At 37.9% G+C, this 64,202-nt stretch overlaps 1 long non-coding RNA gene across 1 annotated transcript; it reads right to left on the bottom strand.

Moving 5' to 3' along the window:
• Window positions 1-18,942: 18,942 nt before the first annotated feature.
• Window positions 18,943-39,080, bottom strand: LOC116082131. The gene is made up of 5 exons (XR_004115180.1): window positions 38,925-39,080; window positions 37,016-37,320; window positions 35,214-35,270; window positions 20,602-21,125; window positions 18,943-19,321 (listed from the first exon to the last, which is right to left on the bottom strand). It is a non-coding gene; the product is annotated as an uncharacterized LOC116082131 (long non-coding RNA).
• Between the last annotated feature and the right edge of the window lie 25,122 nt (window positions 39,081-64,202).

Raw genomic sequence — 64,202 nt, 5'->3', positions numbered from 1 at the left:
CTCTCTGTCTCTCTCTCTCTCTCTCTCTCTCTCTTTCTCTCCTCTCAGCCTGCAACTGGCAGATCAGATGTGAGCTCTCAGCTGGATGGAGCTATGGCTCCAGTATCATGTTAGCATGCCTGTCACCAAGCTTCCCAGCTTGTTCTCCACCATGCTTGTCATGGACTAATGCTCTGAAACTATAAGCAAGTCCCCAATTAATACCTTCTTTTATAAGTGACCCTGGTCGTGGTGTGTTCTCACAACAATAATAGCACAGCAACTAAGACACTTGGAGTGTTTTTTTCCTCTTTCCATGGGTTGGCTTGATTATAGTGTACTATCTTTTCAGTAAGCTACCTATCATCCAGTTGGGAAGTATGAAATACAGTCAAAGGAAGAAAATATGCTTACATGGACTGAAAATGACAGCAGGAAGAGCAGCTGTGGCTGAGGAAGGATTTTCCCTGACACCTCTTCAATTTCCTGGTCTAAAGAAGAATAAGGTCCTCAGAGTGTGATATGTTTTTTTGAAGGAATGAAAAGTAAAATTTTGAGCTGAACTCACTGGATAAAGAGTCTAGCTGTCAGAGGATGTAGTAGCAAACACAAGTTCTTTGTGTAATGGTTTGCATTTATGATAGTGTGCAAGCAAGAGAATTTCAGTCACTACTGGTGTTAAGATGCCAGTGACACATTGTTGAGAATTTGGAGAGAAGATAATCGCTATTGCAATCTGTAGCCTGATCAGAGTCTATAAGAATAAAGTTTTTTGAACTTTCTTTGATTCTTTGTGAATTTCCCATCATGGACCTCAATCCCACTCATGAACCCATCCCCTCACACCCATGTTCCACCTTTGCAAGCTCCACCTCAAAAGAAAGTGTTTGGTTTCAAACCCCAGTGCAAGGGCCTGAGGTGAATATTTTACACTTCAAAGCAGAGTTGGCCTCCAGGTTCTCCCAGCATCCTACCTGGCACACCATCCCAACCTTGAACTTCCTAGCCCAGGGGTTGGGCTTTCCTTCCCCAGAGGCTCCTCCCTATATAATACAGACAGACATGTTATCCTCTCTCTTCTCTTCTCTCCTCCATGGTGATTCCTCTAGCCTCAATCCTTGGGTCCAGTGCCTAACAGCAGCTTCCCAATAAACCTGTCTTTAATCTAATTTGGCTTGAATTCACCAGCAGAGAAATAACCTATCAGAAAGCAAAACAAAACAAAATAAAATAAAATAAAATAAAAATCACACCATGGAAGCTGCAGTGTCATGGAACTTGACACAGACCCCCTCCTTCAGCAGAACCACAGACCCAGACATGGCCCTCAGTGGCAACATGAACAGAGGCATCATCGTGGTCTCAGGTGACAGAACAGGCTACTCACGTCAGGTTGTTCCTCAACACCCTCCCTGTCTCCAGTTCCACCTTTCTTCAGAGTGTACAAACCCTTCTGCTTTTCTTCCTCTCCCATCTCTCCACCCCACATTTGTTCATCATAGTTGCACCTGTCCACTCAAGCTGTGTGGCAATGGGTGAGCCTTTGTGTGGCTTCTGCTCACCCATGCTACATGGTAGCTGGTGGGCCTCTCACAGTTGTAAAGTTTAGAACACAAGGAAAGTACAACAGACCTACCATGCTCTTTGCATTGGTCACATAAGGAAGCATATGATTGATAGACTGGTCTAAAGAGCCTTGGATCTCAAATTGTGGTCCATACACCTGCAGCATCAGTATCACTTGAGAACTTTCAAAGTGCAAACTCTTAGGCCTATCCCAGACTTTCTGAGTCAGTCTTCAGTTTGGCAAAATCCTTGGCTAGTTTTTATGTAAATTAAGATGTGATAGAACCTGACTTATAGGGACTTTTTCTCTGTGTCTGGCTATTCTTAAATAACATCTACATAGTAATGAGTGACTGCTTCCAAAATGACACTCAGTTTCTCATGAGAGCCTTGTGGCTATTTACAACCACAGTCACCTGGAAATGTCTTTCTACCAAATCAGGAGGCAGTTTGTTGTAATTCTGGATTCTAAGAAAGAGAACCCTGATCAGACCTGGCATATTCCTCCATTAGCCTGAAAACTAGCAAGGCATACATCCCAATCCCAGTCCTCAACTGACTCTCCTCTTATATTCTGTGATCTTTGCTTCTCTTACTCTATCCTCCTTCTTCTGTTCCCTCCCCCCTCCCTCTTCCTCTCCCCATCCTCTTTCTCAGTGATATTTGGGAACTGACTCAAGAAAGAAGTTATTGAAGATTTTAAATGGCAACTAGACTCTTCTCCTCCCAATTGTGTGACTCCTGATGTTATCCTGCATATGTGAAATCAGCCACAATGTACATCTTTGGAATGTTGATCTTAAGATCTATTTTAGAGATAGTGGTGAAACATCGTGTGGTTGCTGGGAATTGAACTCAGGACCTCTGGAAGAGCAGATAGTGCTCTTAATTGCTGAGTCATCTCTCCAGTCCTTTTGTCAGAGTGTTGGAATGCTGGGAGTTGGCAAGGAATGGCAAGGAAGCTGGGCGTGGCCACAGCCTGTGTGCAAGCTTCTGCTTCCATTCACCTCCTCCTGAAGAGCCTTTCCTTTTCTGTCCTTCCTGTCTTATTACTCTCATCTTTCTCTCTTGTTTCTGCTTTATTTTTCCTATTGCATTCTCGGATAAACCTTGGCACCTACAATAAAATCAGGAATATCAACATTCTTTCAACTCAAACACTTTTAAAACTGTAGATATCAACTAGAAATTTAAAACACAGATAAAATCGTATTGAGTGTATTTCCTAGCAATATAAATTACTTAATGGATATATAAGAAGTTAAGAATAAGGTTTTCTGGAAACTCAGGAGTCCATATTCTCAGAAGCACTAAGTTTTCTATCAAGTTTACTCTTTTTCTTGATTAAAGCCATCATCTCCATTCTACTACTTATAGAAAACATAATGGAGAAGTAACACTTCACTTAATTAGAAAGTTTGTTTTGTATTTTTGTCTTTGAGATAGTATCTCCACATAGTTCAGCATGGCTTCACATACCTCTGCCTGTCAAGTGCAGGGGTTACTGGCATGTGCCAAAATATCTACCCACAAATATTTAAATGTTAATTACTAGAATGATCAAAATGAGTTGGAACCAAGACATTGGCTGGTGTCTCTTAGACCTGTGACCTTTTTCATTCTACCTAGAGTTGTTCTCCATATGCCAGCAACAACAGAAGCATTGATTGGCTGGGGTGGAAAATTAAACCTACCATTAATACCATATGATATTACCATGAATAATACCTGAAGTTCTACTCAATCTATTTTAAAATTAACTTTAAAAACTAAGGCTAAAACATGTTCATCAGCTTGAGATTTTATGTTTATTTTTGATATTAGGCTTTTCTTTTAATATTGCCTGTTCCTCTACATGATGATACTTATAAGTATACATTCATGAAATTACTGTTGTCTAACTTCCAATACAAACCATATGTAAGAATCTACTAATTGAGATCAGTGAATTATGGAGGGTTAAAATATTACTATGGTGGTAAGAATACTTGCAATTCATTCATTCAGTCATTCAACCCATAAATACGTGTGAGCATTATTGTGTGCCAGTTTCTACTCCTGTGATATAGATGCAAAAATGATCAAGACTTGTATTTCAGGAGCTTACCATTCATATTTAACATTCCATAGACACAGTTTCAATAGTTATACATCAATGTAGTGGGAAACAAACTAGTGGTACTAAGCAGTCAAAGAAAACAGAGAAATTAAAACTTCATTTGGAATAAGACTATAAGCCGATGTCTTAGGGTTTCTACTCCTGCACAAAACATCATGGCCAAGAAGCAAGTTGGGGAGGAAAGAGTTTATTTAGCTTACACTTCCACATTGCTGTTCATCACCAAAGGAAGTCAGGACCAGAAATCAAGCAGGTCAGGATGCAGGAACTGATGCAGAGGCCATGGAGAGATGTTACTTACTGGCTTGCTTCCCCTGGCTTGCTTAGCTGGCTTTCTTATAGAACCCAAGACTACCAGCCCAGGGATGGCATCACCACAATGGGCCTTCCCACCCTTGATCACTAATTGAGAAAATACCTTTACAGCTGGATCTCATGAAGGTCTTTCCTCAAGGGAGGTTCCTTTCTCTGATAACTACAGCTCGTGTCAACTTGACATACAAAACCATCCAATACAGCAGACATGTATTAAAAAGGTGGGTTTTGAAATAACTTTCAAATACATTTAAAAAAATTAACACATAAAATGGAAACAGTTCATATGATATAGAGAACAAAAGAATAAATAATAGTAATACAGGTTTTGTAAGATATGGTAAACTGGCATCCAAGGGGAACTAGGAAACGGACACAGGAGACATAGAAGATGCTGAAAAGGCTTCTAAAATCATATTGTTAAAGCAGGTTTTGTGAGAAAATGTGTGACTGAGAGGATTAGTGGGTAGGATGAATGGCAGAGAATGGAACATTCTGTAAGAATTAATTATATTTTCCCTAGGGGAAAAATTGTTTCATGTCTATAAAAGAGCACCATTTGCATTGTTATCAGTTATAAATCACTGAAAGTCATACAATGATACACAGGCAACGACTCCACTCAATCCCATGAAAAAAACTAGGAAAACAGCTCAAAGGATGCCTAGCTTTCTGCTGAAAATCCCTAGAATTCTTTCTGATGATTTCAATGCTTCTCATAATTTTCCCATTTGTGCTCTTCATTCTGAGTAGCCTGTGTTTATTAAATTGTTGAATAACACAAATAAAAGAATAATGTGCAGGGGTCGTCTTTCTATGCATTTATGCTCCACAAGTTTGAATCTTAGCATATTGTCCTTAGAGGTTAGTATGGTACCAAGCAGATAATTGGCAGAACATAGAGCATGGTAGCTGGTTCCCACTGAAGATGAAGTAAATGAATGGGTGCGAGGAGGTTGATTTGCAGGTGGGGAATATTTACATAGATGATAATGTTGTTAAAAGTGTTTTTTATGTTGATAAGATGAAATTATGATGAAACTACTTAGATATATGAAAATACATGAACTATTTTTAGTATTAATTTTGTGTTAACATATGCCTCATGAAGGTAACAGCCTAAACTTTTAGAAATGGCAAATTTGTTGTATATAAGCCATGGAAAAGTATACTGCCATTGGACAGAAGAAAAATAGCAGCAACTTAGTTTGGGCTAATACAGAATTCTGATTCATGTACATCAAACTGTCAAACTGCTCTGACCTTTATCTTTCTTCTGCTGTTGACTTTTGTTCTTGCCCCTTGTTGGTGTCTGAAATCTAACTGACTGACAAGTGTGGCAAATCCCATTGCACTGGCCTTTTCTAAAGAGGATTGATGACCATGTAAGAACAGGCATTAACCTTAGCCATGGCTTATTAACCTGGACCTTCAGGCTGTAGGCCCAGGAGCCTACCTTCTTTATGTTCAGTAAGTGAGATCCTGTGGGTATTAACATCGTCAGTAGAGGCCTGACTCAACTAAGGGAAAAAGAGATTATTTCTCTTGAAAGGGAAATTGCCCTTATGGATTCTAGAAAGGGGCAATAACAAATTATGCTTTTGTACAAATATTTTTTAAACAAAATTATTTGAAGAATTGACTCAAATAAATGATAATAATTAATAATGAGTTTAAACAAGCTTAGAAATTACTCTTTAAAATAGATTAATAATTAGTACGTTACGATGAGTGGAGAGTTAGACTATAGAGTTGAAGTTTAGCGTCTAATCCCTTCTCTCCTTCTTAAGCACCCAATTCACTTCTTCCCTTGTAAGTAGTTGACTCTCATGCTTTCTTTAGCCTTCTGGTATTAAGATTCACCTACAAACTCCCTATTTAGGAACTACAAGATCTCTTGCAATGCCTCTAAGAAAGCTAAATAGTTTGGAAATGACATCTCTTGCATGCATGCATTTGTGTGTACCTGTAGGCCTGTGCACAGGTGCTCATGTGCTCATGTGTGTATATGTGTAAGAGCATTTGTGTGCCCATGTATTTGGAGGAGGTCAGAAATTAATCTCTGGCATAGTTTTTTCAAGTGCATTCATGGTTTCTGTTTGTTCTATCATTGGTTTTTAGCAATGTCTCTTATAGACTTGGAACTCATCAAGTAGGCTAGGCTCGTTGACCCACCAGCTTCAGGCAGCCACCTGTGTCTAATTCCCATGCTGAGATTACAAGTGTGTATCACCATATTCAGGTATGGAGTTTTGTTTTGTTTTGTTTAATAAGTTCTACAGACTGAATGCAGGGACTGGCTGTATTTGTAAAGCAATCATTTTATAAACTGAGCTATCTCCTTAGCTCCTAAAATATCAATTTCCAGACACAATGGGTTCATCTAAAGGCAAATATTTTGTCCTATTATCTTTATTTTATATATTTATATATGAGAACACATTGCTATTGTAAGGAAGCAAAAATGTGGACATTGTTACTCAACAACCCACTTTTTGGTACTTCGAATTGGAGTATGAGAGCAAAGTAAAAGTATGTGAATATCCTACCAGAAAGATAATAATGAGGATCCTGACTCTACATAAGACATGACATCCAAACAGCTTGAGTGGAGCTAAAGTAATTACGGGGCACGGAGTCGGATGCAGAATGCTGGTCTAACTAGATCCCAGGGGACAGTTTACTTGGAGAAATGGCAGGAATGTGTACTTTAATCAAGAATGGGATTTCACCTGATAGATAGATGTCAACGGGGAGATTATTCAAATGGACCTCACATTCTGACCTCTGACAAATCTGTAGCTGAAATCTAGTGAAAAAATAGTAAAGTGAAGCGAACCTATGCTTGACATTTGGAATCCTTTTCTCCTTGGCGATGCTGGTGATGAGACTGGCAGGACCAGAGAGGGAGAGAATCACCTCCTTTTTCTTCCAAGTAAATATTGGAGATACTGCATGTTGTGAAATATGCTTCTTGCAGGCTTTAAAGGCATATGCATGCCACAGGCATAAGTGACAGCTACACTTTTCTAACTTTGAAGTAGCTCTCTGCTTTACTGAAGAGGTTCCCTTGCCATAGAAGCAGCTCAGCATTGAGGACATGGTCAAGAAGGTCAACGAACACCACTTACTCCTCTACACCACCACCAAAAATACTAGAAAGGGAAACAGAATAACAGACTAAAAAGGGAAACCAAAAGAACTGCCTGGTAAAGGTTCTTGGGAAGCTAAGGACTTTCTGAGTATTGCAGGCTAGGAGAAGGTGTGTGCGAGGCCAAGGAAAAGCTTTATACTCTTTCCCTACATGTTCTCTCAGAGCAGTAGTTGCTCCTCATCTACAACATCCAGGCCATTGAACTTAATAGAGTCCAGGTCATGGGGAGCCGCAGCTGCCACCCTATACATATATATTGAACACCTGGTCTCCGGCCAGAGCAGAGAGCATTGAGATAAACAAGCCTTAGTTGGAAGAGCTGTGTGCCTCTAGTTTATGATGCAGGCTGGCATGATTTCTCGTAGCCTATTATGCTTTGCCACATAGCTGATGCTGATTGGGACCAGGGAAAGTATTTAACCCACAAGGGCTGGGGGCTGGAGAGAGAGTAAGTAAGATGTAATAGATAAGAGTAAGTATATAGATAGAAGTAAGATATAGGATAGTGAGTAAGTATGTAGAGATAGGAGTAAGTATGTAGAGATAGAAGATGTATGTAAGAGTATTGAGTAAGTATGTAGAATTAGGGCTGGTGATGGGTTAGGAGGGTAGTAGAATAGTAAGTATGTAGTATAGTAAGTAAGAGAGAATAAAGAATTAGGAGTAAGTATGTAGAATTAGGGCTGGTGATGGGTTAGGAGAGATTTAGAAGTAAGTATGTAGAATTGGGGCTGGTAATGGGATAGGAGAGAAGATGTAGATATAGAAGTAAGATGTAAGGATAGTAAGTAAGATGTGATAATTAGGAATAAGTATGTAACTAATAAGGTGTAACTAATAAGATGTAAGTAGTAATAAGTAAGACGTAAGAAGAAGATATAGAAGAATATAAAAGAAGCTAGCAAGAGAAGAAGTAAAAATGAAGGTTTCTGATTAAACTGCATGGAGAAGGGCTCGGTGTTTCCTCCTTACTTCTAACTGGACGGGTAAGGTGGCCGACACCAGGTTAAGGAGAATAAGCAAGACCTTGCTGGGGCTGAGAACTGAGACCTGAGCTCATTTGAATAGTATGATCACAACACAGTGCACGCATATGTGCATGGTGTACACACATACATTCACATACATGCATGTACACACACATATATTCACATGCATGCATGCACATACATACACCAGCATTCTCATACATGCATGCACACATACATACACACATTTACCTGCATGCACACACCATATATGCATGAACACACACATATACATGCACAAATTCACACACATACACACATTCACCTGCATTCACACACCATATATTCATGAACATACACATGTATGAACACACACATACACATGCACACATTCAAGCACATACACACATACATGCACACACTCATGAAAGCACAGTTAAAGAAGAAGGAAGGCAGATGGTTCCAACAAATAAAATAAACACAAGGAAGTAAGAGATGATTTAAAGCCATGATACAAATGTTATGACACTCAGAACAACATAGAAATATCAGTTATTGTAATTATAAGCAACAAAGAGCTGAAGAAGACAGGCATGGGAGTATATGCTTGTAACATCATAGTAATTGTGGGGCCTAGACAAGAAAAGGATTTATTCTCATCCAGTTTGGGCTATGACATGAGAGTTGCCCTCAAAAACAAACGAAGCTTGAAAATGAATCAGTAAGTGAAAATCAGGTCAAAAAACTTCTCCGAGGGGCTGAAGAAATGGGGATTAAGAGAACTGGAGTTTGGTTCCCTGTAACTGATGTTGTCACCCCACAGCCACCTGTAACTACCCTTCCAGGAACATCTTACACCTCCTCTGAACCCATCAGGCGCTACATGCATGTGCACATGCCACCACTCCAATAATGTGCTACATGATGATGTCTCTGGGATGGAAATGAAATGGTTACTACAGAAAAAGTATTTGTTTCCAATATATGTTTGGTCATGCCTTTAAGGCTTGTCAACAAGCAAGCCTTTTTAACAAGCAAGTCAAACATTTCGCTAAACAGGGTAGAAAAAAGAAGAAAATTAACGAAAAAAAAAGGGGAGGAGGAAGAAAACAAGAACGAGAAAGATAATAGAAATTCAAAAATCAGAAACTCTACTTAATTCTAGTCATGTCTTACAGTACTCTGTCCCTCCATCCCTCTCCTTATGGTGGTGTGGCTTGTTTGGTATAGATAGCACTCTTTTTTTTTTTTTTAGGGGAAATGGTGAAAGAATGGATCTGGGAGGGAGTGAAGGGGAGAGGTGGGGCTGGGAGGAGTGAAGGAATGGGAAACTTCAGTCAGGGTATAATGTATGAGAGAAGATAAAAGGAAATAAAAAAGCGATTCTTTGTAAAGTTTAGTAAGACTCCAGCCAATACTGGTCAAGGAGGAAATGAAATGGAAATGAAATATTGAATAAAAATTGGTAAAATTAATCAGACATAGTGACTCATGTTTAGGATTCCAGCTCTGCAAAGGCAGTCACAGAAAGATCAACACAAGTTCAACAAGAAAGAAAGAAGGAAGGAAGGAAAGAAAGAAAGAAAGAAAGAAAGAAAGAAAGAAAGAGAAAGGAAGGAAGGAAGGAAGGAAGGAAGAAAGGAAGGAAGGAAGAAAGAGAGAAAGAAAGAAAGAGATAAAGAAAGGAAGAAAGAGAAGGAAGGAAGGAAGGAAGGAAGGAAGGAAAGAAGGAGGGGAAGGAGGAACAGACAGACTGTTCCCTTACAGAGATCTTCCTCTACCAAGACTAGCTAATTCCTCTTCCTCCTGGTGTGCATAATAATCAGTTTAAGTTTCCATTTTTCTGCATAGTTGGTAGTATTTCATCAAAGTACACACAGTCTACTAGTTCTCAGACTTTCAGCATGTGTGCCTGGTGTCTGTACTTTCTTCCCAAACAGGCTCAGGGACATGCATACAGAGAGCTGCAGGCACACAGGAGGAGGAAGCTATTTTTGATGTCCTACCAACTCCAACTCCGTTTGTGAATAAACCCCATTTTGTGAGAGACCAGGGGTTGAACACCAATTCTAGGAAGAAAATCACAAAGTCCACCTGAGCAAACATCCTATGGTAACTCACCCCCACTTAGCAACAGTCAGTCAGGCTACAATAGCAGGATCAAGGTACATATAGATAACTAAAGACATCCTGCAGAGAACAGATAACTTAGCCAGTCTGTTCATCAGGTGGTTTTGTCCCCATGTTCGGTTCCTGCAGATTATGCCAGAAATGTAGTTTTAAGAATATTAACTTGCTGACCCATATGGACATTCCCCAAGTTTGCTGTAATCACAATAAAAATCCCTGGACCCCTAGACTCAGGGCTCTCATTCTGACCTCCTACAAGAGGATGGTTGCTCTAGAGCTCATAAAAAAAGACTCTTAGGTATTTATGTCAGAATTGGCTCCTTGGTGGTCTTTTGGGATCTCTGCAACTTGGGCATAAGACTATCACTATTTGGACAAGCATCAGAGGAAAGCTTGACCAAGTGTGGTTTTACCCAACCAAGGCCTTGCCAGTTCCCATGGTCTGGGAAGGGTTGTTTTTTGTCAATTTTCCAAGCTCCCTCAAGACTTCATCTGCTCCTTCCACATTCACTCAAGGCTTCCTCCATTCCCCAGCATATAAAAGTCTGTGAGGCAAGTAGACCATGCCACCAGACAGAAGAATTGGTAAGGTTGAGTGAGCCCAATCACTGGAAATCTCCGAATTGAGAACAGTAGGAGTGCAGTCACTCCCTGCCTGCCTCTGCCTGCTCTGGAACCTGTAACCACGATATCCCACTGAGAGGACCAAGGCCATCAGTCACTTAGCATAAAACCCTGGAGTTCTGCATGCTAATGAGGTATCTAGATAAGCCACAAGTGTTCAGCTAATGAGCTTCCCTTCCTGGGCATTCCTTCCTTCAAAAGATATTTAATGTCTGGTTCATCCTGAGTAAGGTATATGTAGTCACATCCACCATCAAATAAAGTCATTTGAATAAGCACAGACTGTCTCTAAGGGAGGAGAGCTTCATTGTAAAGAGCCATGCCTAAATCTCCAGAATGCCTTTTTTCAGCCCCTTCATATTCTCAGCACTTACTCAGAATCAAACTTGGTTCTGCCCTGACCCAGGCTCTGCCCTCCTCTTCCTGCCTGGTGCATGGATACCCTGAGGGGAAGGGTGGACTGGGGACCCCTGTTCTCATATCCCAGTGAAACACAGTGGTGCCTGGGTACACAGGTGACCGAGAATCACAGCAATCCTCCCAGACTCCGCTGTTTCCCAGGAGGAAAATACACAGACTGAGGACCCCCATTACAGACTGCAGTATGGCAACCCAACAGTGAGGTGGATATGCAGCCTGGCAGGGAGTCTTTCATAGTACTCAAATAAAAGAAAATCAGAGAAGGCTTTAAATGAAAAGGAAAAACCTCCAAAATATATGATTATTGAATAGAAAATGTTAGCAACAAACAAACTATTAGAGCACATAGTTGAGAAAGTTTAGAAAAATCAGTTGACCTCAGGTTCATTCACTAAACTATTCTTTGCACATACAATAGGAATGAATGAATAAATGAATGAATGAATGAACCAATGGGTACTTCATGCATCTCCTTATGTATGTATTTATTGGCCAATACAGGGATTCTATGTCTTACAACTTTGCTTGTAATCTCCTTCAAATCATTCCTTACCTTTCAATACTAGCAAAAAGTTCTGGCATGCCTTATAAGCCTGAAATAGCAGAGCTGTGTTCAAACCTTTTCTAATTTATCTTCTCACACCATCCCTATCTGAGTCTTCTAGTTGTCATTCTCCACCTTTGAACATGTTTCTGATCTCATTTTTACAAAATTATGCCCATTCTTTTTTTTTTTATTAGATATTTTCTTTACATTTCAAATGTTTTTCCCTTTCCTGGTTTCCCCTCCGAAAAACCTCCTATTCCCACCCCCTCCCCCTGCTCATTAACCCACCCTCTCCCTCTTCCTGGCCCTGGCATTCCCCTACACTGGGGCATAGAAAATTCACAGGACAAGGGCCTCTCCTCCCATTGAAGACTGGCTAGGCCATCCTTTGCTACATATGCACAAGAGTCCCACCATGTTTAATCTTTGGTTGGTGGTTTAGTCCCTTGGAGCTCTGGGGGTACTGGTTAGTTCATATTGTTGTTCCTACTATAGGGCTGCAAACCCTTCAGCTCCTTGGGTCCTTTCTCTAGCTCCTTCATTGGGAACCCTGTGCTCAGTCCAATGGATGGCAGTGAGCATCTACTTCTGTATTTGTCAGGCACTGGCAGAACCTCTCAGGAGACAGCTATATCAGGCTCCTGTCAGCAAGAACTAGTTGGCATCCACAATAGTATCCGGGTTTGGTGATTGAATATTGGAAGGATCCCCAGGTAGAGCAGTCTCTGGATTGTCATCCCTTCAGTCTCTGCTCCACATTTTCTCTCTGTAACTCCTTCCATGGGTATTTTGTTCCCCCTTCTAAGATGTATCGAAGTAACCATACTTTGATCTTCCTTCTTCTTGAGTTTCATGTAGTTTGTGGATTGTATCTTGGGTATTCTGAGCTTCTGGGCTAAAATCCACTTATCAGAGAATGCATACCATGTGTGTTCTTTTGTGAATGGATTACTTCACTCATGATGGTATCCTCCACATCCATCCATTTCCCTAAGAATTTCATAAAGTCATTGTTTTTAATAGCTGAGTAGTACTCCATTGTGTAAATGTACCACAGTTTCCAGCTTCTCGCTATTATAAATATGGCTACTACAAACATAGTGGAGCATGTATCGTATTACAGGTTGGAGCATCTTCTGGGTATATGCCCAGGAGTGGTATTTCTGGGTCCTCAGGTAGTACTATGTCTGATTTTCTGAGGGACCACCAAACTGACTTTCAGAGTGGTTGTATCAGCTTGCAATCCCACAAACAATAAAGGAGTGCTACTCTTTCTCCACAACCTTGCAAGCATTTGCTGTCATCTGAGTTTTTGATCTTAGCCATTCTTACTGGTGTGAGGTTGAATCTCAGGGTTGTTTTGATTTGCATTTCTCTGATGACTAAGGATGTTGAACATTTCTTTAGGTGCTTCTCAGCCATTCAGTATTCCTCAGTTGAGGATTTTTTGTTTAGCTCTGTATCCCATTTTTAATAGGGTTATTTGGTTCTCTGGAGTCTAACTTCTTGAGTTCTTTGTATATGTTGCATATTAGCCCTCTATCTGATGTAGAATTGGTAAAGATCTTTCCCGAATCTGTTGGTTGCCATTTTGTCCTATTGACTGTGTCCTTTGCCTTACAGAAGCTTTGCAATTTTATGAGGTCCCATTTGTCAATTCTTGATCTTAGAGCATAAGCTATTGGTGTTCTGTTCAAGAAATTTTCCCCTGTGCTCATGTGCTTGAGGCTCTTCCCCACTTTCTTTTCTATTAGTTTCAATGTATCTGATTTTATGTGGAGGTACTTGATCCAATTGGACTTGAGCTTTGTACAAGGAGATAAGCATGGATTGACTTGCATTCTTCTACATGCTAACTGCCAGTTGAGCCAGAACCATTTGTCGAAAATGCTTTTTTTCCCACTGGATGGTTTTAGCTTCTTTGTCAAAGATCAAGTGACCACAGGTGTGTGGGTTTATTTCTGGGTCTTCAAAACTATTCCATTGATCTTCCTGCCTGTCTCTGTACCAATACCACAATTGGTACACAGTTTTTATCACAATTGCTCTGTTGTACAACTTGAAGTCAGGGTTAGTGATTCAACCCAAGGTTCTTTTATTGTTGAGAATAGTTTTCGCTATCCTAGGTGTTCCGTTATGCTAGATGAATTTGCAAATTGTTCTTTCAAAGTCTGTGAAGAATTGAGTTGGAATTTTGATGGGTATTGCATTGAATCTGTAGATTGCTTTCCATAAGATGGCAATTTTTACTATATTAATCCTGCCAATCCATGAGCAGGGGAGATCTTTCCATCTTAAGAGATATTAAGGAGAAGTAACTGTTGCTTCCTGTTATTTTTGTTGTTAGAGTTGGAATTCTGTTCATGTGGATATCTTCTTTTAGTTTTGTTGAAAGATTACTTTCTTGCTTTTTCTAGGGTGTAGTTTCCCTCCTTGTGTTCGAATTTTCCATTTATTATGCTTATCCATTTATTAAGGGCTGGATTTGTGGAAAGATATTGTATAAATTTGGTTTTGTCATAGAATACCTTGGTTTCTCCAGCTATAGTAATGGAGAGTTTTGCTGGGTATAGTAGCCTGGGCTGGCATTTGTGTTCTCTTAGGGCCTGTATGACATCTGCCCAAGATCTCCTGGCTTTCATAGCCTTTGGCTGGAAGTCTGTTGTAATTCTGATAAGTCTGCCTTTATATGTTACTTGGCCTTTTTTCCTTACTGCATTTAATATTCTTTGTTTTGTGCATTTGATGTTTTGATCATTATGTGATGAGAGGAATTTCTTTTCTGGTCCAAACTATTTGGAGTTTTGTAGTCTTCTTGTATGTTCATAGGCATCTTTGTTTAGGTTAGGAGAGTTTTCTGCTATAATTTTGTTGAAGATATTTACTGGCCCTTTAAGTTGGAGGTCTTCATTCTCTTCTGTTCCTATTATCCTTAGGTTTGGTCTTCTCATGTGTCCTGGATTTCCTGGATGTTTTGGATTAGGAACTTTTTGCATTTTGTGTTTTCTTTGACTGTTGTGTCAATATTTTCTATGGTGTCTTCTGCACCTGAGATTCTCTCTTCTATCTCTTGTATTCTGTTGGTAATGCTTGCATGTATGGCTACTGACTTCTTTCCTAGGTTTTCTATCTCCATAGTTGTCTCCCTTTGTGATTTCTTTATTGTTTCTACTTCCATTTTTAGATCCTGGATGGTTTTGTTCAATCCATTCACTTGATTGGTTGTATTTTCCTGTAATTCTTTAAGAGATTTTTGTCTTTCCTCTTTAAGGGCTTCTACTTGTTTAACTGTGTTCTCCTGTACTTCTTTAAGGGAGTTATTTATGTCTTTCTTAAAATCCTCTATCAGCATCATGAGATATGATTTTAAATCTGAATCTTGCTTTTCTGGTGTGTTGGGGTATCCAGGACTTGCTATGGTGGCAGAACTGAGTTCTGATGATCCACTTGAGACAGTAGGCAGCTTCCTGTTCCCTGCCAGATTCCTGGCCTGGAACACATGCCACACTCTCCACTCCCATGTCAGTCATGTAGCCCAAAACAGAATTCTCTATGCTAATGAGGTACGTAAACACCCTGAGGATTCAGCTAATAAGCCCCCCTTCCCAGACATTTCTTCCTACAAGAGGTATTTAATCTCTGATCCACCCTGAACAGTCCACCATAAACAGTCAATAAGTGATATGGATAAACATGGACTGTCTACATGGACTGTTTCTTCCATTGAAAACACTGTGGGGAGCATGGAGAAAAACTTTGCCTACAAATCCATAGTCTAAGTCTCCCATAGAAGGCCTCTCTGTACTTCCAGAGAACCATCTTCACTGATGAGCTAAGCTGGAGTTCTCCATTTCCTTGGTCCTGGCTTTGTCATTGACATCCTCAGCCCACAGATACCCAACAGTCCTGGCCTTCTTGTGGGCCATGGACTCCTGATTTTTCATTCCTGACTCTTCTGTGTGACACTACAGCGGCAACTGGATATCTGAGAGTCAGGGAACCCCAACTTTGGCCCCCCATAGCTTAGACTACATTCTCTGACCTGAACTATCTCTGAACTTCTCTAAAGCTTAGCACCCAAGAGTGGAGGTACAGGTGAAGGACCCTAAGGGTTTTTTCCTGTCCCACACCCTCCTTACAGCTTCCCCCTCCAACCTGGTGTCAAGGCTAGGCCAAGTTCCATTCTCCACCCACAGGAACATTCTTGAGTAAAAAATTCTCAGAATGTACTGATAGTCACCTGAACCTCTAGAAAGTTCCAGGTAGATTTCAGATGTGTGTCATGCTTGCTAGCCAATAGATTTAAAGGTCAATATGCTTAGCCAATAAGTTTGAACTGTAACCTTGCTGATGTAACCTGTGCCCCTGAAATGTATAAAAACTGCTTGTAATAGCCATTCGGGGTCACCTTCTAGTCACTCACCTTGAGGGACTAATTGAAGATTGACCCCAACTTGCTGGAAAATAAACCTCTTGCTTTTGCATTGATCTTCATCTCATTGTCTTGCTCAGGGGTCTTACACTCAGAGATGAAGTTAAGCGCTCCTCCACATCCTGCCTGCCTAAGCAGTGTGTCCCACACCCCAGTGGCAGGACAGAATGTGGACCTATAGGGTATAGCCCAATCCTTGAGAAACAGAGGTTTAATCATATACAGGAATAAACCCAGTTAGTCTCTACTATAAGATGGTTTATAAGCCTCTGATAGCAAAAGGATGGTTCTTTATTAGCTCTACTGAGGCAGATATTTGTGACCTAAATCATATTACATCATCTCTCTATCCTTCATTTTTTATCTGTAACATGAAGACATCCATTTTAGTTCTCCATCTGATGCTATAACAGTACTTGAGGTTAAGTACTTTCTAAAGAATAGAACTTCATTTGTCTCCTGATTCAGCAGTCTGGGAAGCCCAAGAACAGGACACTGGTATCTGGTGAGATCCTTCATACTGTGTTATTCTGTGGTGGAGCAACCAAAAGGAAAAAAAGGGAAAGACCAAAGGAAATCCACACTTCCTTTTTGTTGAAAATCCTCCATCTTGATGGGGTGTAGCATTAATTCCAGCACTCAGAAGGAAGAGGCACATGGACCTATGATTTTGAGCTCAGCCTAGTCTACAAAATGAGTTTTAGGATAGTGAGGGCTGTGTAGACAAACCCTGTCTTAAACAAATAAACAAACAGAAAAAAAGAAAAAAGAAAATGCACTTTTTCAGAAATGAGCCCACTCTGTCAGCCACACATTATTTTATTCTTGAAGGAAGAGCCCCCTTTATGTCTTAAAGGTCTTCCTGCTAAAGAAGTTTCCAACACCTGGGTTTTGAGGGACACCAAAGTACAAGGTAGTGGTATCTGCTTCTGAATGTAGTAGGAACCAAATAAGAAAGAGCACACAGGTGTCACTCCAAGTCCTAAATGACAAAAGCTGCCCAGTGGGTGTAAATTCCATTCCTCTGTGAGCCTCAGGTCAATACCTGCCAGTAGTAAATTAAGCTCTCAAGAAGACAAATGGACTCATTCTTGCCTCTGTGGGACACTTCAGTAGCTCACAGCAACAATGAATGTTACTGATGGCCTGGCAGTTAGTGTCACATTCTGCAACATCACCACAAGTGACTCAGACCTCTAAGAGACACTACAAAATTGAAATGCAATCACCCCCTCATTTCCTTGGAGTAGACTGTGGCACTGTACTTTATGACAGAAACTAATCTTCCTTGTGCAATGTTTATGGCTTGAGAGTTGCTTGTTTAAAAAAACCCTGAGTTTTCTGTGTTTCTGAATTGCTGGTGTAGCCATGGGATTTTAGCAAGAATCCTTTCCAGTTCTTTTGACATTCTCAGCAGTTCCTTTCATCAGAAGCCTACACCCTCATTGACCATCTTTAGGTCACTGACATCTGAATGATGGGGGAGATAGACATACAGGTTGTTGGTCTCTTGATGGATACTCTCTGGAGGACAGTCATGATTTAAAGTTTCTGTCACCAGGGAATCTTAAATGCAATGCCCTCTCCCATGGAGAGAAGAGAACAATGCTTTCTCCCTACCCCTGTTTATAATATTTAGCTTTCATTTTGTTAACACATATAATGGGTTAGTTATATCCCTCAGGTTACTTGGAAAACATAAGAACCTGAATTCTGTCTCTAGAATCCATGGGAAAAAGCCTTTAACAATGGCTCATGCTTGTAATGTCATTACTAAAAGACCTACTCAGCCAGTGGGAGAATTTGTATCAAAACTCAAGGTGGCTGTCACTTAAGGAGTGAAAACAAAGGTTGACCTCTGACCTCCACACATTCATTCACGTGCATTCACCAGAATATGTAGTTACATATACATAATCACATTTGGGGTTCATTTGACCTATTTATATATTTATAGGATATGCTCTGATCATAATACAACTCCATTATTCTCTAAGTTATCATACAAGGTATTTAATTTTCAAACAAGAGTATATTATAAGCCATAAAGTGGCAATAACATAATAGTACTATCTAAAAATGTTAACTATAACATTTTTATACTTTCCTGTAGGAATTTAGAAATTTTCAAATAAATTCTTTAGTGTTTTGGTTCATTTTGTTGGTAGAAAAAAACATTCTCTGAGGAGTGTCGTAGTTTCATTTTTGTTGCTGTGATAAAATAGAATGATAAAAAGAATTTGAGGATAAAGGGGTTTATTTCAACTTACAATCCCATGTTACTGACCATTACTGGGGAAATCAAAGCAAGAACTTCAAACAGCTAGTCACATCACATCCACAGTCAGAGGAGAGAGAAATAAATGTACATGTGTTCACTTGTTTACTTGTTTGTGCTCAGCTAAATTGCTCTGCTCTTAAAAGTGCAGGACTCCCTATCTAGGGAATGGCTCTACCCACAGTAAGCTGGGTCCTTCTACATAAATTAACTTAATTAAGGATACCCAACAGATAGAGACCCATAGACCGACTGAACAGACAATCCTTCAGTAAGACTCTCATCCACGGTGGTCCTAGATTGTATACAATTGAGGTATATGACCACCTATGCCTATCTTGTTATGATTATCTGTTGTTACTATTGTGTTAGAATCTCAGCTCACATCCACATAGACCACACCAGGCCAATACAGTTCCACATGAGAGGTTTATTATGGGAGGGGGAGGGTAGCAAAGAAGAACAGAGATGAAGGGGGAAAAAGCAAAAAAGGGGCAAAGGTTAGGAAAAGTCTGCCTTTTATTTGGGCAGTGATGTAACCACTAGAAGGTAGAGGTGGGCCAGGTGGACTGTGCAAACGTATGTCAATTGTCATTGCAACAGACGCACGGGTCCCTGTTGCCTATGGGTGTTATCAGTAAAACCGGTTCCTGACTGTAAAGCCAGTTCGTGATGTGCCCACTTTACAAACATGCCCTTGATTCAGGGGATTGTTAGGGCTAACTTGTTATGATTTTCTGCTCCTGTAACACCAGCTGTTTTGTCCATCAAACCCCTCACTTAGAAACCCTGTGTAAGAAGGAACGAAAGTGAAGTTAATGGTTAAAACTAACCATCACAAGGACTTACCAAGTACCTAGTATTTCTTCTACCTTTAAAAGAGTACAATTTTAGAAGTATGACTTTAAAGATTATTTGAGCATATAATGTTGTCTGGCCTCTTGCCTGCCTTAGCTTTGTTGATAAAGTCACTGTCCTTTACAAGTGCATCATTTCAGTATTATGAAGACCTTTGTTTCATTTGACTGTTATCACTAAAGCGAGTGCACTGTAGATGAACATTTGGGGCAGGATAAAATCGAATGCTCTACTAAAGGTCACAGAAACTTCTCAGTTCAAAATCCAAAGACTTTGATGAATGACTTCTCCAGTGTACAAATGGCAACAGCAAGGTAAAGAAATAACAATAGCAGTACATGCTCATCAAGTGCTAACGTTTTAATAAGAAGTCAGGAGAAGAAAGTGAGGTTGTTGTATACCCATGGTATTAGCTACATGTCTGTTTCTAGGATAAAATGCTAACCAAAATTTTCTGACCAAATTATTTTTTATGTGTATATAATCTTTAAAGGAAATATCTGAAGTAAGTAGACACAATTGTCACACTAGATGCTTCAGCGTTTGTGACTGAGAAAAAATAATTTCTTCTATTAGTCACAAACCACATATCCATTATTAGAGCTAAGAAGATTAATGTTGATTTCATAATCACAATTACTATAACCTACACAAGTTAGTTTTCATAAATAATCTGAAATATCTTTTACAACGGTTCAAATCTAGGATCTAGTCATAGATTCTACACATTTCATCATTTTCTTCCTCATATTTTTTCCATATATTTTATTTCCTAAAACACTATCCCCTAATAGATTCTTTTTTTTTAACTACAAACTCTTTTGTTTTGTTTTTTAAGAAACAAGATCCCACTATGAAGCCTTGACTAGCCTGCAACTTGCTATATCAAGCTGGCCTTGAATTCAGAGTGTTGTATGTCTCTAACTCCTTGCTGCCATGCCTGGCTTGAGATACAAACTTTTTTTCTGAGGGGGTTCTAGCTAAATGCTTTATGAACTGGGCTGCATATTGGTTTCATGTGGTTAAGTTCAGACAAAATATTTTTAGGGAAATATTTTATAATTAATAATGCATATTTCATATTACATCCAATTAAAAATTTGTGCTTCAGTGAAGAACTATGTATCTAGAGAAATTTCAGTGGGTTATTTCACTGATTAAATCAAGCCATGCCACAAATATCTGGAAAGAACACAGCCAGTTTCACTTACAGACGCGCAGATTCTGTCCCTTGCTGTAGACAAGGCTGCTTTCTCTTCTCGCTTGACTGCCTTTGTACACATCCACAGCACTCGTCTTTGCAAAGGCTTGTTTTCTGAGGACTTGGTCATTTGGTAAAGTTTTTCATACACTACAAACGAATGCTCTTCTCTTTTCCTTAACAAGTCATCTGTAAGGTTGCACCTTGAATGCTATCTGAACATTCTGTTCTTCTAAATCATTCTCCTTTTCAAAACTCCACATTATTTTCAGGCTTGCTTTAAATCCTTTTAACTTGAGATATCCAATGAGTAAATGAAAAACACTCCTCAAATCCTTCAAATTGCATGAGTTTCTCAGTTTTAAACTGTGTTCTTTCCTGCTGATGAGACCAGCTGATTTCTTTGCTCAGCCAATTCACATGGTTTAAGATATTTGACCACCAGTCATTTTGTAATGGACCCAGTAATCAGAGCCACTGTGCCAAGACCAGACATCACAAAAGTGTTGACGTTTCTGAAATACTGAGAAGAATCTGTAAGTGAAAAGATAAAGTGAAATAGATATTACAAGGGACAGAGAGGAGACAGAAAGTGATGGCGTTCATATAAATGTGATTATACAATATTGGCACAATTCTAATTTTAACATTAGTTACTATTGCTAAACTTTCAGCATATGATTTTATGAATTAAAGTTCATCATAAGTGTGTATAAATAAGAAACACGTAGCTGGGGTGTCAGTAAGATGCCTCAGGTTGTTAAGAGCACCTGTCGCTTTTGCCAAAAATGCAGGTTTGATTCCTAGCATCCACATGATGGTTAGCAAACACCCGTAACTCCAATTCCAGGAGATCTGATGCTCTATTTTGCATCATATATGCACATGGCGCAGAGATAGGCATGCAAGCAAAAATATTTACACATAGAGCTACTAAATCTTAAAGAAGAAACAGTCCACAGATTCCAGTATGGGTTACGGTTTCAGGCAATCACTGGATCTTAGATGAGTTTAGCTGTGAGGAGGAGGCGGCTATGGACAATAGGGAGGCTGTGGTTGTAATGTTTTTTATTTTTTTCTTGTTTTTTTTTTTTTTTTTGAAATAGGTTTTCTCTGTGTAGCCCTGGCTGTCCTGGAACTCACTCTGTAGACCAGGCTGGCCTCAAACTCAGAAATCTGCCTGCCTCTGCCTCCCAAGTGCTGGGATTAAAGTCATGCACCACCACTGCACGGCTGTAATGTTTTTTAAAATATATAACTGCTTCTAGATGTATTTACCTTTTTTAAATAAGTTTTTTTTTGTATTTTTATTCCTGTCTTTCTTTAGTAAAAATGTTCTTAAAAGATAGTCATTGTGCTAGTGACTGACATTGACTGCTTTCCTTTCAAACCTTTAGTCATTGGCTTCCGAATTGTCATGGCGACATCATTCTTTACTCTAGTTTGCTGCCTGGTTTGGTGTATGCTGCTGGCTTCTGCTGCATCATCCCTTCCCTCAAACCTGAATAAATCATTTTTTCCCTTAGAGAGCTTCACATATTTTTTAATGAGAAATGATAAAATAATTTGTAGTTACTGCAGGTATTTTGTAAGGCTTTGATGGATATCAACTTTCTTACGTGAAAACAAAACCAAAAAAACCCCTCAAGCTCAGGTAAATCACGTTGGCTATTTTGATAGGTTCCATGTCACTCTCCTTTTCCTACTGCTTTTGAAGGCAACTGATAGAAAAATAGAACCAGCAATGACCTGTGGAGGCCAAGGAGGTCTAACCCAGCAGCTGCTGATTCCTACCTGTGTTTGTACTTCCCCCACCATGGCCCCTCGGGGAGATGCTTTCGAACATGTTGTTATGTCTACCTCCATCCTGAACTATCCACAGTTGGTCCATTCTCCATACAACCCATTTCTATTTTGTTCCCTCTGCCACAGACCTAGTCATTTGTATGATCAGGGTGCTGCTCCCAAATTAGTTTTATGCTTTTAAATATTGGACATTAGAATTTATCCATCGTGTATTAGATAAAAAAATTGAGAGTAATATGTAAGTTCCCATCTAAATTAATATAAAAGGTTTAAAACTGGGCATGGTGGTACTTGTCATTAATTCTGGCATTCTGGATGCAGACACCTGCAGTTCTCTATGAGTTTGAGGCCAGCCTGGTCTACATAGGGAGTTCTAGAACAGAGTGACAGAGGTCCTATCTTAAATAAAGCAAAATAAAATAAAAACAATAAAACCTTTGAAAGTAAAGCCTAAATTGCACTGAAAATGGATACTTAGTGTGTTTCATCTCTTTGGCAGCATGTGCTAGACATAATTAATTTTTATGTCAACATATGAATTAATAAGTAGTGGATCCTAGGAAATACATACAAATAAAGAATTCATGGAAGTGTGTAAGTGTGATTACTTTAGTGGAAAAGATAGGTAACAAACACTTTAAAAGATTTCAACATTTTTTTTTTCTGAAATTGAACTTGAGATGACAAGGAAGAGGTGAGTATTAGAAAGACCCTTGGTCCTAAGAGAGAAAAACTCACTGTGGTTTCTATTTCCCTGACCAGGAAACCCCCCCATTTCTCTCTCCAGTGTTTTAAAACATTAGAAAAATTGCTCCATTTTGACTGAAATTCACCAGGACTCAAAGAAATGCAGCTCAAAGCTTTCTGCACAAAGGACCAGGACCCTGTGGGTTTGGCTTCTCCATCTCCACTCCTTACTCACAGAGCTTTGTAAGAAAAAAAAAGAGGTATTATTCCTGCTCCCCAGTTCTGCCCAGTTCTGAACAAGTTGGCACTTGGGTGATTGATTCTGTCATGGAGGATTCTACTCAGAAGGTACCCAGTGGACAGAGAAAAAGACAAAGAAACATCCACTGAGTGCCAGGCCTTTTGATAGCATTTGTTCAGTAATGTTTTTAAAGTCAATCGAATCAGTTCAGAAACTCCCTATATCCCAAGTCTCTAAAGGCCTGAGGCCCACAGCCTGGAGATTCCAGCTGAATGCTAACTACTTTCGCGAATCTCTTTAAACTGATAATAAGAATTCCTGAAATGACTTCCTTAGGGAGAAGGTAAGTGAAAGAGACTGTAACTTCACCAAAAGTGTGGATCAGCGCTAGTAATTACAAAAGTTTAGGGAAAGGGATGGAGTTTGTCCTTTAATTATTACTGATTGAAGAATTAGAAAGCCTTAAATTTCCACTTAATTCTCTAAGACTGGTTCAAATACAGATATAGAATTTGGAGGATGGAAAGGCAAATAGGATAAGAGTGCAGATTTTAGCTCTATGGACCAGACTACTTTTCTATTTACATAGAACTTCGTTTGAATAGCTTCTCCAGAATGCAGTTTTGTCCTAAAGACCGCTTCATGACATAGTATCACTCTTTTGTATGACTCATAGGTACTTATTTTAAGAAAATCATGTCTTTGATAGACAGAAGCTCTAATTCCTTAAACTCACCATAATGTAGCAGAAACTGAGAATATCAGAAGTCAAAATGCTCTATTAACCAGGAGGGTAGAGCTGGGAAAGACTCATGATTAGAGTCCTTGTGTGCTGAGATGGGGTTTCTTTGTCCTGTAGCAACCTGCATTAAGGCTCCATCTCTGTTAGTAGGAAAGGCCAACTACTTTTTCTCCTACACTCACTCCATCCTCAGGCTTTTACTCCTGAAACCACGTACGTGAAATTTTCTCCACATCAAACAATTCTCAGATGCCAACTGACATCCTACAGTTTAGCCTGGTTCTGGCACTACGCACTGTCTTCAAGGAGAAGCAGCCCAGTCCCAAGGCTAATTTTTTTTTCTTTTAAATTTCCAATACCAATCACAGCTAAGGTAATAAACAGTGCTTCAGAACAACCAGCCATAAATCAGAAGTGCCCATGATTCCTCCACACTCTTTGGGTTTGGTCTTATTCAATGTCCCACACAGCTTTCAAGGCAGCGCTGACTTTCCTTTACAGATTTGTAATAAAGACTACACAAAGCCACAGATGAGCAGCCAGATACAAGTGCACGAGGGACAGAATGCATGAGAAGGGGTATGAAGCCCTTTTTAGGCATGTCACCTTCAGAACCTCCACAGGTTAACCAGTTCAGAAGCTCTCCAAACTCTGGCTTTGATGGTTTGGGGGGAGTTAATCATAAGGAATGGTTGATTAAGTCACTGGCCATTAGGAATTGTCTCAACCTTTAGCCCCTCTATCCTCCCTGGAGGTGAGGCAGGAACTCAATGTTCTAAATCCTCCAATTACATGGTTGGCAACTATCCCTTCAAGTCATAGAAAGTCTCAGTAAATGGATCTATCTGTTAATATCAATTTATTTCATCCAGCAGGAATATTGAAACATTACACATTGTTGAAGGATTATAGTTTAAATATATATACTGGTCAGAAAGTCATATGTTGGAACTTAAGTCCTTAGTGTGATCATATAAATAGGGAAAGATATTTGGGAGTTCTGATCTCTTCCAAGAAATTGAACAGTCATCACTAGTGCCCTGCTATGGTTGATATATGCTTGCCCCAGAGAGTGGCACTATTAGGCAGTGTAGCCTTATTGGAGTAGGTGTCACTGTGGGCCTAGGCTTTAATAGTCTCATCCTAGCTGCCTAGAAGCCAGTCTTCTGCTAGCTGCCTTCAGAACAAGAGGTGGAACTCTCAGCTCCTCCATCCCTACATCTGCCTGGATGCTTCCATACTCCTGCCTTGATGGTAACGGACTGAACCTCTGAACCTGGAAGCAAGTCCCAATTAAATGTCATCCTAAAATGAGTTGCCTTGGTCACGGTTTCTGTTCGCAGCTGTAAAACCCTAAGATGTGCCCTTTGTTCTTCTGTCTCTTCTCCCATGTACCAGTCTCCTTCCTCAGTCACACGAGGTCTTGTTAACAAAGCATTTTATAAAAGGGTGAGAAGGAGCCTCTTCTAGACACCAAACCTGCTAACACCCTGGTCTGTGAATTCCCAGCGTCCACCACTGATTCCCCAAATTTTTTCCTCGTGAAGGGGTGGGGCTCTTGTGAGAAATGTCTTTGGGTGAGTTTCTGCAGAGGACCTTTCCTTCTTGCTGTTGTGTGCTTTGTAAGATAATATAAAATAGCACATTTTGTTGAAGTTTAATTGTGGATTTTTGGAAAATAGGCTGAAAAAGATGAGAACTGTGTGTGGGTCCCAAATAGAACTGCTAGAAAATGTCATTGCTACTGTCTAGTTCTTCCTGATTGCACTGATTTTGTCAGGTTTTTTAAAATGTGTTATTCACCATGTAAAATGAATTCCTCGTGAATGCTGGTTTTAAATGAGTAGATTTATGGTGACCTGTTTTGTTCTATTTAGCTCAATTTATAATCTTATGTGAAATGGACAGAACCAAATAGCATTAACAACTGCTGGCATAAAAACCTTCCTCTGGTAAACGGTGGGATTAAGAATAGTCATGGAAGGAGTTGCAGAGACAAAGTATGGAGCAGAGACTGAAGGAAGGACAATCCAGAGACTGCCCCACCTGGGAATCTTTCTCGTAATCAATCAGACACTATTGTGGATGCCAGCAAGTGCTTGCTGACAGGAGCCTGATATAGCTGTCTCTTGAGAGGCTCTGACAGTACCCAACTAATACAGAAGTAGAGGCTCACAGCCATCCATTGGACTGAGTACAGGGTCCCCAATGAAGGAGATAGAGAAAGGACCCAAGTAGCTGAAGGGTTTGCAGCCACTTAGGACAAACAACAATATGAAATAACTAGTACCCTCAGAGCTCCCAGGGACTAAACCACCAACCAAAGAGTACACATGGTGGGACTCATGGCCCCAGCTGCCTATGTAGCAGAGGATGGCCTAGTCGGTCATCAATGGGAGGAGAGGCCCTTGGTCCTGTGAAGGTTCTATACCCCAGTGTAGTAGGGGAATACCAGGGCCAGGAAGAGGGAGAGGGTGGGTTGGTGAACAGGGGGAGGGAGGAGGAAATAGGGTTTTTTCCCAGAGGGGAAACTGGGAAAGGAGATATCATTTGAAATGTAAATTAAAAAAATATCTACTAGAAAATAAATTTTAAAAAGGATAGTCAGATGTTGAAAACTGTCTTGACACACAAAACAGTGCAAGATTCAATATATACTCTATTCTTAATGCATTTATACAATCCTGATATATAATGATTTCTTTCACTCTCTACTTATATATTAAGTTTTTTGCCTGTGGATGTAAGGGACTTACAGCTTATAATTTGCATCCAGAAAAACAGGTAAGTATCTTTCTCTGTGAAATTCTACTTCTTAGAACCATTTTAAACCATTTACCTCAATAAGGTCATTTTTTAAAAATTACTTTTGTTGAGATCCAAAAAGTAGGATATAAAGTTTGGTGTGTAAGGAACCTGGTGTGGGTCAAGGAGAGAGAAATAGATTTAATAAAGAGTCTTTGTAGAAAATTCTTGAAGGAGGAAAAATAAACAGTGAAGACCAAGCTATCTCGAAGAGTAGAAATAAGGCGGAAAGTTCAACTTAAACATACAAATGGAATCGTTTGTCATTTTTAAGTGACTTATTTTATTCAGTATCACCCATGTTGCAGCATGTGACAAACTTCTAGTACGTTTTTAAACTAACAAAAGCCACATGTCTAGGTTTTTATCAGGTGGCCAATACCTTTATTCACTTCTGCGGTTGTGTTGGGAGCCAGGATAGCTAATGTAGACGCTTTCTAAGCCAAATGTGTAATTAAAATAGTCTGGTCAACATATTACAAATATAAATCACAGATAAAAGTGATTCTTAACAAGTATGATTCAAACAAATATATCTAAGCTATTTGCAACTATGTGACTTATGTAACTGATAACTACCATTATTGATGATGGTGATGATGGTGATGATGATGGCTATATAACCCAGTGTACATTTTCTGTGTCCAACAGATAGAAATGTGGCCTTGCTCCTAGCCATGTGTCTAGTGCCTTCACTAGTTTGAGATGAGAGAAACATAGATGTTTACATTCTATGGCCTCTAGGTAGCAGAACATTGTTCTTTTGCTCTGTAAAAGGAATGTCCACTGCTTAGGAGGAGGAAAAAGAAAGTTATGCCATACACACATACTACGTACTAAAATGTTCACAAGATTGATTTTTATGTCATTCTTTTATTCATTTAATGAAATTACTATATGGAATTGTGAGTTTCATTATGATGTTTTCCTAGAGCTGGACTTGCAGTTGGTTGTGAGCCATCATGTGTGTGCTGGGAATTAAACTCAGGTCCTCTGGAAAGAGCAGCAAATGCTCTTAACTGCTTAGCTGTCTCTCCAGCCCCTATGCATGCTTAGTGCATCTATTTGATGTGTTTGAGCATAGACATATCCTGTGTTTTGTATTTGTTCACTCGGTTTTGTTGTTGTTTAAATACTTAACATGGCTTCCTCTTAATAAAAATATGACTTAAAATACAATATTGATAGCTATAGGTTACGTATTGTAGGATAATCTTCTCCAATTCACTTTCTTGCACAATTCAAACTTTGTGCCCATTGAGCAACAACATCCTCCTTCCCAAGCCCACAGTTACTGGGTATGCATTCATTTACCCGAATTATTGTGGTGATTTCTCAAAAGCAATACTGAGTATCCATTTCTCGGAGGTTACAATGACTACAGAAAAAGAGGGACAAGGGTCCTGTTCAACTTCTGACCCTGATTCCATCTTTGGCACCCCAGGAATCACTAGTGTACTTTGGAAAAATGATTCCTGCTACTTTGCCTGTCTTCCTAGTTACCCTACATCCTGCTATACCATATCTTTTCTTCTTTCCACCCCTACATGGCATCTCATGATTCCTCTGGAAATGTCATTATGTAGAGGTCAGACATTCTGGCTTAATGCATGGCAGGGGAAGGGTTTTGAAGTGTGAGGCAGGAAATGAATATATGGCTTGTAATGGGGAGAATCTGCCCAGGCTTAGCCATGGGGTAGATGGCCATATGATCCTGAGTCAGCAACTTCACATCTGTGAACCTGTTTCATTTACTGTTAAAACAGAAGATTGTTCTGAAATGGTTTTTTAAAGACCTCAACGTGCAGTTTTCTAATTCTCCTGTTTTAAATTTGTTATAAACTTTGTATATCTAGTTCTCAATTGCTTATTGATATTTGTTTTGTTTTGTTTTGTCTTGTTTTACCTCAAGAATTATTTTCATCTGTCTCAGTTAGTGTTTCTATTGCTGCGATGAAACACCAGGACTGAAATGCAAGTTGGGAAGGAAATACTTTATTTAGCTTACATTTCCACATCATTGTTCATCACTAAAGGAGGAAAGGAGAGGAACTCAAAACAGGGCAGAACCCTGGAAGCAGGAGTTGATGCAGAGGCCATGGAGGGTAGAGCTTACTGGCTTGCTCAGTCAGCTTTCTTATAGAACCTAGAACCTCCAACCCAGGGATGGCACCAACCACCATGGGCTTGGCCCTCCCCCATTGATCACTAGTTGAGAAAATACCTTAGAGCTGAATCTCAACTGCATCTCCTTCCTTTCTGATGACTCTAGCTTGTGTCAAGCTGACACACAAAACCAGCCAGTTCACCATTTGAAATTTTTTCTCAGTGGATAATCTTCACCATTTACTCTATTTTCCTCCTGATAATATTTAACCCAGTCTCAATAATCTTATCTGATTGCTACTGTACTTACCATTGCAGAGTTTTCTATCATTTGCTTTGTCCCATTTATTAGGCCTGGCAATATTTTATTCTATCCTATAGACTGTATACAAATAAGATTGTGATCGTCATTGTCTTTCTTCAGAGGAGAGTTCTAATTTGTTGTGGCAGTCTGACTGACTGAGGGAAGACAGATCAGCATGATGTAAACATATACTGACTCAATTCAGTACTAGATGTCAGCACTGGTGAAAGCTAATATACGGCATCAGGATTGAGCATCTTAGCAAAAGGTTACACAAATTGATTAAAATATCTCTCAAAATGAATAGCATCCAGGCTTTCTGGACCTTTTAGTCATAACAGCTGATGGCTTTTTTTGTTTGTTGTTTTGTTTTGTTTTACCCAATACCATTCTTGCTTCCACTAAGGTCACTGGTGAATGCCACAATTCTTAAAGAGTGTTATGCTAATGTCTTTGATGTATGTTCCAAGGCACCAACAGCTTTATACATTTTTGATTTGCACATATCATGACTAGTAGTAATATGGTAAGTATTGTGGTAAGTACTTCACTAGCAGTAATATAGTAGTACATCCTGTGGTGATTTCAGTGAGATGCGCCTTATACTCTCTGGCATTTGTATACACGGTACTTTATTAGTGGCAGTGCTTGAGCAGTTAGAAGGTATGCCTTTACTGGAGGAAATATGCCCCTGGGGAGGGGCTTGGAGAGTTCCAAGGCTCATGCCATTTTTACTTTTCTCTCTGTTTCCTTCTTAGAGTTTCACATGGGAGCTCTCAGATGCTCCAGTCACCATGCCTGTCTGCTCCTGTACTTCTCTGCAATGATGGTCAAGCACTCTTAGCCTTTTGGAACTATAAAGACAAAATAAACTCTTTCTTTCACCTTTGTCATGGTGTTTTATCACAGAAAGTAACTGATATGCATTCAAATTAAAAAAAAAATAAAAAGAAACTATTTTCACTTAAAAATAAACAGAATGGCATATAGCTATCATTTATATCAGTCTTCAATAGTAGTAAATGTTAATTATTCTGATTTTGAAAATAGGAGTAAAATAAAAAAAATATTTATTTGAAAAATGCTCTGTGAATTTCAACAACAACTAAATGGACAGTGTTCAGGGTATAAAGGTGCATGTCTATTATCCCAGAACTTTCAAGAGTTCTAGGCCACCTTGGTCTGTATAATGACACATGAATAATGTTGCCTAAGCTACATAGTTCAACTGTCTCAAAGGGGCTTGGAATGCGGTTTAACTCAATGGTAGAATACTTACATAGCAAGTACAACCTGGATTCGTCTGTAGAACCAGAAATGGATAGACAGAGAGTAAAAACTTAGTAAGAGTGTGAGCTAAAACTTGGCAAGGCCATAAAGTTGGCAAAATCATAAAACCATGTAAGATCTTCAACATTATCTATCATTAGAAAGTCTATAAATCAAATGCAAGATGACACTTAAACCCATACTAATTATAATGGCAAAAGTCCCAAATGTGACCACTTAGTACTGATGATAATGGGAAACAAAAGTCCTCTGGAGTGGGGAGACAGCTCTGTGGTACAAGCATGAGGGCTAGAGGTTCAACCACAACACTTCACGTAGGAAAATAAAGATAAGATTGCCACCACTTTATCTTGCTGTCCGTGACATGTCATATTAAAATGTCTCATGTTCGTTAAAGTATTCTTTTAAAATAATCATTAAGTTTGACAACGTTTTACTTAATATTTCATAAAAGTATAGTCATAATTATTTCCAGTGCTGAAACTCAAATTCTAAGTCTTATACATACTAGATATACGTTCTATCATTGTACTATATCCCCAGCTGTATTCATGATTTCCTTATATTGTTCTCTTACTGTTTAAAAACTAAGGTGGCAGAAGATCATTGAAATCAGTTGGGAAACAGTATCCAGATAAGTGGGGGTGGGGAGTGAACTTGATATCTTTTTGAAAGGTTGAAAACAGGTGAAGTATAGTTGTGGAAACTGTCTTTAGTTTAATTTCTGTTGCTGTGACAAAATATGCAGACAAAATTCAACTAAGTAGAGAAAGGATTTGGTTTGGTTTCTAATTCCAGGAAACAGTCTATCACTGTGGGGGAAACACAGCAGCAGAAGACTTTGGCAGATAGTCATATCACACCAACAAGGACACAAGGCATTGAATGCATAAATGCTTGCCTACGTTTTCACTTCCAGCTAGGTTGTCCCACTCATATGGCTCAGAACCCTCTGCCTAGGGAATGGTGCCCCCACAATAGACTGGGTCCTCCCACATCAATTAACTTAATTAAGACAAGCCCAACAAACATGTATACACAGTGTCAGCAGTCTATATAGGTGTCAGGAGCCATCTAGGATGGGCTAAGGCCAGCAGGTGACCTTCCGGCAAGTGGCCCAAGGCTTTTGCATGGTCTGCGATGGGTGAGCTCTACGAGGCAAGGTGCCAAAGAGACTTCATCTGAGGATTGCTTCTTGTAGCCAAAATGCCTTTCCTGTCATTACTAAATTAATATAATAATCCCTGGATATTAGTCTACCCTGTTGATCAGAGTTCTAACAGATCAACATAAAAAAAGATCTTTCGTGGAGTAATGCATATAGATGAATTAATCATTCTATAGAATTCCTGATATGATTCAAATAATTTTGGGAAGAAAGTTTTAAGAGATGTTCTTAGTCATTTTGCTAGAAAGATATCAAGATATTAAGATATTAAGTTAGAATCAAGAATAGAAAGTAGCCACTCTTCATAATAGTAAGTAAAGGCTGCATAATAATAAATGGAATTAGCTTTCATAATTACACTAAAAAGAGAAATAAACTTGGGACAAATTTGTGCTCAAGGAAAAGCATTTAAGTTTAAGGATAAAGCCACAGTTGTACACTATGATAAGGCAAGGCCATAACAAAACTGTGGCTTTGAACTTATAACAAGCTTACACAATGAAGCACTGCTTTCAACTTGTTGATATATTTCTGTTACTCTCATCTTATGTAATATTTTATCTATGAGGTTAATTTTCTAAAGAACTTTTTGTCTAAGAAGGTATAAAAAGGCACAAGAAAAGAAATAAAGTTGTTGGACAGTGGCTTAGGGAGTTCTGCACCATCCATCCATCCATCCATCCATCCATCCATCCATCCATCCATCCATTAATCTAAATGTATATTTCTGTTTGTGTATATGTAGTGTGTGTGTTTATGTGTGTGGGTGTGTGTGTAAGCATGCATGAATACTTGTGGAGTGGATAAGAGAGGTGTTGGGCTCATATATATGTCTGTGCATATTTGCCTGTATAAAGCATCTTAATTCTTTTCATTTTCTTTTGAGTTCATAAAGAATTAGACAGCCTATCCAGAGAGGCTTCTGGATGCCTGGCCAGTGAATGGAGAACTAGCAATAAATTATTTACCTAACCACTCTTTCTTCATTGTTAGCAACAAGTGTCAATAGGTTCAGGGGCCTGCACCTGGCCTTAGAGTCAAGATAGGTATGCACTATTATAAAAAGCAACCCTAATCTCTCTGAAGACCAAGTCTTGCCACTGCTCCCTCACCTATGTTCTCCTTCCCCCCATCTACCTTTAAGAGAGAACCAGACCTCCAGAGCAAGGCTTAGGCATAACTGAGACTTCCTTCCCAGGTGATTCTGTATTGGTTCAAGTTGCAATTATTTAAATCATTGTCTAATATACAGTTAAATACTGAAAGCTAGCACACTTTCCCTTCATTGCATTTCCTGGCTTTGGTACAGGCATTCAATTACCCCAGGCTGCCAGTTCCACCTACATGATGTCACGAATCATCTTTATGTCTCAATGTGTTTCTCAGTTTTCTGTTTGTTTTTATTCTAACTGCAGAATCTTTGGATCCAGAGTAAATTATATACATGTGCAAAAATGTCACAGTGACACTCATGATTCTGTACAATTAATAAAGGCATAAAACATCAACAAAATCCTGATGCCCAAGGTTTCCTGTCTTTCTCATAATCCAATCAGAGTGGAGTTTGGTAGAAAGACCCAGTTGTTAGTGATAATAAAATTTAAATGTTAATTTTGCAAAATATGACATCTTGATAATGTTAAGTCAAATCTTAGTAGATGTAATCATCTCTCCATTTATTCAGACCTGTTTTGTAGCTTTAATAAGGTAAAATGCCTCTGTAAAGATGTTTCATGTTCTATAAGGTTAATATCTATATACTTTATATTTTTAAATAGCCTCATTTTCTAGTACCTACTTAAAGTGCTTATTGCTTGAATAAATATTGGTCTTTCTATAATCAGAAAATGTTATAGACTTTCATCATTATAGTTTGCTGATTTTGTAGAATACTCAGCATAAAGTATAAATCCTTTCTGTATAAAGACAGTTTTGATATCTCTTTATTTTTATATTACTGGTTTTAGTTATATTTGCTGTCAATTTTCAGGACATATTTTTATCACCACATTAAGAAAGTTCTGTTCTGGACAAATGGCAACCAACAAATTGGGAAAAGATCTTTACCAATCCTATATCTGATAGAGGGCTAATATCCAATGTATACAAAGAACTCAAGAAGTTAGACTCCAGAGAACCAAATAACCCTATTAAAAATGGGGTACAGAGCTAAACAAAGAATTCTCAACTGATGAATACCAAATGGCTGAGAGACACCTAAAGAAATGTTCAACATCCTTAGTCATCAGGGAAATGCAAATCAAAACAACCCTGAGATTCCACCTCACACTAGTCAGATTGGCTGAGATAAAAAACTTAGGTGACAGCAGATGCTGGAGAGGTTGTGGAGATAGAGGAACACTACTTCATTGCTGGTGGGATTGCAAGCAGGTACAACCACTCTGAAAATCAGTATGGCGGTTCCTCCAGAAGTTGGGCATAGTTCTACCAGAGAACCCAGCTATACCACTCCTGGGCATATACCCAGAAGATGCTCCAACATGTAATAAGGACACATGCTCCACCATGTTCATAGTAGCCTTATTTATAATAGCCAGAAACTGAAAACAACCCAGATGTCCCTCAACAGAGGAATGGATACAGAAATTGTGGTACATCTATACAATGGAGTACTACTCAGCTATTAAAAACAATGAATTTATGAAATTCTTAGGGAAATGGATGGATCTGGAGAATATCATCCTGAGTGAGGTAACCCAATCACAAAAGAACACACATGGTATGCACTCTCTGATAAGTGGTTATTAGCTCAGAAGTTTGGAATACAGGAAGAACAACCCACAAACCACAAGAAACTCAAGAAAAAGGAAGACCAAAATGTAGACATTTCATTCCTTCTTAAAAGGGGGAACAAAATACCCACGGAAGGAGTTGCAGAGACTGAAGACTATGGAGTAGAGACTGAAGGAAGGACAAGCCAGCCTGATATAGCTATCTCCTGAGAGGCTCTGACAGTACCTGACTAATACAGATGTAGAGGCTCACAGCCATCCATTGAATTGAGTACAGGGTCCCCAATGAAGGAGTTAGAGAAAGGACCAATGGAACTGAAGAGTTTGCAGCCCCCTAGGATGAACAACAATATGAACTAACTAGTACCCTCAGAGCTCCTAGGGACTCAACAACCAACCAAGGAGTATACATGGTAGGACTGATTGTTCTGGCAGCATGTGTATAGTAGAGGATTGCAAAATCAATCATCAATGGGAGGAGAGGTCCTTGGCCCTGTGAAGGTTCTGTGCCCCAGTGTAGGGGAATGCCAGGGCCAATAAGTGGGAGAGGGTGGGATGGCAAGCATGGGGAGGGGGAAGCCAACAGGGGTTTGTTCTTGTTGTTTTTGTTTGTTTGTTTGTTCCTGGGAGGGGAAACTGGGAAAAGAAAAATCATATGACATGTAAATAAAGAAAATATCTAAAAAAAAAATTAAAAAAAAAAGAAAGTTCTGTTCTTACCTGGTTTCTGGTGGTTCGTCAAAAATGGTGCTGAGACTCACTGGATATATTTATAAACTGTGAATAAGACCAAATCATTTTTCTTTTAACTATTACTATAATAGATTACATTTATTATGTGTATATGCATTGTATTTTTACTTAAATGATCCTTATTTTGTCATTAATATTTAAATAATACCAAGTTCATTTATCTAATATTTATTTCAGTATATTAGAAATTTTACTAATAAGTGAAGTTGGGCTGGGGTTACAATTTGTTTGGATATATGATGTATGTGTATACACATGTTTACATGTGTACATGAACACTGGGTTGTATATATGTGAATGCACATGGAATACAGAAGTTAAATATCAGATGTAATCAGATGTATCAGGAGTAATCCTTCATTACTCCCCTTTTCTATGAGACAGAGCCTCTCCCAGGACTTGGTGCTCACTAATTCAGCCAGTCTGGATGACCAGGATACTCCAGGCAGTGACCCACTTGACCCTACCCCTCCCACAATTGTGATTACAAGCCTGTGTTGCTATTGTTAGCTTTATAAGGACGCTGGGGACCTGACACCAGTTCTCATGCTTGTGTAACAATCACTGTACCAACTCTACCACTCTACCATCCCTCCAGCCCCTGGAACATGTTTTTAATATCCTTATTTATTTTTAGCAATTTTAAAATTCATAAAACTTGACTGAAGAACTCAGAAAGTTCCCATATCCTCTGGTCAAGCCTAGTTTCTCTTCGTACTATTGTCTTTCATCACCCTGTCTGATGTATTGCATTAAAATGCCAAAACATTGTCTAAAACTCACACTTTATTTTGGGCTTCATGCTTGATGTAGTATTTTTTTCTGTTTTTCTAAATATACAATGATATATACCTACTAGTGTAGGGTCATATAAAATGGTTTTACCTCTTTAAAAACCTTCCTGTCCTTAGAGCATACCCCATCTTTCCAAAAAGGTGGCTTAATAGGATATTGTTATCCAAATAGGATATTGTAGATTATCCTGTTTTATTTACAAGTATTACTGTGTTTATACATCCATGTGCTGAAGGACATAGATCTGTTAAAATATATTGTCATAATGGAGTTTAATAGTGTCAGTTGTACTAGAACCACAAAACAGATTTTTCCCTTTTCTTCTTAATGACATAAGGGTAACATTAGGAATGTCTGAACTTTGAGATTTGGTGTGAAGTCTTTTCGGAACCACCTGGATCTTAGACTACTGTTGGGCTCTATTAGGAGATGGAATCATTGAGTATAGTGAACCATGTTGTTTTGTGTTCTCTGGGAGCTGTGAACAAATGTTTCTTTACCCTAGACACAGCACTAGTATCAGATCAAAGCAGTGACCTGCTTGTTGTACTTATTACTTGGTAGGAGGATGGGTGAAGAGCTATTTATAAGAATACCCATGTTGACTCACTGAAAGGCACATCCCAGTATGCCTGACAATGCACAAAAGCTGCATTCCTGTAGCTCCCTGACTCTCAGACTGAGACAGAGAGGGTCTTTTTTCCCTAAGACATGTTTATATAACCTTGAGATTCTTGCATCTTTTTCATATCCTCAACTATTGTGAGTCACCATCTTCCTTTCAGGTAGGAATGTTTCAAGGCAGAGGAGGGACATTCAAGAGGAACCTCCAAACATAATAAAATAATTATTAAATGATAATTAAGGACTCAGGATGTAACATACATCCAGCATACATGTAACAAGTCATGACTACTATGGCAGAGGTAACGTGCTCAGGAGAGGAACACATCTGGAATAGGATCATCTCTTACCAGCTCACGAAGGCAGATGGAGACTTTGTGATTGAAGTCCTGTAGATTCATGATGATGGTCAGACAGTTGATTGTGAATGTCCATAAAACTTGCAAGAAGCTAGGAATCACCTGAGAAGATTTCCTTAGAATGCCTCTGGCATTCACTAGCAAGCACCCCTTGAAATTTCTCCAGACTCTAGAAAATCAATGTGGCACAACAGGATATGCCGGACCACCAGAGTGGTGCACTAGAAAGTCAGCTGGGCATCCGGCAGAGCTTGGCAAGAAGTTCTGAAGTGGGTTTCATTGAGCTCTGTAGAAGCCTGCTGGAAGGATAGTGGAGTTTAGCTGAATGCCCATCCTAAAAGTGCCACTGAAGTAAGCTACAAAGACTTAGTGACAGTGGCTGTCCCCCCTTCAGGCCCAGTATTGTTGGAGGTAGAGAGAGGTGTAGTACAGAACTAGAGTCCAATCAACTGTTGGAAAGGAAAGGTTATATGCATCATGGCCACTTTAACAAGGCTATGCAGTAAAGGCAAAAGCTGCAGCTGAGACACAGGCGACTGACAGCTGGAGTCCAGATTTGCTCTTTTCTTGGGGTGGATGGCGAAACATAAGGAGATTTTTTTATCAACATTGCAGTTTTTATGTCTTCTAGATGAGATTCATTTTCTTCTTGTTCCATTTAGGTTCTTTTTTTTTTTCTTTCTAGAATTTGACCGTTTCAACTAGGCTGTCTAATTTTCAGTGGTTTTTAAAATACGACCTTAGAGGTATTAAAAATATATCTTTAAAACTCAAAGCTTTTTTTATCCTTTCACAATCTATATTACTTCATTTGTGTTTTGTTGCTGAGGCTGATGATGATTATGAAACAATATATAATATTTTCTCTATCACTGGCCACTGGTGTGTGTGTGTGTGTGTGCATGTGTGTGTGTAGATTGGCAATGACAGATACATAGAACATGTGACTTCTGGGCTGAGGAACTGAAAATCAATTGTTTTCATTTCTTTTCTTGTATAACTGCCATGGAGCCCAGATCTAACAGAGCAGAAGAAACTGACTTAGAGGGATTCTGATACAAGCAAGAACTAGGCCTGTGAAGTTAAGCCTATAAAAGACTGTATGTTCTAAGGCTTTAGACAGTTGTGGAGTCACATATTTTAATATCAAGCTCTCTCCTCCCTCTCTTCCCCACCTCTCCCTTTCTCCCACCTTTTCTTCCTTTTTGATCCTGTCTAATGCACCCCAAACTGGCCTCCAACCAATTCTGTAGCTAAGGTTAACTTTGAACTCCTGACCCTCTTGCCATGCACCATCACATGCATCATCACGCCTGACTGATCGACATTAACCTATTTAAATTTATCACAAATGTTCATTTCAGAAACCTCATTTAATGCTTGGCACTCAAAATACTTTCTTCTACCCCTTGCCTTTTTTACTCACTTCCATGTATAGAAGTTTACTTTTGTGGTTTAAAAAACATTTTAGGTTCTATTTTAATTTGAGTTGTTATCCCTAACATATTGTAGCATAGAGCTCTTATTAAATCAATAAATTTCTTCAATCAATAAATACTTGTTTCTTTTTCCTGTGAAACTCTATTTTCCTTCCTCTGGTCTTTCTGCTTAGTTCTTATACATTATGGGTGGAAGTCATTAGTCATTATGTTATCATATCTCACCAAAAAAAACCAATGTGATATTGGCCTGCAATATCAAGACTTGTGCTTTCATAAAAGTCAGAATGTAGGTTCTGTAGTGTACAAGTTATTTATTTACTACATATTACTGCTTTCTATAGGCTTAGATCTTTCAAAATTTACTTTAAATAATGGTTCTTAAATGCTTTAATCTCCTCCCTAGGCCACCTACCAGAGATTAGGGAGGGAAAGGTAAATAGGAAATGGGGTATGTTGACCTGTTTAAAAGTAGTTCTTTGGGATGATTCCAATCTTGATTGTCAGGAATCCAGCAGTCCAGTCCAAAATACCAGACATGAATCGATAACAGCAGCTCAATCCAGAAGAAACTATGAGACTCTTCAAAATTGGCACAAGTCTGTGGAAGTGGCCAGAAACAGTCGGAATACCAAGAGAAGCTTTCTGGCATGTTTCTCTCTATGAAGTCACAACAAGTGACGATCAGCAAAGACCAGCAAAGTGTTGCCAGGTGAACCAATGCAAGAGTGTCCTTTCATTCTCTGTGGAGTTATGTTTATATTCTCTCTAAACATCACTTCTTCACTCAAGCATCCACTCCAGCAAAACATTACCTCTCCTTTCATGAGACAGCTTCCAGACAAACACCCTGTGTTTGTTCTCAGCACCGCATCCTCGAGAATCTGCTTCAGCAAAGCATCCTCTCATGTGTCGGCTTCAGCAGAGCATCATCTCATATGACGACTTCCAGAAAAACATCCCATGACATAGCTGGTTTCTAAAGAAACCAGAAATTTCCACTTCTGCTTTCATTACTATTTGTTTGTTTGTTTAAGGCATGAACACTTTGTCTACATGCACACCTCCATGCCAGGAGAAAGTATCAGATATCTTTATAGTTGGTCATAACCCACCACGTGGTTGCTGGAAATGGAACTCAGGACCCCTGTAAGAGCAGCCAATGCTTAAAAACTGAACCCTCTCACCAGCCCCTAGTTCTCTCTTTGTTATTTCCAGAGCATGTACTTGAAGATTTCTTTCTTTAGCTGTGGTGAATTTTCTAAGTCATCTGTTCATTCATAAGATATCTATCTATCTATCTATCTATCTATCTATCTATCTATCTATCTATCTATCTATCTATCTATATGTAGATAGATAGATATAAATATAGATATACACACACATGTGTCTATATATGTGTATATATATATGTATACACACATACACACACACACACACACACACACACACACACACACACACACAATCTAACAATATGTCAGTACAAGGCATGAGAAACTCCTTCTGACTTGTTGGATAGGACAGTCCAAAAAGTTCCTCAAACAAGATGGACTACTGCTGCTCTACCTAGCTGACTCAAGGACATTGAAGTTAAGTCTCTATTGATGGAGAAGCTGTTTGCTCTTTAGGAACTCGGGTTTTTGTTTCATGTTTCCCCAATTACTTTCTTATTACGGTTTCCTTCCATAACTGTCTATTTCTCCTTGGAATTTAAAAAATCTTGACTTGCCTTTTGAACATTTAAAATTCAGTTTCTTTATACCTATTTATTCTGTTTCAGCTAGAATGATTTTTAATACATTGCTTTATGTATTATCTTCTTTATTTTGACAGTTATTTCATTGTTTACAAATAAGATTCATGTTAAAATATTTCTTTATTTTTCAACCATTCTCATTAAATTAAATTGATTTTTTAATGCAGAATAGGGATTTAATGCATACTGGGGGTAGAATCCAGGATATCATATTAGGTTAGAGTTCTACCACTGACCTGTTTCCTCTATTACTGAGAAATTTCTTAATTCATCAATTGAGATTTGGCACTGATGGACCTTCAATCATCTTCAGCCAACATGTGCCTTTTCTTTCATTAGAATTTATTTTAGTTCTTTGCCAGACCCTTATTCAGTATTTATACTTTCGTGTCTCTGTAAACATTGTTCACTGTTCAGTCTGATAATATGGTGATCAAATATCCTTTCTCACACAACATTTTTGTTTGTTCACTTTCCTTTGAACATCTGGCCAGTGGTGTCCTACTTTGCAGCTGCTCTTTAAGCTCTTCCACACAATACCCGTTAAAGAATTTGGCTCAGTACTTTTTACAAGTTTTCCTTTCTCCTGTCCTTCAAGGTATTTGGTTTCAGTACTTATGGTTTTCTTCTGGGTAGCCAATTCATTGTTTGGGTGAATATTCATGTTTGGGGTTGATAATGAGAACTTAGAGAGTGTTGTAGAATTCTAGGTTCTACTCCCAGACATAGTGGAAAAATGGGAATAGTTATACTGATGTTTATTTCTGAAGAGCCACTGACACTAGTATTGTAGCTGTGTTACTCTCCATCGCAACACTTTATTCCCAACCCTTACTGTGAGAAATTCTTTGTTCCTTTTAACAGCTACTTCAGTATCTTCAAAAACTGATCTTAGCATTTGTCAAACCATGGAGTAGTTTGTGGCTATAAAGGAGAGAAATAAAGAACATTGCCTAGTGAACTACACCTAAAACTCACTGACTTTTAAAACAGACATTCACATAGGTCATGACATAGCTCATATTCTGGTCTAAAATGAAGTTGGTGTGACTGTCTGATGCTACACATGCGAGTTGACTGTGGCTGTGACTGACTAGGAGTTGTTCTTGTTCCACAAAGTACTAGAGCGATCCCTACCCCAAGCATGATTTAAAACTGTACACTACAGTTGCTAAAATTACTTTGGCTAAACCAAATCCCTGGCTATGTTCACAGCCAGAGTGATAGTAAACTCACAGCAAAGTCTCCCTCCTTCAACAAAGATGGATACATGTATTTTGCACAGTTGCAATGAAACTTCCATAAATGATGTCAAAATCTTTTAGCGAGCAAAAAGTAAAAATGAGTATTGTGGTATATATATCATGCATTTCTAGATTGCAATGGCACCTTGATCTCTAGTTTTACTACATTTCTGGAATATTTTCACCATTATACTTATGTTACCTATATGTGTAGCTCATAATATGTCACCTATATTTGGAGATGTTTGAACATCAGATATTACTTCACCTTAAGTTACTAAAGCTTACCTAAACTTAGAATCAACTAGTTCTGGGTTTGCATCATTCAGGATTTCAAATTTCTCTGACTGCATTTGGGAATTTATAATGCTTGAGTGCAGTAAGATTAATTTCAGTAGTAGTCAACATCTGATGTGATCCAAATAGAGAGACTTTTTTTTTTTTTGGGAAACAGTTCTATTTAGTCTTTCCAGAATGTTCATGTACTTGAAAACAATCTGTTTTCACAGTACAATTGCAATGGCAAATAAATAAAGCCCTTAACCATGCCATCAAAAGGCTTGCAGCCTTCTAATCTGTAGCCAATGGCATTCTTTATTGTGGCACTTTTATGTATAGCATACCCTAAAGACCCCTTTAAAATCCAAATGGTTGTTCAGAGAAGGAATAAACAAACCTGGAAAGATTTCAGTTCACAAAACAGGAAGTACTGTATATCAAACTAGAGACACCATACCACCGTATCTCACCATATCGTGGAACACCACGAATTCATACCAATAAAAGTGACATGACAACAGACCAAAAATCAATGGAAGAGAACACAGAGCTCAAACCCCACATATCTGCTGACCTTTAACCATGGAAACAGGAGCATGTAAGAAGAGTCTTTTCAGAAAACTATGTGGGGAAAGCAATTTGTTCGCATGCACAGGTGAAACTAGACGCCCACCTCTGTAGTCAACAATCAACATGAAAAACATCAAAAATTGAAATATAAGAAGTTTGATTTAGTGTTGTGATTCCTCCTAATTTGCCTTCTTCAAAATTCCTTTCCACATCATATCCTAGTTCTTAGGTTTCATTGAATATTTTAAAGTCATGTTTTCTGTTTCTACATAGAATCTAGCCAATGAATTCTTTAATGTATGTTTTGTATAAAAATTCATTTTTTTTTTATTTGAGCAGTTCAAATACCATTTTCTTGGGTGTATACCTGGGCTTTTATCTGATAAGCTTTGGTGTAGCTAGGATACCAGTCAAGACTGGGGAAATTTGAGATAACATTTAAATTATTTTATTCTTTATGTTTTGATGGGATCCAGAAAATTCTTTCAGATTAGAAAGGCGACAGTTATTGTTTTTAATTTAAATTTTAAATGCTTTTTTTGAACTTCATATGTGAGCATTGTATTTACATTATTTCCATGCAAGCCCATTTAACTCATACTATGTCCTTCATACTTCCTTTCACATTGGTAACCTCTTCCTTAATTATTGTTACTTACATCCATTCAGTGTTGCTTGTATGGATGTATGCTTAGGGCCCATCACTTGGGATTAGATAATCAGTCAGCAGGCTCATACTTGGGGAAGACTTATTCTTCCTTTTCTCAAGAGCTATTAATTCCAATAGCTCTTCATGTAGGTATAGGGCCTCATGAGATTTTCTCTATCTATATTAGCCTAACACCTAGTGTTGTAACCATGAAGGTCTTGTTTAGGTGACGGTGTATTTGAGATTTCATAGGTCCAGGTTCTCCAGCTCCAAATCTTTTTATGTGAACATACAGCCTGGAGTAGCTGTAGAGCCCAGAGAAACTTTAAGTTCTTGCTTGGATTCTTAGAGAAGAAATATGAAAATACATCCAGGCTAGATTTTATAAATTTTTTTCTGACTCTAAGTATGTGTCAATATGAGTAGTGTTCCAAAGACAGCAACCTTTTTGTAGTCTAATAATCTTCAGGATGGTTCACCATGGTTCATCCTTTATTTATACAACCTGTAATTCCAGAATAACTAAGGGACAATCACCTGTCAAGGGTCAGAAGTCAAACTGAGGGGCTGCATATTTTGAATTCATCAACCCACATCTCACTTTTGTCAATCTACCTTGGCAGTGGAGATAAAGTCCTGGCTTTCCCTTGTGTTTACTTTCCATTTTCAAAAAAAATTCTTTTTATTCAAATATGTTTGTATGTTCTGTATGTTTGCCACATGTGTGCAGGTGTCTTCAGGGGCTGGAGGATAGACTCAGATACCCTGGATCTACAATTATAGATGCATACTGAAAACCCAACTCAGGTCCTCTGGGAGTGCAAGAACCAGCTCTCTGGATATCCCATCCCCCAGCATTTTCTAAATCAAGCTTAAACTTTACCCTTCCTTCTATTAATTTTAATGCATTAGGCTGGCATTCATTCTGGAGTGCAGTCAGTATTGTTTACCTAGAAGAAGACAGTTGGCAGAGAGGCTTTTTAAAGACAACTTCATGCAGTTCTTTAGTTCAGTAATTATTTACTTAATGTATCTACAGCAGATAAAATGCTGAGAAAAGAAAAAACAAAGACAGTTAAAATGTACTCTGTTCTTGAGGCTTTTAAAGATGTAGAAGAGGGAATGTGAAGAGACTATATGCTACAGTATTGTAAAAAACTCATACATGGGACACAAGCAGAGCATAGAAGAATCAGCCCTACACTCAGGAAAAGCTTCTTGGAGGAATGAAACTTCAGGCAGCTCAGGAAGAAATAGTGAAATTATAGGTCTAGAGCTTGTAGGTGCAGGGCACTGAGCCCCTAGTCAGCTCCTTAACAATATATTTAGTTATTCAAAAGCTGTCATCCACTTAACTCTGAATCAATTCTCAGCCAGTCTTAAAACATCGATACCCTATAGATCATATCACTAAGTTAGTTTAGGCTCTGTATTAAAAGACAACGTATTTGGGAATGCACTTTTAAATCATTCATAGGTCAAAGAAGACATAAATACAAAGATTTTTAAGCAGTTTGAATTAGATGATAATGAAAATTGCATATATTGAAATTTATGAGATGCAGCACAAGTGTTGCTTGAAAGAAAATGTATATTTTTCAAATATAAGAGTATAAATGGAAAAATGCCCACTAAATACAAGAAACTTCACCTCCAAATAAAGCAAAAAATGAATTAATATCGACCAAAATGATGCAAAATAAAAGTAAATACAGAAAATGCCAATCTACTTCAAAGTGGTACTTTTTTCTCTCTGTAACAGAGACCTGGCTGTCCTAGACTTGATTTATAGACCAGGCTGGCCTTGAAATAACAATACTCCACCTACCTCTGCCTCCCAAGTGTTGCCATTAAAGGTGTACGCCACTGCAATCACCACAAAGTGACTCTTAAAATGTAGTAGGTGAAACATCTCTCGATTTTGTATGCAGCTCTATCCATGCCCTAAACCCTGGGATATGTGGACTTCTCTACTGTGGTTAAAATGAACCCCAAAGTTGTGAGTAAACTGAGAATTATGAAGAGAGATTAAGCTGGTTTATCTGGCTGTACTCAAATGAACTCTGGTTCTAATAAGTAGATAAATATGTGAGAAGAACATCCCAACGCAGGGTAAAGGAGCCGCAGAGACTGGTATATTGCAGCCAGGAGACAGGTGCGATGTTCAATTTAACCAATTTAACTGGGTCATGCAATGTTCAGAGACATTTTCTCAAATGTTATTCTGGGAGTGATTACAACCACAGTTTGAACATTCTTGGGCTTCCAGTTTACTATGTCTGATGGGTCAACTTCATGAGCATGATCATGAGAGTCCTTCCGTGTATGTCATGCTAATATTGTATTAATATATAATATAATATGTTAATTAATTTGTGTGGCAGAATTAAATATATATTTGTATTTCTTCTTTTATATCTTTGTATTGGTTCTTTTTCTAGAGAAACCACATTTCTATATTCCAAATGTGAGAAGATACTAGTATCTAGAAGATGCAAGAAATAAATTTACTCATGGAGTTTCTAAAAACACTGACTTTACTACCACTCTGACTTTTGTGCCCTCGAGTTTTGAGCAGGCTACTGGCTTCCAGAACTTAAAGTGAGCACATATGTGTCATTTTAAGCTTCCAGGTTTGCCATATGTTGTCACCAAAGACATGGAGAATGGCTACAACTAATGAAACACAGAAACATAATAAATTGATCATTTAAATGGGAAAGAAAAATGTGGCAGTGAAGAGGAATTGAATGGAGAGGATGTCGATATCAAAAAGTACTTCAAACATATGAACAATTTTGTAAAAGTAAATTTGAAATCTTACTGCAATTGTAGAAGTCCTAAGAAGATTATTCATCTTATTTATATAAAAAACAAAACAAAACAAAACAAAACAACAAAAAAAAAACCCAGTGATAGGGTGGGAGGCGGGAGGTGGGAGGCAGGAGGCAGGAGGCGGGAGTGGGTAGGTGGGTGAGTGGGGGAACTCCCTCACAGAAGTGGGAGGAAGGGGAGTGGGATAGGAGGTTTCTGGCAGGAGGAGGGGAACTGGGAAAGGGAATAATACTTGAAATGTAAATAAAGAAAATATCCAATAAAAAAACAGTGATAGAACCACTAAGATTTTTGAAAAATAGTCAAAATTTTTCTGCAATTGTCTACCAAGTATTTGTGGAAAAAAAAAAAAGCTTCAATCACATCTACATTATTCCAATGTGTCAAAAAGGAATACTACCCAGTGAATTTAGCAGTTATAACCTTATACCAAAGCAATCCTTAGGCTATATAGCAAAGGAATATTGTGAATCAGTGTAACTCTTGAATGAAAATGGAAAATTTTAAATAATACTAACAATGGAATCCATAAATCTATTAAAAATATATCATGATCAAAATGGGCTAATTCCCAAGAATAAAAGTTGGACTAACATTAGAAAATCAATTTGAGTTGGACAGGAGAAAAATAAATTGTAAAAGCATATAAGTAGTACTAGAAAACCATTATAATGTAATTCAACACATTCATTTAAAGGCTCCTATGAATAGAAAGGTTTTTGATAAACTGATATACAATATATAAGAGAACATTCGGTATGATTCACAATGAAGAGTTAAAATCATTTCCTTTAAATCAAGGATAAAACAAGGATAATTCTAACTACTTTGCATTTAATGTTTTCCTGGAAACTCTGGCCAATTCAGTACAGCAAGAATGATTTATAAATTATAAGGAACAAAATGGAAGAAATAAATCTATCATTATTCTTTCAGAATTGCCTCTATAGAAAACATAAAATAATATGTAGAAAATTTATTACAATTGTAAGGGAATTCAGCAAGTTTGCCAGACACAAAATCCATTATGAAGCCAACTGCAACTTTATGCAACAGTACCAGTCAGAAAATGAAATTTAAAAATATCATTTATTAATATGTGAAGAACAAGTAATTTACCTAGGAATATACTTAATAAAATATATAAAGCATCATTAAGGAAACTTTCTTAAGAGTATCAATAAATATGTCTGAAAGACACCCTCCATGTTTTAAATTTGACTCAAACACTTCTATCAATTCAGAATAGTGCCAGTCAGTGCTAACACACTAGACAATGTGTCTAGCATGTTAATATTTTTAAATAAATATTTTAAAGAGTATAATCATTTCTCCAAAGAATTAAGCTTTGACAAAGCATTTTCACCAAGCTTTGTCAAATTATAAAGATAACTTCTATGCTAGTATGAAATGGTTTGAACCTTTCTGAGAAAACTTGAACAAAGCTAACAGGTATTCATGAACACCTGGAGTCATAAACAAAGCTTGAAGAAAAAGGACATACATTCACTTCCCTGGAGCTCCATGTTGAAGCTTTCCAATGAGAGCTCAGAGTTGTAAGACTGAATTGATTGAGGAGAGCTACACACAGACTGTGAGATGATTCTGGCCCCTTTATGTGTTCTGAAAGAAATATATTGTGTCAGGAGTCACTCTGAAACTCTACTGGAATACAGCATCTTTGGAGGCAGAGACATGACTGGCCTCATGAAGGTAATGACTGACATCTTTGCCATGCCCACTCATTGCCTCACTGTCTAGAGTGTTAAAGAATACCTGATGGATAGTCTCAATTGCCAACTTGATTTTGTCTGGACTCAACTAAGAGGTGCTCCTCTGGGCATGTCTATAAGGACAACCCTGGAAAGAATGACTGAATGATGTAGGCTCATCATATTCTGGCCACAGCCCAGATCTTAGGTGCTCAAGGGAAAAACTGTGATTTGCTTTTCTGCCTTCAGCTCTTGTTGGTCAGTGCATGGATCCGATTGCTTCTGGTGCCATCTTTGTCTGCCATTGCAACTGAGCTGTTCTTGCTTTCCAACATGGACTGAGGAGTAGTGGCTATACAGGAATTCTCAAGGCCATTAGCACCAGATAAGGACTACTGACACAAGCATTCAGTCTCATGGACTGACCAGCCACTTGGGTTTTCAGCTTCTCCAATGCACAGACAGGTTCTTATGGATAATCAGCCTATATCTATATAAACCAGTGGGGGCAGGGGTATGATCTTTAATATAGTCATCCTCCTATTGATTCTCTTCCTCTGACTAATGAAAAATAAAAGAATGTAAAATTCCACTCTCTGTGTATTTTCAGTACTTTGTCTCACTGTCACCCACGCTTTGACATTATAGAACTTTAGTTAACATTCAGAGTGTAACACAATTTAACCCCTATCTATGACTTGTTAATGCTAACATTTAGAAAGTGCTCAGAGAGAATAGTTGGAATACTTTTTATGAAGAATAATAACTTGTCTTATCAGTCAAAAAAATTACAGAAGTATAATATGGTGACAATGTATTCTGGATTCAACAGAACCTATGCATTCAAGAGCCCAAACAGCTACACAAGAATGAGCCAGCCATGGAGGGAGAATATTTTGACAGCCCTGACTCCTAACCAAGGAGCTATGGAGAGCTGATACTTTCTAGCAAAAAGACAGTTGATTTTCTGTATTCAACAATACTCTAACAGATGGCCCCATCCCCAGGAATTTATTGAAGCAAAACCTGGACTCACTTGGTTGCTCAAAAAATAAAAAGAGGCAGAAAGTTGGCTTGGCATTAAGAAGATATGTGCAGATCTTGGAGGACATAGATGTGGAGGGTGAATATAACCAAAGTTCATTGCAATCTCAAGGAATTCATAAAAATGTTGTATAAAAAAAGTAAGAATTTAGCTTATCAGGCAAAATTTATGAAAATACAATAATGATCATGAAAGATTCAATGCTTGGATGCTACAGTTGTCAAACACAAAAGGATTGTGTGCTCATAAAGGAAAATAATTATTTTTTATGAAACAGTAACTATAAATAGAAATGACAGAAATGTAATTAATAAATTGAATGCTCTAAAAGCTGATTGTATCTAAGAGGAGTGTTGAAATTTAGTATCTACCTCATATTACACATAAGATTTAATCTCAAATAGATTTTAAAGACCTGGGTAAGAATCCAGCACAGTGGCACATATCTGGAATCCCAGTATTCAGCCCTTGGGGTAGAGGCAGGAAGACCACGAGTTTAAGTTAGCTTTAGTTACATAGTGAGTCTGAGGCTATGCTAGGTTATATGACATCCTATCCCACAAAGGATTTAAACAAAATTAAACTTTTGAACTTTTATAAGATATCTTAACAGTTTTCTACTTTTCTGACCTTGAATAGGGAAAGATGAGATCAGTTTTGACAGACAAATTAAACTGGCTATCACACAATAATAGCATCTGTTGACTGAGACAACATTAATGACATAAAAATGCAAACTACAAAATGTATAATTAGGATTCAAAATATCTTAACTCTCCTACAAATCAAAAAAAAAAAAAATCAAAGACCTAATGGCATTTTGGGAAGTGAGAAAGAGAAAAGCTAAGGGATAAATAAACAAGTGTAAAGACATTCCACTCTGCACATTTATTAATTTGTTTGTGAAAGTTAAAAGGCTAGCAATATTAAATCAGCTATAGGGTCATTCATACTCTGTGAAGGACATGCATTCCAGTATAAACATATTAGAAAATTCTCCCAGGATATGATAAATTACACATATTGCAACTGAAGAAGTATCCAATCCTAGGCAAATACATCACAGAAACATCTTCACATGTGCTCCAGTGAAGAAGACCAATAATTCCACAGCAGCAATGCCATTTGAGGCAAAAATATTAGCAATATCCAGATCCATGCACACAGAAGATAAATTCACATGGGCTTATAAAACTGCTTACTATAAGAAGGGGAGGAAGAAGCATGCCTACAATTCTAGCACTTGGAAGGCTGAGGCATGAAGATTACAAGAGGTTGAATCTGGGCTACATATCAAGACCACCTCTGAGAAACAAATAAACAAACAAACAAAGAATCTTATAAAATAGTGAAAATTTGTGTGCTTCAGCTATAAAGAACAACAGTCAATGCCAGGATTTGAGTGTCATATGTCTCTAAATGATAACATTAGTGCTTAGGAGGACAAACACATTATAAACATGTCTTAAACAAATGAAAACAAAACATGAAATAAAGAATAGCTTCAAGGTGTACAAGATGTAAAAGATGTACAAAGGGGGAAATTGGACAATTCAGTTAAAGACAATATTTCTGGTATGCTTATGGTTATTAGTTTCCTAGTTACTGGTAGTTTTGATTCTTTTTAATGTGTGTTTTGTACTTTGTATGAAGAATTGTATGTCTTAGAGGTTGCTTGGACCAGTTTGGTAAAAGGAACAGCATCAGCAAAGGCATAAGAGGGTTACACACAGCCCCATGCTTGGGAAGGGTATAAACCAAGAGAAACTAGAGAAGCATGCATAATGAATGAGGAAAGACAGGCTTATGCAAAGCTGGAGAGGAAAGGTTTAGTCAGAGAGGGCCTTTTAAGACAGTGTAGTGTTTACACTTTCTGCAGCAAATGATAAAAAAATAATTGCCATGAATGGCTTTTGAATGGAGAATGGCTTAGTCATGCTTCACTGTAAGTAAATTACTACAGCAGCAACATAATAGAGAGCTGAATTTCTCAACAATGGATGCACAATAAACCAGGGAGGGTGGGGAAGTCCTGATACAGGTTCCCTTAGGCTTTCTTCTAGATACTCAAATATAATGATAGAATTCATTGGAAAGGGGATTTGGCTCAAATATCACCAATAAAAGAGGATAAAGTAAACAGGAACAATGGTTATGGCATTCACACTGTTCAGTGTTGGGTAGACCTGGTGGTTTTCTTTAGATGAATAATATTTAAAGTATAAAGAAGGTGGGAGAATATTAGCCACCAAGTGTCTATCTTCTCATGCATCCTCTCTCTTTTACTGCAACCTTGTTCATTCTGATAAAGCCTTCTCTCACATAAAGACTTGTATTTTAGAAGGACTCATATGGAAAGCAACTAAGCAAGTGTGTTAATTGTCCATCACTGTGAGATGACAATTCATAAATACAATGGAAAAAGAGGATTGATTTCTTTGACTGATATTTTCAAATGCTTTAATATATGGTTAGCCGGATGCATTTCTCTGAACATGAGGGAACACAAAGTGTCAAAGAAACAGAAATGTGTGTCAGAGATATTCACATAATAAAACCAGGAAGCAAAACAGTTATGAGAGGAAACAATTGGTGAGACAGGAACAAAATGTACTCATCAAGGCTGGGGTATGGATTACTGACAGTCTTTCCTTAGCATGTTCAAGGCTCTAGATTTGATCCCCAGCATCACATGAAAGTGTATGTGTTTCAAAGGAATATCTACAGATACCCTTACCCTTCATTGAGGCCTCACATTCCACAGCTTTGATTGATATCTTTCCATAATCTATTCAACTATGAGTCCATCAGTGCACTAATCCATTGATTAGTTCAGAGTCCCCACTGCTGGAGGTCAGTCTCGGGCATTCAGGAACTGAGGCATGCAGTGATGGGGGGTTATGGAGTCTACGATCATGCCTACAGCTGGTAACTCTTGGTAATTTCTATATTCTTTAACTCTTTGCTATTTTGTGGTCAAAACCACTGGCTTCTGGCAATTTAACTCCTGCTGACAGCAGCAAGGGATTAAAATAAAAGCTTAGTTACCTAGGGTCTTTTCTCTCTGACTCAAGGGCCTCTCTCTGGCCAAGTGAGTGGCTTTGAGTTCATTAACTCTGAGCCAGAAAGAAAAGAAAAGGAAGAAAGTCAGGCACACACATGCACACACACACACACACACACACACACACACACACACACACACATTGGCAGGGCCCAGATCTGTTTCATCAGTTTCACAAATATTCATGCATACTTTACACATATACTTCCACATATATGTATGTACATACATGTAGACAGGCAGACATATTCATATATAATTTTATGAATGTGAGAGAGCCCCAAAAGTCACACTTTATTTCTTTTTTCTGGTAGTTTATACCTTCTTAAACAAAAGTTCTTTCTAAAATTACCTCATAGATAAAAGGTTACACAAAAGGGAAGTTACAGAAGGATGTTCATAGTCAGTTCAAAAAGCAGTGCTTCATTCTATGAGCTCATTATAAGTTCAAAGCAACAGTTTTACATGGCCTTGGTTTATTATACTACATACTTGCAGCTTCATTTTTGGTCTAGATCTAGAAGGATTGTTTTTCTTTGATCACAAAATTGTTCCAAGCCAGTTTCTCTTCTTAGTGTATTTTATGAAAGCTCATTGTATTCTTTATTGTGCAGCATTTACTTATTATTCTATAGAGGGGGGCACATTCTGTTCTTTATTCTAACTTTATTACAACTTTCTGGCAAAACATCAAAAATCATTTCCTTAATCTTTCTGCCTAAAGTTATTTGAATCAAATCAGGAATATAATAAAGTCATTAATTCATCTAAATAGCATTAATTCATGAAAATTCATCTTCCTAGTATATCATTTCCCAATATGGTAAGCTGATGTTCAGGAATCATTAGGTTAGGTATGACAGGAAAAGAATATCAGTAGTGAGAAGCAATCTTGGGACAAAGTCTTTGGGACTTTGCCTCTCCAGAGGATACCCATTACAGACATGCAAAATGGTAGACCATCTCCAGGAAACTCACTTGCTTACCATACCCTTACCTAGATGGCTTAAATCACCCCATGATCCATTCACTTCTCCAATTCCCATGAGCTGGTAACCAAGTCCTTACATGAGCCTTTTATAGTAATCCTCCAATACTAGATCCATAAGAGGCCTGTGGTCCATAGCTCATAAGCACTTCATTCTGCCCTAAATTACAGGAGGGAGCCTGACAATAAACCCTCCCACCACCTGTCAGGCTTGGAGATTAAACTGCCTTCCCCACAAACTCCTTGGGTGCACTTTATGAGAGACCCTGAATCAAAGGGTCCATTTAACTCAACCAAACTCCTGACCTGGAGAACCTATAAAATTGACTTTTGGGAAAATGTCTTACAACAGTATTTGTTAGACAGATGTCAAGTGATGTTATTAGGTAGCATAATGCCCATGTTGTAATTTTAGGACCTTTAATAAACATGTTTTGTGGAAATTATCCAATTATGTTCAACCTGTTCACAGGATCCCTATAAAATAAAGAGTGATGTAGAGAAGCACTATTGGAGACATGTAGTTATGTATTTCTGGACTTAAGGAATAAAAAGTGCCACAAACCATGGAATGTAGGTAGCCTAGAAAGTGTAAGAAACACGGAAAGCAGATCTGGAAGAAATACAGTGACGCCATTTACTGTAGACCAATTAAAACTATTTTGGAACTCTGACACCAGCGTTGTAATGCAGCATATTTATTTAAATCACAATATATCTGGTAATTTTCTTCTACCCAAAGGGTAATCATGGAGAGATTGTAATACCAATGGTAATAGAGAAAATGACAATGATAAAATAATGTAAGCGGCATTACCATTTGCTTAGCATTTATTGAATAAATAAGTCTGAATGCACTATGGGTCTTACATTGTAGAAGAGGCAGATAGCTAACAAAGTACATCTTGCTATAATCTTATTTCACAAATAAGGCATGCATCATAAGTATTCACAGAATTACCCATGCTTTGGAAATGGAATACATACTTTTTGTTTGTTTGTTTGTTTTATTTTTTTTTGAAAAGGGAATTTTTTTATTAGATATTTTCTTTATTTACATTTCAAGTGATTTCCCAGTTTCCCCTCCAGAAAAAAAAAACAAAAACAAACAAACAAACAAACAAAAAACCTGTTCCCTCCCCTTCCCCTGCTCACCAACCCACCCTCTACCACTTCCTGGCCCTGGCATTCTCCTTCACATACAACCTTCACAGGACCAAGGGCCTCTCCTCCCCTTGATGACTGACTAGGCCATCCTCTGCTACATATGCAGCTGGAGCCATGAGTCCTACCATGTGTACTCTTTGGTTGGTGGTTTAGTCCCTTGGAGCTCTGAGAGTGCTAGTTAGTTCATATTGTTGTTCATCCTAAGGGGGCATAAACCCTTCAGCTCCTTGGGTCCTTTCTCTAGATCCTTCATTGGGAACCCAGGAACACATACTTTAACAATAAAATTTTCAACATTTTGTTAAGTTGCCTTCTGCAGACTTTGGTAATAGTTGTCCAGGAAAGTGGGAGATAGGTAGCATAAAAAATGGAAAACACATTTCTACCCAATTTAATATCTGAGAAAATAATACAAGTCCTGCTTCTTGAAAGAAAGTCCCATTGAATTCCTAACAAAATTAGGGGAGGTCATGTGCTTACTTTGTTGTTACAATTACCCTCATAACTGCCTTCATCAGACCCCATAGCCTATTGCTAGAATCCTTTTACAGAACCAATTATTAATCCTCTAAGATCATTTTAATTTTCAAAAACACTCAACACTCTTTCAGGGCTAAATTGAAAAAGATGGATGCTTCTTAGCAGCCCCTCAGAAAAAAATAACAATTTCTAAAACATGTTAACCATTGCAACATTGAGGGAGTTTCAGTCTTTTGGTTTATCAGTGTAAGCTCCATAATAACTTGATGTGATACGTGTGCCTGTTAATCCATATTATTTCCTTTTTTAAGAGTGAATGAAAAAGACATTTTTTAAAGGATGAATAAACCACAAGTTGAGAACTAGCAAGTGGCCAATCAAAAATACAAGCTGAAACCAACCACCCAGCATTCTCTACTCAAAACTATTATTATATGCTGTCTTCCAGAACTTTTACTCATAACTCCCTATATTTAATGCTTCGATAATATATAGTGATTATTTAATTACATTATAGAAGATTGGCTATCACAAAATAAGGTCTGACATTGTCAAGTAGAGCATGCCCCCTTTCTCAAAGTCTTTCATCCAAAATATTGGATTTATGAAAGTGAATTCAGTGGAAGTGTGATACCTTATACTGATTCCATAGCAGACTTTTATTTTATTTCAAATTTTATTATCTCTAAAATTATAATGCACTTTAAATTTTCTATCAAGGAAGTAACAGTATTCATCTGCTTGTTTTTCAGCACAAATACATTTGTACTTGTAGAATAGGTTTCAGTGATTTAGATGAGAGTCATAAAGACTGTATCAATATAAACCTCAAAAGCAGTATCATTAGCATTTTTAAACATTGCTTATCTATGATTTCTGTAACTATATGGGCATCTGTGTAAGGACATGCACATATATATGTTTGTGTGGGTATGTATGCCTATGCATGCCCAGAGGCCAGGAAAGGATGTCTTGAGTCCCTGCCAATCACTCTCCATCTATTTCTTTGAGAAAGGGTCTGTCCCTATATCAGGCACTTTCATTTTCTTTACTAGAAGAGAGATAGAAAGCTCCAGTAATTTTCCTGGGTTTTACCCACCTTAAAGCTGGGGTTCTGGTGTGTGCAGGACACCTAGCTCATTATGTGGGGCTGGGATTGGAACTCTGCTGACCATGATTGTACAGCAAGCACTCTTGACTTCTCAGCCATTTCCATAGATCTCATTCATGTTCTTGATGGCTCAGATATTGATACAGCATGAGCTTCAACCACTCCCAGACAGATGTGAATGATTCTGAGATCTGTTTATGAAGTTTTAACATTTCTTAAATATATATAAGTTCATTGATAGTAATACTTATTCAAACAATTCTGAGGGATTTCTTTCAGTAAGTATAAAGTAAAAGGTTTTATAATAAGAAAACATTGGGTCTCAGCTATGTTGGTCAATATTTTTTTCTAAAACAAAACTGGTGCAACATTTAATATATTTTATTAAATACAACAAGTTTGGAGAGGAATTGGTCTGCAGAGTAAAACATATTGCAGTTTCTTAAGACTTGATTCTTCTGTGTAGAGCAAATAAAAGAAGTGAGTGGAAATATTTTCTTATATTTAATTAACCACGGAAGTATGTGTCTCTCAAAGCCTTAAGTATGAGCTAGTTTTTAAACATTGTTAAAATGTAAGACACTCATTAAATATTTTTATAACTTGCAAATATTTGCTGAAGTCAACTCTATAAGCAAAGTCTCTATAATAATTTAAGAAGTTAGAAAATTCTGGAGAGGCATACACTGCCTTTGGAATAATTATTTTAAAAATATTTAGCTGCATGCCTAAATTCTACAGTGGCAATTCAAGTAGCATTTCTTCTTCTTTCTTCTTATACCCCTTAAATCAGCACCCAGAACTCTACCTCTCCAAATATTTATTTTGTCTCTCTTCCCAGTTGGCTGCAACTTTCTTGAGAGGATTCTTATCTTTTCTTCCAAACTACTAAGGACAAAACCCAATGTAGTAAGGATAGGAAATGGAAATTTCTGGTTGTGTCATGTGATGCAGCAGACTCGTGTGATATTTTGCTGAAGCAAGACCCATGAAAGATTGGACACGTGATGTTTGGAGAGAGTATATGTAGGACTCAAAAGACAGTGCCAGGGCACATGCACAACTAGCCTTGAAATGCTGCATTGGTCTCAAGTCTGTACTATGTTGAGAGAGATATAGCATTCCTGATGGTTCTGTTCACTCCCACTGAGTGGTGAGGCCTGACTGTTTCTGCTGTATCATGTTTCTGGTACTGATCAATTGTTTGGTGACACTGTTTGAACTGCACTGTTGGTATCCTGATATTACTGAACTGGACTGCTGGTATCCTGACAATGGGAACTGGAATTACACCAAAGAACTACTTCTAAACAGGTCCACATCCTCTTGCCCTATTTATTATCTTTTTTCCCTACCTTTGAACAGTGGTCTAGAAGGGGGGTTGAAATGTTTGAGAACCCTTGTTGAAGTAGGTTTCTAAAAATATAAGCCTACAGGGATGTATAAATATTATCAGGACAGAGAAAGAAAGGGAAACTCCAGGGCACAAACACTTTGCCTTCATTTTTCTTGTAACAAGCCATGTTATAACATGTCTGTGGATCCCTTTCTGGTTTCTAAATGATAGAGTAGAGATTTGAGATTTAATCATTTCTCATTGCTCCCAACAGGCTCCTATAAGCTTCCACAAGATGGATTTCTCTTAATTGTCCCCAAACCTGAGAGTGATCTACAAGTATTATTGAGTGGCTTTAGGCATATTACAACTAATTGAATTTTCTCCTAATCAGCCCATGCAATTAGCACACCATATCTGGAAACTGCTCTGGTGGGGAAGTCTTGAGACAGATCCTCAACATTTCACATTTAAAGAACATTTCAGTTTATTCCCATTATTCTCAAAGACCTTCACTGTACAAAAACTATCACTATTGTTGAAATGATAAAGAAAATCCATGTTATGCAGTAGGAACAGCTAAAAATTGAAATGACAATCCACAGTTTTCTTCCTTGAGTTGTTCACAATTGAAATTGAGCTCTTTTTTTCTTGCTTGTCTTTTCAATGAACCAAGCACACTCTGCTTAGTTCAAAGCTTTAGAATACCTTGACTTGTCTTATGATTTGCTTGTTATTGCCATGATAAACACCTTGATCAAAAGCAACTTTAGGGAAAGAGTCTTTACTTTCTTTTACAGGTCACAGTCTTGCATTGAGGGAAGTTAGAGCAAGAACTCAAGGCAGGAACCGGAGGGCAGGAACTGAAACAGGCAAGAATGATTGCTGTTTATCATCTTGTTCCCTATATCTTGTTTTATATGCTTTCTTAGCCCACCTTCTCAGGGGGTGGCACTACCTACTGCGTCCTGAATACTCTCATATCAATCATTAATCAAGAAAGTACTCTATATGTACACCCATAAGCCAACCTAATGGGACCAATTCAATTGAGATTTCTTCTTCCTAGATAGCTCCATGTTTGAAGTTGACAAAAACTAGCTAACACAAATCCTTTGCCACCATGTTCCTGGTTATCAGGAAACATGGGTATAAATTTTGAATCCTTTTTTCTTCTTTACAACATTCTTGAGAATTTGTGCATGAATATGCATATATATACCAACTCCTATTATCTATCAGGAAGTCCTGCTGAATCCTAAATTCTTCAAAATATCTTCCAACTTTTGCCCAAGCCAACGATGTTTGCAATTGGTTCATTATTTGTCCAGTTTATTTTTCACAGTTCTGTAATATATATTTCCCCCAAACCTGAGGTTTCCTTGATTCATGGGATGATATAATGAGTTGGGTTTTTTTTGTTTTTTTTTGTTTTTTGTTTTTTTTGTTTTGTTTTGTTTTGTTTTGGTTTGGTTTTTGAAAAACTTACATAGGATCTCTTTACTCACCTAACCAAAAAAAATAGTTTTTCTTTTTTTCTTAAAAATAATGTAGGAGATACACAATTTTCTTCCTAAAATGTAGGAAGTTAAAAGACACATTTCTCACTTTTTCAACTAAAAATTCTGAGTAATTTGTAATGTCATGACTTTTTCAATAATTAGAATCATATAAGATTTTAGGATGCTTACTACTACATTTTAGGAGACACAGGTCATTCTGTGGAGATCAGGTACAAGTTCTTGTGACACATATCAGATGTCACTCAAAGCAGGAAGGTGTCAGCAATTGGTGCCCAATTTCTGACAGAAAAGAGCATGAGTGTCTTGTTGAAACTTGCCTAAAGTAGCTCAGATGTTAGTCATGTTGATTTGATACTCTCCTAGTAATATCTATTGAAAGAGAAAAAAATGAAGGAAGAAAGGAAATGTTAGCAAGTTTCAGGCACAAATTTACTTATTTTCATTTGCTCTCTTACTTCACATGATATTCTATTTTCAACCAAAATTAATAATATAAACAGAAAACAAGAAAAAATTGAGACAAGACAATCACTATGATTGACTCAGGTATAACAAAGATATTAAGACAGCATCCTGAATCAGTAACTATGCAAGTCAAATCCACAGTGGTCTTACAAGTTCATGTTAAAATAGATGGGAGAGAGACCTGCCAATGTGAAACACTGGTAAGGAGACACAAATGTTATTATTAATTAATGCTCTAAATTAGAAAATGTTATTGTCACTTCAGAAAACTGTTTGTAAGTTTCTTATTAAATATGTATAAACTTATCTTATGAGTTATAAGGGTTCCTTTCCTCAAATTTTAAGTAAATAAATACAAAATTTTGCATATGCAGTAGACTGTACACAGATATTCATATTCATTTCATTTCTACCAGCAACTGATGGTAGAACATGATGCTCTTTAGTAGGTGAATGGATAAGATATGACAAAATTCTGGAACATCTTGATAATGGAATGTCATTCAGCAAGTAAAAAGAAATAACCATTTCCCCATGTAATGCCATGGATGAATCCCCCATGCATTGTTCTTATGGCTAAGGGGAAATCCAATAAAAACACTGTACAGCTTATAATTCTGTTTTCAGGGGATTGTGGACAAGGTGAAACTATAAAGGTAGTAAGAGATCAATAGATGACATGTGTGGAGTGATGGTTTGACTATAAAAAGTCACATTAATTGATTTTATGACAGTAGGACAATGGCATACAATATTTTGACAGAAGATACACAATTCTGTGCATTTATAAAACTCCACTGAACAACATACAACAAAGAGAGAACTTAATTATATGAAAATTAATAACACTCCCTCTGGAGTATGATGAGATTGCAGGATCAAAGATATACCAAGGTAAATAAATTTGCTTTATTACAAATAGATGATATTGTCTTACTGAAAAGAGTGGTAAAGAAAAAAATTAGTTGACCTAAGCAACTTTGGAAATAGTATTGTGACTGGATTTTAAACAGTTGAAGATGAAAGGTATACACTAATTCTCCTTTCTGGTAAATAAATTTAATTTAAATTTAATTTAAATTTATTTACTTTAATTCATTTAAAATGAGTTTTCTGTGTTTGAAATATTGATACCAGTGACTTTTTATGTGTCTAATGTGATAGCAAGTTTGTATATTAATGTTCTGGGCTAGGGATTCTTCTCTGAGGAAACATTTAGAAATGGTTTGAAAATGTTTCATTGTCACGACAAATACAATGTCAAAATTAGAAAATCTCACTTTAGAGTTTTTGTCAGGATGTGGTTCCAGTAGAGGTTTCATAGTCTCTTCACCAGGAGACACATGCGAAATGGAACCACTTTTCTCAAAAATTATGCACTGGAATCACCTAGAAGTCTATCAATCTCCAGATTGCTATATCCACTACAGGCTTTCTGATTCAGCAAGTCTAAGTCAATGACAAAATTCACATTTTAAAACAACTTGGAAGTGATGATCTTAATGGTTCCTAGGGGCCACTCTTACAAAAACAGCCTGTTGTGGAAGAATTAAAAATATTGGAGGCGTAAAGGAAGAATCTTGTGTTTGCTACTACCCAAACTGTCCTTTCTTTGTATCCTTACCTGTTGGTGTCCTAGGCAAAAACCATCTGTGATTGTTACCAGTGACCTCTTTTTCTCAGTGTTTTCAAGTTCATAGCACCTTGTCTTAGTGTTTCTATTGCTGTGAAGAGAAACTATGACCCAAGAAACTCTTGTAAAGGAAAATATTTAATTAGAGGCTGGCTTATTGTTTGGAAGTTTAGTCCATTGGTCTGGGTTTGAACATTTAAAGACTCCAAGCCCACCCCCAGTAAAACATTTGCTGTAATAAGGCCATGCCTACTCCAACAAGGCCACACCCGCTTATAGTGCCACTCTCTATGAGCCTATTGGAGGCCATTTTCATTCAAAACACCATACTCCTTTTTCAAAAAATAGGAAAAGATGCACAGAAAATGAAAAGCACCTGAGAGTCTTATTTGGAGCAAAGCAAAGCTACACATTTTAGATAAACTACCCAGAGAGACTGCAGGTCATTTCAGTAGAGAGAACTCAAGGCAATGATTTAATTTGTTGTTGGTCATCATTTTATTGGATACTAGGTACATAGTTTCATTCTTTGTTGTTATTAACAGAAATATTTTCTCTAAAAAATATAACTGTCCCCATAATTCATCTGATTTTAATCATATGTTTTAATGCATAAGTATAAGATGATAAGTAAGAGATTTTACTGAAAATTTCATTCAGAGAACATAGTATGCCTTACTATATACATACCCCAAACCAGTTATTGTTGGTCTGTCTCCTAATAGTGATGTAATGATAATATCTATCAACACATTTGAATAGAAATGAGTGGGATGTTATCAAGAGGTTTCTAAAAGGAATAACTTACATCCATTGTTTAAAACAGGTATATACATAGCTTAATTCAGGTGGCAGAGAATTCCAGGTTACTAATAGGCTCCTGAGTATGTTATTAAGAAAGAAGTTATTAATTGTCCAATCCCAGTGGAATCCTAGTTTGCCAAGCTCTTTTCTATGCTTACCTACTTCGACTCCCAAGGTCAGGATTTGGACATGACAGTTCCTACGTGATGGTGACTTGTGAAATGCCATACTGTGACCTGACTATTGTGAATCCATGCTCAGAGATCTTCCAAACTTTTTTTAGTTCTTTATTCAACCATTTACCACTATACAAATATTAAAGTTTTATGATTAGAAATACTATGTTGCACTGACTTACACCCTCCTTTATTTGAGTACTGGAACTAACAGTAAAGTAAACATTTTTCTGTATTAGCATGCCTTTTGACACATTAAAATATATTATTATGGTAAACACCAAGACGGTATGGTTTTCTGCATGCTAGCAACACAGTATGAGTACAGGGAAGGAGTGCTGTGTAAGCACAGTTTTAATGGTTTCCGAAGTCCCATTTTGATGATTTGTTAAAATTTATGATAGCATTTGCTTACCAAGAATATATACATATTACACAAGAGATTAGACTCCAAATTCTCCCACAATTCTTAGACACAGTCAGTGTTTGTCTGTACAGCCAACTGATCCTGCTGGAAGGAAAGGGCACTGCCCAATGACTGAGTGAAAAAGGTATTAACATCTCAAATGGAAAAGTCCGCCTGCTGAACACAGCACATGGAGTCCTTTCCATTCCTGACAGTTTTAATGCTGTCCCTCCCGTATGAGTCTGATCCCATCTTATCTGATCCAAAGAATGACACTGCCTTATGTACAGAATGAGAAATGAAATGCATTCATCCTAGAGTTTGAATTGAGGCAGATCTGAGCCCAACAGATAGCCTGCAAAGACTCGAAGTAGCAATATATAATTCTACATGTTGGTCTTACTCTGTTAAAAACAATACCATGCTTTGAATATAATATTGAAAAGAAAGAGTGAAAAAAAATGAAACTTCTATCTTGCTTCTGCCACGGCACAGCCACAGATAGTACTAGGTGACATTCCTATCAGTCATTGCATTTATGGTTGTGGGGTGTTAGGACTGATGGCTGTTAGCTGGAATTGGAATCTTAGATTCATTTCCTGCTTTCAAGTTCATTGTAGATAACAGTAGTTGGACAGATTTGCATAAGAAGTTAGAGGCTTGTCAATAGATTTTAGAGTGACATAGTGGAGCTACGCTCTAGCTTGGTCACACGCTGGCTCTGCAATGTTAGGATTAGTATTGTTTGGGCTCCCATTTCCTCATTTATACCATGCTTTTAAAGAAATTCAACTTACAATGCCCTGTAAGGATTAACTGAGATAGTGTACAAGCAGTACACAGTAAGTGTACAGTGATGGAGGTCCTAGCTGTTACTTAAGCTGGCAGCTGCTTGCCCTGTAGATTGCTAAGGGCAATCTTGACATTCGCACTACACTCTGTATTTTGTCTACATAAATGACAGTATACATTTTCTCCAACTATGTTCTCATTATTTGTAGGACAAACCCTGAACCCTACTTGGTCTCATTGGGGTGATGGTGAAAGTCATGAAACAAACAAAAATTAAAACAAAAATCAGGAATAAAACAAGCTTTATGGCAACCATGGAGCCTGCATGGGTCCACCGAAGGCTCTTTGCATACACTCTGCTCTCTGAGGTTGTTTAGCTTAGGGTTTTTCTTATTGGACTCCTACCAATGGGAGTAGGGAGAATGTCTCTGATTCTTTTGCCTGCTCATGGAACCCATTTCCTCCTATTGAGTAGCCTAGTCTAGCATTGATTTGAGGGTTTGTGATTATTCTTATTGTAACGCGCTAACCCGGCTGGTACTGGGAGGCCTGATTATTTCCTAAAGGGAAACAAGAGAAGTGGATATGGGGGAGGTGGGAATCTTGGTGAGGGGACTAGGATGAAGGAGGGAGAGACTGTTGTCAGGATGCATTGTTTGAGAGAAGAATAAAGAAATGAGCCTCAATCCATAGGACATACAATGTTCAAAATGAATGATCAAGTTAGTGACAGGATCAAATGTTTCCACTAGTGTAAATGACAATAAAACAATCTTCTTACAGTCTAATTTCTAAATAAAATGTTTTCCAAAGCCCTTTAGGTTTTAATGTGAAGTCAAATTTGAATTATTAGTCACAGAATATGGCAGGAAGTTAGTATTTTCTGAGAATTGGTATAGTTTAGGGATGGTTTACGTGTCTGTCCAGGAATAGACAGTAAATGGTTTCAGTATTATAGAGGCCCTTTGCTGTGCTCTGAGGGACTCACACTTCATATCTATGCAACTTGACTTTTGTAAAATGAAAGCTGTTAGAGACAATATATAAGTGAATAAGAATGCCTGTGTTCCAATAAAGTTTTATTTATAACACAGAGGCCATCTTTATAGTAGAAAGGAGAGAATGTCCCAGATATCACTACAGTGATCATTAGCTATTGCCATTTAACTAATCTGAACAAAATTAGGAGAATTTTCTCTCTGTGATCTCAATTACTATACTATAGTTTTATAGGTTCTTTCTAGTCTACATGTCTCCTCGAAAGTCCGAACAGTTAAGTCATTCTCTATAGCAGGGTAGTTTAGGGTATTACAGAGAACAACATACATCTGCCCTTTGAAACTTTCTTCCCATGGTCTCTGACTTAGTCAGGATTTCTATTCCTGCACAAACATCATGACAAAGAAGCAAGTTGGAGAGGAAAGGGTTTATTCAGCTTACTTCCACACTGCTGTTTATCACCAAAGGAAGTCAGGACTGGAACTCAAGCAGGTCAGGAAGCAGGAGCTGATGCAGAGGCCATGGAGAGATGTTCCTTACTGGCTTGCTTCCCCTGGCTTGCTCAGCCTGCTCTCTTATAGAACCCAAGACTTCCAGCCCAGGGATGGCGCCACCCACAAGGCGCCCTACTACCTTGATCACTAATTGAGAAAATGCCCCACAGCTGGGTCTCATGGAGGCACTTCCCCAACTGAAGCT

This window comes from Mastomys coucha, unplaced genomic scaffold, assembly GCF_008632895.1.
Source record: "Mastomys coucha isolate ucsf_1 unplaced genomic scaffold, UCSF_Mcou_1 pScaffold7, whole genome shotgun sequence".
NCBI lineage: Eukaryota > Metazoa > Chordata > Mammalia > Rodentia > Muridae > Mastomys > Mastomys coucha.
This window is presented reverse-complemented; position numbering and strand designations above follow the sequence as displayed.